At 39.7% G+C, this 72,089-nt stretch overlaps 4 protein-coding genes across 6 annotated transcripts in view; 1 reads left to right on the forward strand and 3 right to left on the reverse strand.

Annotated features, from left to right (window-relative positions):
* Window positions 1-13,009: 13,009 nt before the first annotated feature.
* LOC104103993 (MATH domain and coiled-coil domain-containing protein At1g31390-like) lies at window positions 13,010-17,010 on the reverse strand. Its single transcript, XM_009611974.4, has 6 exons — window positions 16,881-17,010; window positions 16,635-16,764; window positions 14,737-14,903; window positions 13,926-14,199; window positions 13,649-13,815; window positions 13,010-13,265 (listed from the first exon to the last, which is right to left on the reverse strand). The coding sequence occupies exons 1-6, from the start codon at window positions 16,900-16,902 to the stop codon at window positions 13,105-13,107; spliced, it is 921 nt and encodes a 306-aa protein (XP_009610269.1). The 5' UTR covers window positions 16,903-17,010; the 3' UTR covers window positions 13,010-13,104.
* Window positions 17,011-24,204: 7,194 nt separating this feature from the next.
* On the forward strand, window positions 24,205-24,630 carry LOC138907333 (uncharacterized). The gene has a single exon (XM_070197929.1). The coding sequence runs from the start codon at window positions 24,205-24,207 to the stop codon at window positions 24,628-24,630; it is 426 nt and encodes a 141-aa protein (XP_070054030.1).
* An 18,725-nt stretch (window positions 24,631-43,355) lies between these two features.
* Window positions 43,356-45,078, reverse strand: LOC104103997 (MATH domain and coiled-coil domain-containing protein At3g58340-like). The gene is made up of 5 exons (XM_009611979.1): window positions 44,937-45,078; window positions 44,737-44,836; window positions 44,178-44,347; window positions 43,809-44,049; window positions 43,356-43,680 (listed from the first exon to the last, which is right to left on the reverse strand). Exons 1-5 carry the CDS (start codon window positions 45,076-45,078, stop codon window positions 43,356-43,358), a joined length of 978 nt encoding a protein of 325 aa, XP_009610274.1.
* A 26,695-nt stretch (window positions 45,079-71,773) lies between these two features.
* LOC104103991 (MATH domain and coiled-coil domain-containing protein At3g58250-like) overlaps window positions 71,774-72,089 on the reverse strand; it is a 4,128-nt gene continuing 3,812 nt past the window's right edge. For all 3 annotated transcript variants that reach the window (XM_070196707.1, XM_070196706.1, XM_070196705.1), the window contains one exon: window positions 71,774-72,089. This exon is cut by the window's right edge and continues 27 nt beyond it. The gene's annotated coding sequence lies outside the window, so the exon portion shown is untranslated.

Here is a 72,089-nt window from a genome sequence, read left to right on the forward strand (position 1 = left end):
GAAGTTTCCCGTTCTTTAAGTATTCTATATATTTGTTTCTCCAATCCTAGGATAAACTTGTGGAGTTTATCTCGGCATGACCTTCTTTAATTACCCATCTCATGAGTTATACGACGGTCCCTGAGTTGAGTTCCTCATCTTCGACCGATAAACCTAAGTTTGCAAGAGCGTCAACCTTGTTTTTCTGTTCTCGAGGTACATGTTTCAAGGTCCATTCCTTAAATCGATGTAGAGTTACATGTAGTTTATCCAAGTACCTATGCATTCGGTCTTCTCGGACTTCAAAAGTTCCGTTAACTTGGTTTACCATGAGGAGGGAATGACACTTAGCCTCTATGACCTCCACTCCCAAGCTTCTAGCTAGTTCGAGACCTGCAATCATGGCCTCATACTCGGCCTCATTGTTAGTCAATTTTGTAGTTCTGATAGACTGTCTAACTATATTACCTATGGCTGATTTTAATACGATGCCGAGCTCGGACCCTTTTGTGTTTCGAAGCACCGTCCGTCAAGAGGGCCCAGATTCTTGAGGACGTACCCGAATTTATCAATAGTTCTCTTTCGACCTCGGGTGCTAGTGCCGGCGTAAAGTCAGCCACAAAATCTGCCAAAATTTGAGACTTAATTGTTGTTCGGGGTCGATATTTGATATCATACCCGCTGATTTCTATGGCCCATTTGGCTAACCATCCCGAAAGTTCGGGTTTATGCAAAATATTTCAAAGTGGGTAAGTTATTACAGACACATATGGGGTGAGATTGAAAGTATGATTTTAGTTTCCTAGTGGCGCTTATCAAAGCGAGCGCCAATTTTTCTAGGGGGGATATCCAGTTTCGGCCTCGCCTAAGGTTCGGCTGACATAATAAATGGGAAACTGTGTACCTCATTCTTCCCAGACTAGTACTCCACTTACCGCTACCTCCGATACTTCCAAATATAAGTAAAGTTGTTCGTCCGCCTTTGGTGTGTGAAGCAGCGTCGGGATCGATAAGTATCGTTTAAGCTTTTCCAAGGCCTGCTGGCATTCCGAGATCCATGTGAAATTATTTTTCTTTTTTAGCAACGAGAAAAATCGGTGGCCATTATCTGAGGACCTTGATATGAATCGCCCCAGGGCGGCCATGTGCCCGGTTAACCTCTGTACGACCTTTACGTTGTCTACCACCGTGATGCCATCGATAGCATATTTTCTAGGTTTGCCTGACCCGACCCGGAATTCATATTTTTCCTGGCCCGACCCCGAATGTATATTTTTCTGGGGTTAGCTTCATATTGTACTTCTTCAATATACTGAGAGTTTCCTGCAAGTACTTTAAATGGTCCTCTGCTCGCAGGGACTTAACTAGCATGTCATCAATGTAAACTTCCATAGATTTTCCTATTTGATCTTCGAACATCCGGTTTACTAGGCGTTGATAAGTGGCACCAGCATTTTTTAATCTAAATGGCATTACATTGTAGCATTAGGTACCGTATTTAGTGATGAATGAGGTCTTTTCTTGATCATTCAGGCTCATTTGTATCTGATTGTACCCGGAATAGACATCGAGAAAACTGAGAATCTCGTGACCGGCCGTAGCATCGATCATGCGATCGTTATTAGGCAAAGGAAAAGAATCCTTGGGGCATGCTTTATTCAGATCTTTGTAACCTACACACATTCTAAGCTTGTTTCATTTTTTAGGGACTACTACTACGTTTGCTAACCATTCAGGGTATTTTACCTCACAAATTGACCCTATTTTAAGAAGCTTGGTTACCTCGCCTTTGACGAAAGCATGTTTGACCTCGGACTAGGGTCTTCTTTTTTGCTTCACCGGATGGAACTTCAGATCCAAGCTTAGTCTATGGGTGGTGATTTCTGGTGGGATCCATGTCATGTCAAGATGGGACCAAGCGAAACAATCCATGTTAGCTATAAGAAGTTGAATGAGCTTTTTCCTGAGCTCAGGATTTAACCCCGTGCCCAGGTATACCTTTTGTTCGGGCAGATGTTCGATTAGTGTGATTTGCTCTAGTTCTTCTACCGTTGATTTGGTAGTGTCAGAATCATTGGGGGTTATGAAGTATCGAGGGACCCCATAAGCATCATCTTCATCAATCTCATGCTTCTCTAGTTGGGCCGAGGCCGGCATTTGTGATTGCTATTTGGTTTCCTGTTTTCCCTTCGAATCTGACCCCTTTGCCAATGAGAGTGACCATATCGGAGTCACTTCGTCAACGGCAAACATTTCCTTTGATGCAGGTTATTCCCCGTAGATTGTTTTGATTCCCTTTGGTGTCGGGAATTTTAGAACCTAGTGTAGGTTTGAGGGTACTGCTCACATGTTGTAGATCCATGGTCTCCCGAATAGGGCGTTATACCTCATGTCACCCTCGATCACGTATAACTTCATTTCTTGGATGGTCCCGGCCACGTTTACTGGCAGAGTTATCTTACCTTTAGTAGTTTCACATGCCATGTTGAATCCGTTCAGTACCAGGGCCGCGGGCACGACCTGGTCCTGTAGACCGAGTTGCTCTATGACCCTCGATCGAATGATGTTGGCCGAACTACCTGGATCAATCAACACATGCTTAACTTGAGTTTTATTCATGAGTACAGATATTACCGTGCATCATTATGGGGCTGTATGATTCCTTTTGCGTCTTCGTCATTGAAGGACAAGGTTCCTTTTGGTATGTAATCCTGAGCCCGAGATCACTTCTCTCCTATAATTGACACCTTAGTGCATTTAAACACTTGCCTTTGGGGAACATCGATCCCTCTGATAATCATGTGAATAATGTGTTGCGGCTCTTCTTGCTCGTTGTCTATTGAGCTCTCTGTTTTTCAAGTGATTCTTGGCCCGATCACTTAAAAACTCTCAAAGGTGCCCTTCATTGAACAACCGGGATACTTCTTCTCTCAACTGCCTGCAATCTTCCGTTCTGTGGCTATGGGTGCCATGATACTTGCACATTTGATTGGGATTTCTCTGGGCTGTATCGAATTGCAGAGGTCGAGGCCATTTAGTATCTTTGATGCGTCCGATAGCCGATATAATGGCGGATGCATCAATGTTGAAGTTATACTTTGACAATCGCGGTGCTTCCTTAGGCCCGGTATGCCTGTCGAAACCATTCTTGATCATCAACCCTCAAGACCCTTGGCCTCGATCACTTCTCCTTTCACCTCGTATGGAGTTGTGCCCTGGTCCGCTACCCCTACGATCTCTATTATACGGTTGGTATCGGTCCCTGTTCAACCTCGATTCTCAGTCGGTGTCCCTTTTGGTAACAGATCCTGAAGGGCCCCCCAACTTGTCGTCTTTGACTCTAATCTTCGATTGATATCGATTATGTACATCGGCTCAGGTAGCAGTCGGGTACTCAATCAAGTTTTGCTTCAACTGTTGTGAAGCCACTGAGCTTCGTTTATTCGGTCCTTGGGTGAAAGCTTGAACGGCCCAATCGTCTGTGACCGCTGGTAGATCCATTCATTCCATTTGGAAACGAGATACAAATTCTCTTAGCATCTCGTTCTCTTTTTACCTAACCTTGAAAAGGTTCAACTTCCTAGTCTCGACCTTTATGGCTCCGGCGTGTGCTTTTACAAAACAATCTGCAAGCATGGCAAAAGAATCGATAGAGTTAGGTGGTAAATTATGACACCATATCATTGCTCCATTTGACAGGGTTTTCTCGAATGTTTTTACTAATACGGATTCAATCTCGTCGTCCTCTAGATCGTTCCCTTTAATGGAACACATGTAAGAGGTGACATGTTCGTTGGGGTCGGTCGTTCCATTATATTTAGGAATCTCGGGCATGCAGAACTTCTTGGGGTTGGTTTGGGAGCTGCGCTCGGGGGGAAAGGCTTTTGTACGAACTTTTTGGAATCCAAACCCTTCAATATTTGTGGTGCCCCCTGGATCTGATCAACCATGGAGTTATAAGTTTCTACTTTCTTGTCATTTGCTTCAATCCTCTTTTCTCCTGATTCTATCCGTTTTGTCAGTTCCTCGAGCATCTTTATAATTTCGGGGAGACTATTCATTTGACCTTACTATAGCTGGCCCCGTTCTGTGGGTGAATTCTTGGGGTTGACCGGGCTCAGGCATGCTCGGTACATGGGTTTGGCTCTGCAACTGAGCTATCACTACATGTTGAGCTTGCAACATTTCAAAAATCAGAGGCTGATCCCGTCTTCTCCAATATTTTGGGTATTTCAAACTGCAGATCGAGTTCCACCATGAATGCTGTTTTCGGGGCCGAAATGTTGGTTCGCGTCAATGGCCATATGCGAATTAACGTCAATTGGATACATGACCCGAGTCCCAACGGGGTCAATGGGTGGCCTTTCATCCACGGGCGTCACATTGTTATTATCATCTTGATGGCCAGATTCGTTATCGATAGGTAGGGCCATTAATTGAGAGTTCGTCATTTTTAGCCTCAAGAGCAAGTGTAAAATAGTGTGTTTTACAGAGATTTGTATCAAATAACCACTATTATCCTTAGCCCCACGGTGGGCGCCAAACTGTTTATCCGAAAAACTGATAGCAATTGAATTTATACGTAGTTCTAAGGATACGTGGTATAACTTGGTACAAATTGGGAAAAATAAGTAAATGAATATCGAAATTAGCTGTAAAAGAAAAATGAATGCAAACCGAATAAATTAGTTAGCCTAAGCCTTCGAGTTTTATCACCTTCGAATTGAATGGAGAGAGATTGATAGAGGAGCAATTCCACTAAATATCAAAGCCCAGTAAAGCATAGTATTTGCTTTATGTTCTACAAATCTCACTGAATCTGTCCTCCCCTCTACAAATGATAACAATCCCTTAATATAGTGGGAAAATTTTATTTCGGATATAATTAAAAATATATAGTGGGGATCCCATGACAGATTAATTAATTAGTCTCTCCTTGATTTTCGCCGTGATTTTCGCCGAAATTCTCCCCCTAATTGCGGCTATAACGGCTTTTTATTTCTTGGCTCGATCTCGATCTTGATTGGTCTTTGTGGCTCAAGCTCGATAACCTAACTTCGTATCATGGCTCGATATTACAACGACGAATCTCAGACCATCATGTTCCAATCTCGATTAGTCATACGAACGGCAAACTCGATTTTGACCGCATACAAACCTAAGTAAATACCACTGAATAAATACTTCAAAGGGAGCTAGAATTCAGTGAAAGTAGAAACGACCCAGTATAACAAATGGGGAGATTAGAGTAAAGTCACAAAAAGAAAATACTTAGATATTTGTTCTTAGGTGCTCATGTACTTGTCTTCTTTTCAGACATTCTGTTAGCCTAGACATGGATAATTCTTGCCATCAAATAGATGATAGATTTTTGCCGCAAATTAGACGACTGTTCAATTATCTTTGACTTCACATAACTCCTTGCAGGAAAACATGCATATACCCACATTTATATCGTGGGACTTGCAGGAAATTGGTTTGGCACTAAATGATACAATTGAACTCTCTCCAACTTGAGCTACTTTATCTCGTTTCACTTCCAAGTCAAATGTGCATGTACAGTACACATGATTAGTAATTTCAGGACGAGACCTACCAGCGTAGTAGATAACCAAAAAAAACCTTGGACATGAATTCCTCTTGCCTAGATAAACAAGATTGCCACTAGAATAGATATCTTGAAGCACATCTTCGTGAACAACATGAGAGATATCAACCTCCCAAAACCCTCCGATGGGTGGATCATCATGAAAATGCATACTATCCACATAATCGAACTCAGATGCTGTGATGACCCAAAAAGTCATCTTTAAATATAATAAGTAATTCTGTGTTCTAAGACCTCAAAAAGCACCATTTATCATTCCTCGACTTGTGTGCGCAGTCCGTAAAATTTTTCGGAAAGTTTTTATGTGAAAAATGGATTAAAATGTAAAATAGAGTTTTAAAACTCAACTGAGTTGACTTTGGTCAACATTTTGAGCAAACGGACCAGGATCGGTATTTTAATAATTCCGGCAGGTCCGTATCGTGATTTGGGACTTGAGCGTATGCCCGGAATCGAATTTCGAGGCCCCTACCTCGAGATATGGAATTTTGAAGAAAAATTAAAAGCTTGAAAGCTTAATGATTTTTAAGAAATTACTGATATTGGATTTATTAACCTCGGGTCCGTATTTTGGTTCCGAAGTCCGGTGTAGGTCCACTATAATATTTATGACTTGTCTGCCGAATTTGGTGAGAATTGGAGTTGATTTGACGTGATTCGGACGTCCGGTTGTAAAAATATAAGTTTTAAAGTTTTCTTGAAAACTTCCTTTGATTTGATGTCTGATTCGTAGTTCTAGGTGTTATTTTGGCGATTTGATCACGCAAACAAGTTCGTATGATGTTTTAGAACTTGTGTGCATGTTTGGTTTGGAGCCCTGAGGGCTCGGGTGAGTTTCGGGTAGACTACAGGATGATTTTGGACTTAAGAAATCTGGTTTTCTGCAGAATTTGGGCTTCTGGTATTTTCTTCATCGCGTTCGCGAATGTACTCTCACGAACGCGAAGAGCAAACTGAGCTGGCCGCATTTTCCTTCTTCGCGAACGCGAAGCTTTAGAGGCGTAGGGAGGGGTCAGTTGTCCTTCTACGCGAACGCGAACACTGGCACGCGAAGGCCAGGGGAAAAAAGCCTTCGCGAACGCGAAGGAGGACTCGCGAATGCGAAAGCCACGGGCTGCTACTCATTGCGAACGCGAAAAAGGCCTGACCCCTGTGACTTAAAACAAAACCAAAACAGGATTTTTTCCATTTTTTACAAACCCTCAATTATAACTCGGCTTAGGGGCGATTTTAAAGGAGTTTTTCACGATTTCAAACTGGGTAAGTGTTCCTTATCATATAGTGATTGTATTTCATAAATCTAAGCCTATATTCATCATTTATTTCGGATTTAGATGGAAGAAATCGGAATTTTTTTATAAAATCTTCCAAAAACGAAAAATTAAGATTTGAAGGTCCATTTGATATCGGAATTGGATAAATTTTGTATGGTTGAACTCGTATCGGAACCGGTGTTCGGATTTCGTGAGTTTTTTCAGGATTTGAGACGTGGGTTCCACTGTCGAATATTTTAATGAATTTTAGATTTTTATCCGGAAAATATGTAAATTCATATGGAATTAATTCCTATGATTAGTATTGAATATATTGAATTGTTTGTGAATAGATTTGAAGCCTTCATTGGTAAATTTAAAAGGAAAAGTTGTGGTTGAGTAATTGATTGAAATTTGCAAAGTGAGGTAAGTGTCGTGGTTAACCTTGACTTGAGGGAATAGAACCCTTAAATTATTTGCTATGTAAAAAGCACGTGAACGACGTATAGGCGAGGTGACGAGTGTCTATACGTCGTCAAATTAATTGTTTGCATAATTACTTGAAAAATCATAAATTATTTTAAATCATGAATTAATTATTATAATAATTATGTCTCTCTTATTCTTTGCCAAATATTAATTCTTGAATTCCTGCATTAATTGTTACATGCTATTTAGATTATGTATTTTAATTGTTATTTGACATTTAGCATATTAAATATTAAACTGCCTATTTTCTCCCTGATTTCTATAATAATTTGCTATTTGGCATTGTCTGTTTCATAATTAAATCATAATTATTGTGTGCTTGTTATCTTATAATTTTATATTAATTGTTGCATTTATTGGAAAAATTCCTTCTATAAGAATTGGTACATGAATATACTGGAGGAGCGGGTTGCACGCCGCAAAAAAATTAATTATAATAAATATATTGGAGGATCGGGTTGCACGCCGCAACAGACTTATTAAAAGTCTATATTGGAGGATTGGGTTGCACGCCGCAACATACTTATTAAAAGTCTATATTGGAAGATCGGGTTGCACGCCGCAACAGACTTATTAAAAGTCCATATTGGAGGATTGGGTTGTACGCCATAACAGACTTGTTTAAAAGTCGACATACATATATATATATTGGGGGATCGGGTTGCACGCCGCAACTGACTTGATTAAAAATGAATATATTGTGAGAGTGAGTTGCACGCTGCAACAGAATTGAATGTGAATATATTGTGAGAGCAGGTTGCACGCTGCAATAGAATTGATGGAAATGACAATTGGTTATGAATGCTGAGTTGGCTTCAAATATTTGTAAATGAATTACCTGATTTATTTCTATTATTGTTTTTATTACTAATATTGCGTACAGGTAATGTAAATGACCCGCCTTAGCCTCGTCACTACTTCGTCGAGGTTAGGCTCAGCACTTATCAGTACATGGGGTCGGTTGTACCGATACTACACTCTGCACTTCTTGTGCAGATTTTGGAGTTGGTCCCAGCGACGTACCATAGACTTGCTCGAATTTCAGCTACTCAGAGGAGACTTGAGGTATAACTGCACGGCGTTCACAGTTTTGAAGTCCCCGTCTATTTTACTTTAGCTGTGTGTTTATTTTCAGATAACTTTATTTTATTTCAGACCTTTATTTGTATAATTCTAGAAGCTCGTGCACTTGTGACACCAATTCTGGGATGGTATTTAGACACCGTTATTTTTATGGATTATTCACTATATTTCAGACGTTACTTCCGCAATTGTTCTCTGTTATTAATAAATTTAAAAATTGTTTTAAAAATGAATAATATTATTCTAACGTTGGCTTGCCTAGCAAGTGAAATGTTAGGCGCCATCACGGTCCGAAGGTGGGAATTTCGAGTCGTGACAACTGCATTATTGTGCACCTCTATTTCATGCTTCAAATCACGAATGATCGGAATAGCTCGTAGTTACTCTTTAGGGTACCGAAATATCCTTGGAGAAGGTAAAGTTGATTCAGGTTTGACTTCGCACAACACAGTCCAAACATAAGTGTTACGCGGATCAGAAGGCGCATGATTTATCATTTATGGTAGGCAAGAAGGTTCTCTTGAAAGTCTCGCCGATGAAGGGTATCATGAGGTTCGGAAAGAAGGGTAAGCTGAGTCCGAGGTTTATTGGCCCATTTGAGGTGTTGAGGCGAGTTGGGGAGGTTGCTTATGAGCTTGCTTTGCCTCCCAGTTTATCGGGTGTTCATCTGGTCTTCCATGTGTCTATGCTCCGAAGGAACCATGCCTACAGGTCGCATGTATTAGATTACAGCACGGTTTAGCAAGATGAGAGTTTGGTTATGAAGAGAATCCAGTTGCCATTGTTGACAGGCAGGTTCGCCAGTTGAGGTCTAAGAAGATTTCTGTGGTAAAGGTCCAGTGGAGGGGTCAACCAGTTGAGGAAGCGACTTGGGAGACCGAGGAGGACATGCAGAGCAGATATCCACACTTAATCAGCACTCCATGTATGATTCTAGACTCGTTCAACGACGAACGTTTATTTTAAAGGTGGAGAATGTAACGACCCGACCTGTCATTTTGCTTTCTAGATCCCTGTTCTCCAAAGTAAGACTCTCCATATGTGCTTTTACTATTTTATGACTTTCGGGGATGGTTGGTTTAGGTTTGGAAGGGTTCGGGTTAAAATCGAAATACTTAGTTCCTTAATAGTAGCCTAAGATGGCCAAGTTTGACTTGAGTCAACATTTTTAGTAAGCGACCTCAGAACCGGGATTTGACGGTTTCAATAGGTTTGTATGATGATTTTGGACTTGGGCGTGTACTCGAATCGGGTTTCGGGTGATCTTGGAGCGTTTCAGCGCTTAATGTTGAAAGTTGGCACATTTAAGGTTTTCTAGTGCTTTAAATTTGGTTTGGATTAGACTTTGGTGTTATCGAGGTCCATTTGGGATTTCGAGCCTGATAATAGATCCGTATGGTGATTTATGACTTGTACGCAAAATTTGGTGTCATTCCGAGTTGTCTAGGTATGATTCGACGTAGCTAGTTGAAAAGTTTAAAGTTCATAAGTTGATCAATTTGGTTTTAGGGTGCAATTCTTAGTTTCAATGTTATTTTACGTGTTCCGAGGATTCGAGCAGGTCCGTATTATGTTTATGGACTTGCTGGTACAGTTGGATGGGGTCCGGAGTGGCTCGGGTGAGATTCGGACCACCCAAAGCTGAGTTTAAAATTCTGTTATATGCTATTTTGGTTTCCTTCTTCGCGAATGCAGAAGGACTCTCGCGTTCGTGATGAAGGATTTGGGGACTGAGTATTTTGTTCTTCGCGTTCGCGAAGGCTTGGGACCAGTGGCCCTCGCTTTCGCGATGGCCTCCTCGCGTTCGCATAGAAGGCCTGAGTCTGGGTTGGGCAAGTCTGTTGCCCTTCGCGTTCACGAAGGGAGGCTCACGTTCACGATGAGATGGTGGCTCAGTGCATCACGTTTGTGTGTGTCTTCTCGCGATCGTGAAGAAGATTTTTAGGGGCCTGAACAATTTTGCCTCAGCGATCGCGAAGGAGGAAAATCCGGGCAGTGTCTTTATTAAAAATGGGACTTAGGCTATTTTCTCTCATTTTCATTTCCCTTGGCCGATTTTGGAGCTCTTGGAAGGGGGGTTTTCATCTAACATCATAAGGTAAGTAATTCCTACCCAATGTGAGTTTAATACATAGATTATGAGTAGATTTTAACATGTAAATTATGGAAATTTTAGTATTTTGTTGAAAAACATAGGTTTTGATAAAAATGGGATTAGGCTACGAAAATGGTTATGGAATTGATTTTATATATTTGTGCTCGTGAGGTTATGGGCAACAATTATTTGCAAAAATTTGGGCCCGGGGGTGAATTTTAGGAACCTTCCAAATTGGGTGGGATAATTACTCTAATAGTTAAATTATGAACTTTTGAGCAAATATTGATTAGTTTGTACAATCTTTGGCTAATTTCGGATTGCTCGGCACCGACTTGAGGCTTTTAGTGTGATTTGTGGACCGGAAAGTGGACTTGAGAACGAGGTAAGTCTCTTTCCTAACATTGTAAGAAGGAATTAATAAGTCTCTTGCCTAACCTTGTAAGAGGGAATTAACCCCCTAGGTGTTTAAATTGTTATTTGCTACTAATTATGGGTGTTACCTACACATGAAGTGACAAGAGTCCGTACGGAACTACAATTCATGTTATGTACGGATAGACATAGGACTTTATTAAGCAATACTTACACTATTTGAACTCAACTTGCTAGTTTAATTACTTGTATTAATAAGTAAAATTTGGTTAAAGATTATGTTAGACCGAGCTTCATTACTTAGAGATTTGGCAGAATGTTTAATTATTTATGGAAATTTATATTCTTCCATGGACTTACCTTGGAGTTGCAAACACTTAATTCGTAGTTCGGAGAGTTTCCCTTTTCCTATGGATCGGGCCGAACGCCTCGGCAATATTTATATATAATGTGATACATCATGGATCGGGTCATACGACCTCGATAGTGTATGTACACGATTGTTATGGATCGGTCCGTACGACCTCGGCATAACTCGTGCGTGTTGTCTCTAGGAGTCCGATTATTCTCGATATATTATTCATGAGTCTAGAAGTTGTAATTACTTGTTGGCCCTTACTTGTTGAGATTAACATGTGATATTTGGGGACTTTTAATTTGTTATTTGGTTAAAGCATCACTTATTTATTGACTCTTATTCCAGTATTACTGTTGTATTTCATGCCTATTTATAATTCTTGCACATTATGTATATTGACCACTAGTAAGTGTCGATGTCGACCCCTCGTCACTACTTCTTCAAGATTAGACTAGATACTTACTAGGTACACGTTGTTCACGTACTCTCACTATACTTCTGCACAAATTGCACAGGCTCTGAGGCAGGCGCATCTAGTGTTCGTCCAAGCATGCATCCGCATTATCCGGAGGCCTAGTGTTGAGTTGCTTTCCATGCTATGTTCTGCAGCACGCGGAGCATCGTCTTGTCGTATTTATTATTTCTTGTCTATTTTGTTTCAGACAGTAGTTGTAGAGAGTTTTGTATATTCAACTAGATGCTCGTGTACCTGTGACACCGGATTTTGAGAAATTCTAGTAGATACTCATGGTTTTTTAATTATTAAATTCATTACTTTACTCTCATGTTTAGTTTATGCTTTACATTACTACAATCACCTACTAATTATTTCGTTATTAAATAAAATCAACAACTTTAAAAATATTAAAATGAACAATTAAATGGATTGTTCACCGTTGGCTTGCCCAGCGGCGACGTTAGGCGCCATCACAACCTATAGTGGGAATTGGATCGTGACAAATATACTACAATTAGTTACTTTTGATATTGACCGCACGTCGCATGGGTTCTAATACTAATTATCACTAATACAAGAGGCAAATCTTCATCATCCAATTCTTGCAAGTACTTTTGATCTTCATAGTATGATAAAAATATTGGAAAAATTCTACTGACGATATTATAGTTGAAAATTATCTATTAGTATCAATTTGGTTAAAATGCTTTAAAATCTAAAAGGAAAAACTTTGAGTGAGACAGGTAACAAAGGTGTCATAAATCAAACTCAGAACATATATTATAGACAATGAAATGACACATAAAGTTGGAGAGTATATCACATGTTGATTGTGTAAAAAATTTCAAAGGAGTTTATAATGATACAGATTTACCCCCACCTATTACTTTAAGGTCGTTGGCTTAAAGGGTCAAAAGTTTTTACGCAGAGAATAGCCAAACTGCATGTATATCAGATGCTTAGGCCAAGTTCCTGCCATCCTTTCACCAAATCCAATGAAATCTCACACGTGGAGTCTAGAAAAAGTAATGTGTACGCAGACCTTACCCCTACTTTATGAAGATGGGAAGGTTATTTCCGATAGACCCTCGAATAGACAACCCTTTCTTAAGAAAACAACAAACTCGGTGAAATCCCACACGTGGGTTTAGGGAGGGTAATGTGTACGCAAACCTTACCCCTACCTAAAGGTTGTTTCTGATAGACCCTCGAATAGACAACCCTCTTCTTATAGTACAAGATTTGACCATTTATGCAGCTTAACAAGTTAATATCAACTTGCTGTGGAAATTTAAAGAACGGCACCAATGAGTTGAATAATCCAAGAAAGAAATTAATTGCATGCATCCCAAGGAATCCAACAGATGTTTCACAAGATAGGAGCATTTTTGGATCATAAATCAAGGATTAGGTTAAACTATTGACAGCACCAATTATAGAAACATCTGCTTCCACAATGCAGCAGTCCTCAACAAGGTAGCCTTTTTTAGGATTCTTGAATTCATGTAGCGGCATGAATGCTGCCCAACCCCAGTCGACTTCAGCAGCCAAAAACCAATGTGATGAATCTGCAAAAAAACGTCAAACTACTCAAAAGAGAAAAAGAGAAGAGCTTCTGATCATTCATAAACCAGTTACCTAAATAATCGACGAAAACTAAACCAGTACAAGTAGAAAAGTTGTTAGCTATTACTAGATGAGCCTGAATCCTTACAAAAGTTTGAGTATAGTGATTAAAATCATTCAATCAAACTCAACCCTGAAAATAAATACTTCATTAATTGTGCGTACACGTTTTATTTTTCATTTCCTGAACAAAATAAGGAACTTGTGGAAGTTCCTCCAAGATGAACTCATAAGGTAAATAACGCTCCTTCTATAAAAGATATTACCTACCAATACAGGAATTAACAAAAGTTGAACAAATTAATTAAGGAACAAAAGAATGTACCACCGCGCTTATTACGTGCACCACTAATCTGGTCTTTAACAGAAATGCTAAATTTTGCCTTCACCCTCTTTTGGCGATCAAAACTTCCAGCATCAACTGATACAAGGTAAATTGATATGCTATTGTTCCTTTGATCAGCATTACCTGTAGTATAAAACAAAAGCTTCCTACATCCAACATAATTAAGAAATTTAATTTGCATTACAAAGAGAAACAGAAAATGGAAATGTGAAAATATAATATACGTGTTACGTATAAGAAGACAAGAATAACATACCACTTGTAAACACCTACAAGAAATTCTTCAGAATACAACTTATCCTTTAATTTTGAGAATCCAGAAATCTTCCATTCGTGCTTATAAGACTTGGTCTCATTCAACAAGGACACACATTCACCTAATCCTTGGTTCTTGATAACAGATACATCTACTCCAAATACACATTTGTCATTAACAAGGTAACCGTTAGAGGGCTCTTTGAATGTTTCATGAGATATACATTTCGAGAAACCCCATTCAGTCTTGATATTGTGAAATCGTTGAGCCATTCCTGCAATAAAGTACTGTCTTAGAAAGTCCTTTTAAGATACATTAAGATTTGCTTTTAGGGGGCCGGTTCTTGCCTCTACAAAGCTATCAAAATTAAGTGCCTCTTTCCACCCATTCTATTTCAAATGGTGCTCTCTAAGTTAGTCCATACCTACATGCATAAGAAGACCATCTTCATTGTATTTTGTTTAGTAGGTGCTTCCGTGTCCTTAGTTATGCTAGGACTCCAGAGGTAAGGTTTATGTCCCCTCCTTGTTGTAATTTCTCCCTATCTTAATAAATAAGGTAAGGGTCAACGCCAAAAACCCCAGCACCACAGGAAGTGAAAGCCTAGGTGCTCGGTCTTAACAACAACAACCACAAAAAACAGATGCACTAAGAATTTCTCATTTAAAACTGAAATGATCGATTTACTTTTATATTTTATTTTTGGAAAAGTTGAAATTAAGTATTTATTTATTTATTTATTTTACTTTCATGTTTTGAGAACTTCAAAAAACTTCAAAGAAGAAAATTTCCAGAGAATGGAAAACTATACCTCTCATTACAATATACTTGTCATGAATTTGATCAAATATCAAGAAGCTAAATGTGGCATTCACCTCCCAACCAGCCTGTAAAGAGCTTGTCTCGGCAATGGCCAAGTATACAGAAATATGATCATATCCATCTTCTACATCTCCATCAGGATATATGATCAGTTTCCTGTCCAAAATGCAATGAAAAAAATCAGTCTTTTTATACTTATGTATTTCTAATTCATTTAGAGAAAAATATAACTGAGATACCCACTCCACGCCAATTTGTTAGGCACTATGCTCCTTTTTGTCCGTTCTAAGAAGATTAGCGACTTCCTTATAATTTTTCTTGTATCATTAAGCACCTCTTTTTATTTAGTAACCAGTTAGCTTCGATATTCCCATTTCACCATTGACATAATCGTTTTAGGCCTCAATGTATTCCCTATGTCCAATGAAACTATGTCAAACAATAGGAGTAGATGTTGTAACTGTACTAGTTCTTAAGTTCTTCTGAAGGGCAATGCCTCCAGCTTATTTTCCCCAGAAAGCTAATTAAATTAGAATAAGAAGCTAAGATAGGAGGATGCAGAACAAGTTGTAGCCTGGGAAACCTCATAAAGGTCCTTAAAATATAAGAATGTTACTAGCATTTCAAGGATTCAAGGACAACTATATACGGTTAGATGTTTTCTTTGGAAAACAACATCTATATTCTTGTCGTGTAACCTAAACTCTTGGTAAACATGGATTCAAGGACAACTATATACGTGTGTGTATACAATTATGCATCAGCCAATTTATACTTTAATTCAAAGAATTTTGAATACGCTATGTTAGACAAAACAACTTTAGTATTCTTTGGAGGGAACTTAAGCACTTGTGTAAAAGTATCTTCACTTCCATCTCCATCAATTAGATAGATGATCATTTTCCTGTCCAAAATGTAGTGAATAGTTAAATTCATAACTACAACAGAATGTGCGGGATTATCAGTCTTTTCAAATTATTTGTACTTTTTATTCATTTAGAATAAAACATTACTGAGATACCTCTCCGCGCCAATTTGGTAAGCACTATTTCCTCCTTTATGTCCTTCCTAAAAAGATTAGCGACTTCCTATTTTTTATTTTTCGTATCATTAACCACCTTTTTATATTTAGTAACTAGTTAACTTTGATATCTCGCATGTGGTGGTTCACCGGTTCCACCGACTAGACCAAAAGAGTGATTCATTCGATACAAAGGTGCGCTTGAAGTGGGGATGTGCTGTCCCTATTGGGCTAGGCCCTTCCCCATAAGGACATTACTGAGATACCTCTCCGCGCCAATTTGGTAAGCACTATTTCCTCCTTTATGTCCTTCCTAAAAAGATTAGCGACTTCCTATTTTTTATTTTTCGTATCATTAACCACCTTTTTATATTTAGTAACTAGTTAACTTTGATATCTCGCGTGTGGTGGTTCACCGGTTCCACCGACTAGACCAAAAGAGTGATTCAGTCGATACAAAGGTTCGTTTGAAGTGGGGATGTGCTGTCCCTATTGGGCTAGGCCATTCCCCATAAGGCCCCACTGTCAGGGCATAAGAGCCCTCTTGCTACCCATATGAGAGGCACGTCTTAGCCTTCCCTGACCAGTGTCGCTCCCAAACATGTAGTGTTCGTGATTGGTCTCCTCAACTATGCATCGATCAAAAGTGTAATAAGTTCAATTTAAATATCTTAAAGATTAAACCCATACGTATATTCCGTAAAATCTACCTCTGCATGTCATTGTGCTCAAGAAACACCATACCCATATTCAGTACATTGACACCATATGTCAAGGTACCCAGTGAAGATTATTCACACCAAAACCTCAAAAATAAATATAAAATATGATTTTAACAAATTTGAGAAGCTAATGATAAGCAGTACCATTTGTAGCCGCAGGACTCGAACACACTTGATTCATATTTGTTTATACCATTCGTTGAGAGTACAGAAAAAGATTCAAACTTCAACAAGTAACGAGCTGTTGATGCATCTCTATTTCCAACGCTAACTTCTGCCCGTTTTGAACATAAAGGACAACGTTACAATCCAACATATAGAAGAAGAACAAGAAAGAAAATCATATGACAAACAAAATACTGTATTATTTTAAAGAAGTTAAACCATAACCTTTCTGAGAAATCGGCGCCATGTTGAAGAGAAAGAAGAAACTTGCCGACGGGAATAGACTTTTGGCGACTTTAGTCTCCTCGTTTCTTGTGATTCCGTGGATGACTTGTAAAGGTTAGATATTTATTCCGTCCAGCTATTTAAGCAAACAAATAATTGGATTAACTATTTATATAAAGATCTTAGGGATTAATTTGGAATTAACCCTAGCCCATTTAAAATTGTGAACCAATTTGGAAAGCTTATTTTGGGGTGAAATTAAAAAATCATATTTACAAGTAGTAATTGAAAAAATAGCCACAATTTTAAAATTAATCGAAATTTAACCATTTTTTTAAGTAAGAATAAATTTGAACAAAAATACTGTTCAAAATCCTCGATTTTGAGCAAATTTGGAGGGGTTCTTCACTCGCTTGATTGGGATAAGTGTTCTATATCTGAAAATAATTATATTTCATAATTACATGGTTATATTCATCATTTATTGTGAATTTAATGGAAGAAATAGAGAAAAATTGTGAAATCTTTCAAAAATGTAAAATGGAGAATTGGAGGATGATTCGTTATCGAAATTTGATAATTTTGGTATGGTTGGACTCGTATTGGAATGGGTGTTCGGATTTCGTAAAATTTTATCAGGTTTCGAGGTGCGGGCCCCGCGTTGACTTTTCGGGTTGACTTTTTAATGTATAATTTAAAATAGACGTTTTATTATCCGAAATTTATTTTCGATGAATTTTAATGATGTTATGAAATTATTTTGGCTAGATTTGAGTCGTCCGGAGGTCGTGTCATGCGAGAAAGCAATTTTAGAGTATCGGCCTATCTTCGTTAAGGTAAGTATCTTCCCTAACCTTGTGTAGGGGAATTACCCCTTAGGCATTGAATGTAAAAATTGTATAATGTGAAAGCCGTGTACGCGAGGTGATGAATACGTACTCGGACTTATATGTAGAAAATTCTATAGGTTTAAAATCTAAGGCATCTTTATGTATTTAATTGGAAATTATTGGCACATTGTTATATCTTTATTCTCCATGTTCACCATTACATGCCTTGTTGGAAATTGTTGTTTTATGTCATATTCTTTACTTGCCGAAATGTCTTATATGCTTATTTGGAATTATTACCTTTAACCATTTCGTGAATTCTTTTATTGTTACCTTGCCATTTCGTGGAGACACTTTCATTATTGATTTTATCTTAAATATTTAAATAGGAATTTAAGTTATCAAGAGGCATTGACTTATTTTACTTGAAGTTATGTTTAAAAGAGATGTTGTTCCTTGCTGAGTTACTTCTCCATTCATGTTATTATTATTGGGACTTTGAGTACATTGTGGCTGAGCCGTTGGCTCCTTATTGTGAAAATCTATTATTTGGTTTCTCTGGCAAATTATGATATTGGGCACTTGAGGTGCGACTTGTGATACGTTGTGATATTGATACGCATGCGGTGGTATAAGGTCTGGATGTTGAAATGGATGTGGTGAGATAAAGTGAGCTTGATACGTGTGGCTAGTAGGGGAACTACTAGAAGCCATGTAGTGTGATAAGGTGCGCTAAAATGTGAGATGCTATTTCGGAAAAAATATTTTTTAAAACTAAATATGAAGGCTCCCACGTTGATATAAGGAAAGATTGTGAATTTATTTATGATTTGAGACTACGAGGCGATTGGAAGTGACTCTTGTTGATATTTCTCTATTGGTGCACTTGTGTTTGGTTGTTTTTTTCCGTGTTATAATATCCCTTGTTTTCTTCTATGATGCATTAATTGCCTTAGTTCGGTGTAGCTATTCTTGGTGTATTTTTTTAATCGTCTCATTCCTATTGTTGTCATTTTTATTGTTGTTGTAATTAGTGTGGTTGATCCGAAGGCTTGGTGTGGTTGTGGTATTGGAATTATTTTTATGAAATGCATGTTCATTGTGTTTGTTATATATTTGAGTAACTTGCCTTGTTGTTTTGATGAGCTATTTGATGTACTTAACATTTCTTGTTGATTTAGGCTGCAGTAGTACACTTGAACATACATACACTGTAACATAACTTATACTAGCTCATGAGTACAAAACTTGACATTTATTAATTATGTCCATGTACTCTGGTATTATCCGTTTCAATTTGAAATTGTGAGCCTGTGACTATGCCGGACGGATTATATTATTGGCACGCGAGCTGTCCATGCAGATCCACATATTGATATTATTAGCACGTGATTTGTCTGTTTAGCATGTGAGTTGTCCGTGCGGATTTACAAATTGACATTATTGGCACGTATTGTCCGTGTGGATCCACATATTGTTATTATTGGCACGTGAGTTGTCCGTATGGATACACATATTAATATTATTAGCACGTGAGTTATTCGTGCAGCACGTGAGTTGTCTGTATGGATACACATATTGATATTATTGGCACATGAGTTATCCGTACATCATGTGAGTTATCCGTACAGTACGTGAGTTGTCTGTGCGGATCCACATATTGATATTATTGGCACGTAAGTTGTCCGTGCAGCATGTGATTTAAGATGTGGGCACAAGGTGCCGTGAGTATATGATGGTGGGTTGAGGCATGTGATTTGTAAATATGAGATGAGGTACCACAGAGTGACTTTATTGTGAAAACTCGTGTTAGAAAGACTTGATTAATTGGCTATCTTTGTGTTCCTTATTTGGTTTGAACGATACTTTACGGTGTTCTTATTGTTTTATTGTTTATATCACTGGTTGATTCTTGTTGCCATCTACTACTTTCTGTTTTCTATTATTAATTGTATATTTTTATAATGTATAGGATATTTGACTAGTGTGTGTCTTGACTGTACCTCGTCACTACTCCATCGAAGTTAGTGTTGATATTTATTGGGTACAGACCGTGGTGTACTCATACTACACTTCTGCACATTTTTGTGCAGAGTCAGGTATTGGAGATATCGAACTCGGGCAGAGTTAATTTGTTGATCGCAAGGATTCAAGGTAGAGGCGGATTTCATCAGAGCACTCAAGCTACAGGCTCTATTCTAGTTACTACTCCACCTGCACAGCGAGTTAGGGGTGGAGGACAGGCGGGTAGATGGTGCCTAGAGGTGGAGGCCTGGCCCGTTGATGAATTTGCAATGGTTTGACTGAGGCCGTTACACCGATGGTGTCATTACAGGTATGATTTTGATTAGTTATAGAGGAACATTATCCCTATTTTGATTCGGTTTCGCTTATTGAGGTGAGACCTTCTATCATGCTTCATATATGGTGAGCTTCGTGATTTTGTACTCCGCTTATGTGTTTATCCCTATTGGGAGATTCTATGGTGTTAGCCAGTGTCTATCATTTTTGTTTTGTTCAATATTGAGAGCTATAAGGTTAAAAATAGCTTTCTGTTACTTAGTATAATGAGTTTTGATGTAATTTCGGGATAGTTTAGTTACAATTTTTGAATTAGATGCCCTACCAATATAGAGGTTCATTATGTGTTGTGATTTTGCTTAACGAAATTTATTTAAAAGAAGAAAAATGAAGGTTTCGGTTGGCATGATGTGTATATTACTTGTGATTCAGAATGGAGGATGGGATCCTCGCGTTCCATGGGTTTAATATGTTAAAACAGGGCTACGTGCCGCGGTGGAAGTTATATCAGGATAAGATCCTTGTGGTAAATTCATGTGTTTTGATTCCCTTGTAAAATTAGTTTGTATTATAGTACTAATAAGGAGTTATGCCTGCTGGGCTTATTTGATAGTTTTCTTATGTGTTTCTCTTTGCATATTTAGCCATAATCACATACTATTTATTGGGTTTTAGCTTACGAGGTGTGTGCCCGGGTGGCGTTAAATATGAACTGATGATTCGGTTGAATAGTTATGAGGTCTTCATGTTCCTTGCGTTGTTTCCAGTGTTGTGAAGGTTTGAAATGAGGTTTTAACTTATATGAGGTTCATTGGTGGTGCTGTAATCGATTATGGATAGCCATGATGACCAGAGTTATTATTATGGACCTATGTATAATGTGTTACATCGTGTGGTTATTTATGATGAGTGTAGGCCCGAGTTGCTACAGCCGGATGAGGCTGATACCCTGTGTTGATGTGAGAATCGGGCCTTTTGAAAATGATTGGAGTGTAAGAAATTTAGTTTTAAGGTTTATAAGTGCGGACTAGAGAAATAATCATCAATTGAGATGGAGTTGTCGTACTTATGTCGATTGCGGTAACGTGGGATCACCTGCAAGTATATGTATGATGAATACACTCAGTAATTTGATGTCCTCAAAATGGTTCTTCGCACGTTTGAGGACGAATATTTGTTTAAGAGGGGGAGAATATAATGACCCGACTTGTCATTTTGAGAATTAGCGACCCGCTCAACGGTTTAAGACCTCGAGTAGTTTCGCAGTATGTATTATGACTTTCGTGTGTGATCAAGTTTGGTTTTTGGGTGATTCAGGATAAATTTGGAAGAACGAATTCTTATTTTAGAAGCTTAAGTTAAAGGAGTTGACCGGAGTTTGACTTTTGTGTAGACGACTTCGGAATGGTGTTTTGAGGATTCCAATAGCTTCATATGGTGATTTTGGACTTAGGCATACGTCCGGATTTAGATTTGGAAATCCGTAGGATAATTCGACTCATTTTGGTGAAAATTGGAAAGTTGAAGTTTTGAAAGATTTAGAGGTTTGACGGAGAGTTGACTTTGTGGATATTGGGTTTGGATTTCGATTTCGGAAATTGGAACATGTCCATTATGTCATTTATGAGTGTGCAAAATTTGAAGTCGTTCCGGATTGATTTGATATGTTTCGGCGCAAATTATAGAAGTTGGAAGATTTGAAAATTCATAAGTTCGATTCGAGGTGCAATTCGTAATTTCGATATTGTTTGATGTGATTTGAGACCTCGAGTAGGTCCGTTTTGGGTTTTGGGACTTGTTGGTATATTCGGACAAGGTCCGGAGTGGCTTAGATGAGTTTCAGTCGAGGTTTAGATCGTTTGGATCATTTTTTGTTAAGGCTGGTTGGCTGAGTTGTGGTGTGGTCAGACCTGCGAACCACTGGTCGCAGGTGCGACACTGTAGTCACAGATGCGACATTGAACTAGAAGGAAGGAAGCCGCACAAGCGGAACACTGGGCACACATGCGCATCTGCAAGAGCGAAAAGTTGAACACAGGCACAAAAGGCATCACAAAAGCAGCACTTTGGCTGGCACATGCGATTTCGCAGAAACGAAGCTCTGTCTGCAGGTGTGAAGGGCTGTCTCTAGTGCTTCTTCGCAGATGCGCAAATGTGGTCACAAAAGCGACGTCGCAGGTGCGATTATGGCATAATGTTAAGGGGTCGAAATTGGCCATGTTTCTTCATATCTTTTGAGATTGAAAGTTTCGGCTTTGGAAATATTTGGAGGGGATCTTCACGAGCTTGATTAGGGTAAGTATTCTATATCCGAAAGGGATTATATTTCATAATTCCATGGTTATATTCATTATTTATTACGAATTTAATGGAAGAAAGCAATTTAAAGTCGATGTTTTATTGGCACAAGAGTTATCCGTGAGGATCCATATATTTGTATTATTGGCATGTGAGTTGTCCATGCAGCACGTGAGTTATCCATGCAGCACGTGAGTTATCCGTGCGGATTCACATATTGATATTATTGGCACGTGAGTTGTCCATGCGGTTGTGATTTGAGATGTGGGCACAAGGTGCCGTGAGTATATGATGGTGGGTTGAGGCTCGTGATTTGTAAATATGAGATGAGGTACCACAGAGTGACTTTGTTGTGAAAACTTGTGTTAGAAAGACTTGATTAATTGGCTATCCTTGTGTTCCTTATTTGGTTAAAAAGATACTTAACGGTGTTCTTATTGCTTTATTGTTTATATCACTGGTTGATTCTTGTTGCCATCCACTGCTTCCCATTTTCCATTATTAGTTGTATATTGTTATACTGTACAGGATATTTGACTAGTGAGTGTCTTCACTGTACCTTATCACTAGTCCATCGAGGTTAGTGTTGATACTTATTGGGTACAAACCGTGGTGTATTCATACTACACTTCTGCACATTTTTGTGCAGAGCCAGGTATTGGAGATATCGGACTCGGGCAGAGTTATTTTGTTGATTGCAAGGATTCAAGGTAGAGCTGCTTGGTCGTCGTAGTCCCTTGGAGTCTTTCCTTATATTGTACTGTCATCTATTATTTGACCAGTATTGTATTTCGATCCTTGATATCATTCCATATATTCAGTTAGAGTTCGTAACTCTGTATTACCAGGCTTGGGAGGTTGTTATAATTGTTTCCGCTTTTGGTTTCGTCACTTGTATTATACCATTGTTTTAAAAAAAATGGCTTGAAATGTTATTGTAATGAGCTTACCTAGTCTTAGATACTAAGTGCCATCACGACGCTTATGGTGGGATTTTGTGTCATGACAAGTTGGTATCAAAGTTATAGGTTCATGGTTCTACGAGTCACGAACGAGTTTAGTAGAGTCTTGCGGATCAGTACGGAGACGTCTGTACTTATCTATGAGAGGCTACAGAACTATTAGGAAAATTTTCACTACTTTCATTCCTATTGTGCGAATTTGTTGATTTTAGAGTTGAGCCTTTGTGTCTTTATTCTCCCACAGATGGTGAGGACACGCGTTACGGGGTCAGTTGAGTAGACACTCGGACACCTTGCTAGAGTCGCGAGAGGTCGGGACTGAGGTAGAGGCCGAAGAAGGACATATGTCGCAGCTAGATCATCTTGCCAAAATAAGAGCTTGAATACCACTTGTAAATAATCCAAGGAGCATGACAGCTGTCAGAGAAATAGTTGAGGAGCCGCTAGTAGCTCCAATTGGGGACAGGTACCGGAGGCACCTGTTGTTACCCTCGGACTTCAGGAGACTTTAACACAGTACCTGAGCATATTTGGCACATTGGCTCAGGCGGGATTGATCTTTGTTGCACCAACTACTTCGCATATAGGGGGAGGAGATCATACTACTACCGCATGTACTCTAGAGCAACGAGTTCACATTAGTTAGGTTCCAGGTGTAGTACCGGTATAGCCTGTTATTCCGGTTCAGCCCGAGGCTAGGCAAGGGCATCAGAAAAGGAACAAAAGAGGCTTGAAAGGTTCAAAAGGTATAGTTCACCTACCTTTAGTGGCACAACTACCGAGGATGCTCAGGGATTTCTAGAAAAGTGTCATCGTATTCTCCGCACCATGGGCATTGTGAAAGTGAGCGGAGTTGCCTTTACTACATTTCAGTCGTCAGGAGCAGCGTATCAATGGTGGCAAGTTTATGAATAGGGTAGACCAGCCGATGCAATGCCACCCATTTGGGCTCAGATTTCAAAGATGTTTTTGAGGGAGTTTGTTCCCCATACCCTCCGGGGTGCATGGCGAACAGAGTTTGAACGGTTGTGTCAGTGCACCATGATGGTGTCAGAATATGCTATCACGTTCCATGAGTTAGCTCGTCATGCACCTACTTTGGTTCCTACCATCAGAGAGGAAGTCTGCAGATTCATTAAAGGACTCAGTTATGATCTTAGATTCTGTATGGCTCGGGGACTACAGACCGATACTCCATTTCAGCAAGTGTTGGAAATCGCTAGGATGTTAGAACGTTTTCGGGATGAGGAAAAGGAAATTAAGGAGACCAAGAGGTCTCGAGGTTCTAGAGGATTCAGTGGATTCTACTCTGCAGCTATGACTCATTGTGGCGGAGGCTCGGGCAATTGGCTTACCTAGTCTGCACATTAGACTACTCGTGATGCTCCAGTTAGTCAAGGTACTCAAATGGAGTAGTCATCTTTTAGTGCACCACCGACACGGGATTTTTACAGTGGTTATTCAAGTTATCCGGCACAGACTCAGTATGAGCAGTCGCACACACAGAGGGGTTATTATGAGTATGGTGATACTAGACACATCATGAGAGATTGTCCTAAACCTGGGAGTGGCGTATTTCATCAGAGCACTCAGGCTACATGCTCTATTCCAGTTACTACTCCACCTGCACAGCCAATTAGAGATGGAGGATAGGCGGGTAGAGGGTGCCCTAGAGGGGGAGGCTCGGCCCGTTGGTGTATTTGCCATGGTATGACTGAGGCTGCTACATCGATGGTGTTGTTACAGGTATGATTTTGATTGTTATAGACGAGCACTATCCATATTTTGATTCGGTTTCGCTTATCGAGGTAAGACCTCATATCATGCTTCATATATGGTGAGCTTCGTGATTTTGTACTCCGCTTATGTGTTTATCCATGTTGGGAGATTCTATGGTGTTAGCCAATGTCTATTATTTTTGTTTCGTTCACTATTGAGAGTTATAAGGCTAAAAGTGACTTTCTGTTACTCAGTACGGTGAGTTTTGATGTAATTTCAGGATAGTTTGGTTACAATTTGTGAATTAGATGCCCTATGGTATGGGTGTTCATTATGTATTGTGATTTTGTTTAACGGAATTTATTTAAAAGAAGAAAAAGGAAGGTTTCGGTTGGCACGATGTGTATATTACTTGTGATTCAGAATGGAGGATGGGATCCTCACCTTCCATGGGTTTAATATGTTAAAATGGGGCTACGTGTCGCGGTGGAAGTTATATCAGGATGAGATCCTTGTGGTAAATTCATGTGTTTTGATTCCCTTGTAAAATTAGTTTGTATTATAGTACTGATATAGAGTTATGCATGTTGGGATTATTTGATAGTTTTCTTATGTGTTTATCTTTACATATTTAGCTATAATCGCGTAGTATTTATTGGGTTTTAGCTTACGAGGTGTGTGCCCAGGTGGCGTTAAACATGAACTGATGATTCGGGTGAATAGTTATAAGGTCTTCATGTTCCTCGTGTTGTTGCCAGTGTTGTTAAGGTTTGAAACGAGGTTTTAACTTATATGAGGTTAATTGGTGGTGATGTAATCGATTATGGGCAGCCATTGTGGCCAGAGTTATTATTATGGACCTATGTATAATGTGTTACGTCGTGTGGTTATTTATGGTGAGTGTAAGCCCGAGTTGCTACAGCCGGATGAGGCTGATACCCTGTGTTGATGTGAGAATCGGTCCTTTTGAAAATGATTGGAGTGTAAGAAATTTATTTCTAAGGTTTATACGTGCGGATTGGAGAAGTAATCTTCAATTGAGATGAAGTTATCGGACTTATGTCGATTACGGTGACGTGGGATCACCTGCGAGTATATATATGATGAATACACTCAGTAATTTGATGTCCTCAGAATGGTCTTGGGATGTTCGGGGACGAACGTTTGTTTAAGAGAGGTCGCTGTTTAATGTAATGACCCGACTGGTCGTTTTGAGAATTAGCATCATGTTCAACGGTTTAAGGCCTCGAGCATCTTCGCAATATGTATTATGACTTGCGTGTGTGGTCGCATTGGATTTTCGGGTGATTGAGGATCAATTTGGAAGAACAAATTCTTATTTTAGAAGCTTAAGTGAAAGGAGTTGACCGAAGTTTGACTTTTGCATAGACGACTCCGGAATGGTGTTTTGAGGATTACAATAACTTAGTATGGTGATTTTTGACTTAGGCGTACATCCGCATTTGGATTTGGAAGTCCGTAGGATAATCCAGCGCATTTTGGCTAAAATTGGAAAGTTGAAGGTTTGGAAGATTTAGAGGTTTGACCGGGAGTTGACTTTGTGGATATCAGGTTTGGATTTCGATTCCAGATATTAGAATAGGTCCAATATGTCATTTATGACGTGTGTGGAAAATTTGAAGTCATTTCGGATTGATTTGATATATTTCGGCGTAAATTATAGAAGTTCAAAGATTTGAAAATTCATAAGTTCGATTCGAGGTGCAATTCGTAATTTTGATGTTGTTTGATGTGATTTGAGACCATAAGTAGGTCCGTGTTGGGTTACGGGACTTGTTGGTATATTCAGACGAGGTTCGGATCGTTTGAATCATTTTTGGTTAAGGCTGGTTAGCAAACTTCTGGTGTGGTCGCACGTGCGGACCACTAGGCGTAGGTGCGCCACAATGTCGTAGAAGCGACATTGGACTGGAAGGGAGGAAACCGAAGAAGCGGAACACTATGCGCACTTATGCATCCGTTGGAATGGAAAGTTTAACGCATGCGCGGAAGGCATCGCAAAAGCGGCAGTTTGGCTCGCACCTCTCGCAGAAGCGGAGCTCTGTCTGCAGGTGCGAAGGGATGTCTCCAGTGCTTCTTCGCAAATGTGCAAATTTGGTCGCAAAAGTGATGCCGCAGGTGCGATTCTAGAATAATGTTAAGGGGTCGAAGTTGGCTATTTTTCTTCATTTCTTTTGATATTGAAAGTCTCGGTTTTGGGTGACTTTGGAGGGGTTCTTCACGAGCTTGATTGGGGTAAGTATTATATATCCGAAAGCGATTATATTTCATAATTCCATGGTTATATTCATCATTTATTGCGAATTTAATGGAAGAAATTGAGAAAAATTGTCAAATCTTTCAAAAATATAAAATGGAGATTTGGAGGACGATTTGTTATCGGAATTTGATAATTTTGGTATAGTTAGACTCGTATCGGAATGGGTGTTCCTATTTCATGAAATTTTGTCGGGCTCCGAGGTGCGGGCTTGACAAGTGAGGATTTTGACTACTTATTAGCGCCTTTTAACTTTTGTTTTAATTCAAAAGCGTTTAATTGTGTTCCCGAAAACTGATAAAATCTGCTAAATTGCAGGAATATTAGAAGATGGACTCCCGAAATGAAATCCAACACAAAAAAAGAGCAATCTAAACTCAAGGCCATAAAATGCACATGAGCTCACAAGTGTGGACAATAAAATATCATCTGCGGCCACAGATGATGAAGAAAAGGGCAGCACACCTTTGTGCAAAGTGCGGCCCGCACATGAATTGTACGCCGCAGAAGATGGCTAGGAACAAAAGTTTAGAGAATGTGCATTCCAAGTCTCCCAGAAGTGCAGACCGCACAGGAATTGTGTGGCCACAGAAGAAGTGCTACGTGGCCACAAATGTAATTGTACGGCCCGCAGAAGAGCAAGATGCGACCACAGTTACAATTCTGCGGACCACATAAAGAAGGCTTCGCGACCGCATATCAAAATTATGCATCCGCAGATCTCCAGTTCCTACAAGTTGAAGAAATCTGCGGACCGCACATGAAATTGTGCAGCCGCGCAACCTCCAGAAGGGCATTTTTGTCCGAAATTTTCAGCCTTGTAAAAATAGACGAGTTTCACAATTTTAGGTCAACTTTTAACATTAGCAGCTACAGTAGCCGTTTCTCTTTGCTTCTTTTAGTAGTTTTCTATATTTTGGGATATTTTAACATAGATTTTATCATTTTAATTTTACAATATGAGTTTAATTATCATTTCTTTTTCTATTTCTTCAATTTCAAGTATGAGTAGCTAGATTTTTACTAGGGTTGTGACCCAGCCTTAGTGTGTAAACCTTATGGGTGTTTGACTTGATGCTTGTTTATGATTGTGTATTTATTATTTAGCCTTGTTTATGCTTTAATTTGTGGAATTAATGGTTTCAAATATTAGTTCACGCCTACTTAACTTAGTCTCTTCTTGAGAAAGAGAGACTTAGTCTAGGAAAACTTGGCTAACAAGAAATTGGGTCAATTGAGAGATTGATAAGCCCAATTAAAGGGTTAAACCTAGAGATAGTAATAACCCAACTTGAGCTCTTATCAACCGTTTTGTGCAATACTCATTTGGACTTGAGAAAGCCAAATTGGGACTCTCTGACTGAGAGGTATTGAGTGGGTAATTGAGAGTTGATAGCTATAATACACCCCGATCAATAGAACAAGCATTAAGGTTTATATCCCATTAGGCAAACACCTAGGTGATGGTCATAGCCCTAGGTTTTTCACAAAACTTGAAAAACAACAAAAAATAATTTCTTATTTTTTTTCTCAACTTTACAATCTTAGTTTTAAATTAGACATAGAAACAACCCAAATTTGTGGAAGTATAAATTAAGATATTCAAGCTCACGTACTACAATATATACTCCTTACTCCAATATGTAGCTCCCTGTAAAAATCGACCCCTACTCTTGTTGGGTACTATTATTGCAATCGATTGTTTCATAACCTTGAATTGAGGTGTGAAATTAGACTAGATCAATTTTTAGCGTCATTGCCAGGGAGCTAAAAATGGTGTTAACTATATATTTAGGTATTTTTTTGGAATATCTTCTTTTCCTTTCATATTACTAACGTGTTGCGAAATTGTAGGTGCAATCATGGCAAATAATGAGCTTGAAAACTTACCTTTGGGATATGTGGACGTTGAGTATGATCAAATGGATGAGGTCCCTCTTGAACCTCAAGCAAATAGACGAGGTTGACCGCCTCATGACAATATACCCACTCCACCCCACCTCCACCACAAGCGGCTCTACACCGGGTGTTGTCGAATGAAGGGTATGCAAGTGCCATTGTCCCTCCCTGTATTAGGGCGGGAAACTTTCAAATAACCAACGTGATGCTCACTTTGCTCGAGCAACGAGGGTTCTTCATCAGCGCACCTGGTCAAAATGCATACAAACACTTGAACGGGTGCATAGATACGTGTTGGGGGAGTAAACAAACAAATGTCTCTGAGGATGCTGTGAGGCTAAGGCCTTTTCCCTTCTCTCTACGGGGGAAAGATTTAGATTGGTTTGAACGTTTGTCAAATCATTCCATTCATACTTGGGATGAGTTAGCGGAGAAATTTATTTCTAAGTACTTTACTCCCGGGCACATGGCTATTCTTTGGGATGAAAATTCTAGCATTCAAGCAAGAGCTCAATGAACCACTACACGAGATATGGGAAAGGTATAGAACAATGGTGAAAGAGTGCCCCAACAATGATATAACAGAAAACATGATTCAATAAACTTTCTATCAGGGGATCAATACAACCAACCAATGTGTAGTGAATTAACTTGCCGGTGGGAACTTCATGACGACGCCTTATGCGAAGGCATGTGATATCTTGGATGAGATGGCGGATACTTCATCGGCATGGCAATATCGGGCCAATGTTCCATAAGGTGATCCTAATGTAATTCTCCTTCACAAAGAGTTGCATGATCATGGACAAACCATAGCCGAGTTGACTACCACCATGAACCAATTGGAAAAGGCTCAACTTCAACAAGTGCAAAACCCGAGGAAAGTCAATGCAATGGAGGGAGTAGGTATGATGGTGAACAAGTGAAGAAAAAGAAATCCACAACTGCAACAAAGAGTAGACAATTTTGTGCAAGATGATAGCGAATTTGATAAAGATGAATCTTACAATGACCAAGAAGAAAAGGTCCAATATGTGAATAACTTTCAAGGGCAAAGAAACAACTTCCAAGGCCCTAGCCAACAACAATGGAGACCTCAGAATAATCAAAGCAATTGGAATTCTCACAACCAAGGTAATTGGAGTGGTGGAAACAATCAAAGCAATTGGAATAACAACAACAATCAAGGCAATTAGAGTGGAAGCAATAATCAAGGGAATTGGCATAACAACAATAATCAAGAAAATTTGGGAGGCGACAATCAAGGCGGGTGGAGTAACAATCAAGGCAATTAGGGGTCGAGTTTTCAAAGGCCCCCGATGTATCAACAATCGAGCAACCCACCTCCTTACCCTTTCCATGGTCCTAGATCTTCCATCAATGAAATAGGTCGTATTGAGAACATGTTCAAACAAATGATGGAGAAGAATGCCGATTCTGATGCCCAACTTACTTCACACAACACATCGATCCGCAACTTAGAAGTGCAAATGGGGCAAATCTCCCAAGATTTACATTCTCGTCTTAAGGGGGCACTACCAAGTGACACGGTGGTAAACCCAAAGGGTGGGAACAACACGGAACATGCCATGGCCATTACTACAAGAAGTGGAAGAGGTGGGAATGCACCTACCTCAATTCAAAGGCAACTTTAGATGATGAGCAAGTGGTAGAAGAAGAGGAGATCCCTAACAATGTGGTGCAAGCAAATGATGAAGTGCGAATTGATATTGATGACAATGTGAGAGAGACTCAAGAGAAAGTGAATCCATCTAGGGATCATGATATTGACATACCGGAACTGGTAGTGTAAAAGGTTAAGGCGCCATTACCTAAGCCACCTCATCTGTATTGTGGGTGATATATTGGAGGCCGTCTTGCTCAACTTTGATGATGATGAGACTGATGGCTTCTTGTAATTTGTGAATTCTTTGCAAGGAATGGGATCGTACAACTACGCACTCCAGAAACTTTCCTTGGATCTTGAGAATAGGAAAACTCCTCCTACAAAGCCTTCAGTTGAAGAGCCTCATACCTTGGAGTTGAAGCCATTGCCTCCACATCTTCGGTATGAATTTCTTGGTCCTCGCTCTACTTTACCGGTTATTCTTTCCTCTTGTTTGACTATCATGCAGGTTGACTCTACATTGGCGGTGCTCTACAAGAGGAAGAAAGCTATTGGGTGGACTTTGGCGGATATTCGGGTAATAAGCCCCACATTTTGCATGCACAAGATTAACTTGGAGGAAGAGGCCAAACCATCTATTGAACATCAAAGGAGACTCAACGAAGCTATGCAAGACGTGGTGAAAAAGGAGATTATTAAGTGGTTGGATGTCGGGGTTGTCTACCCCATTTCCGATAGATCGTGTACTTCTCCGGTGCAATGTGTCCCAAAGAAGGGGGAATGACGGTGGTCACGAATGACAAGAATGAGTTGATTCCCATAAGAATGGTGACTGGGTGGAGAGTATGTATGTACTATCGTAAGCTTAACAAAATCACAAGAAAGGATCATTTTCCACTTACCTTCCTTGACCAAATGCTTGATAGGTTGGCCGGCCATGGTTTCTATTATTTTCTAGATGGATATTTGGGCTACAACCAAACACTTATTGCCTTGGAAGATCAAGAGAAAATAATTTTCACATGTCCCTATGGTTCTTTCGCTTTCAAGCGGATTCCATTTTGCTTGTGTAATACACCGATAACTTTTCAAAGGTGTATGATGGTGATCTTTACGGATATGGCCGAGGACTACCTTGAAGTCTTCATGGATGACTTCTCGGTAGTCGGGGATTATTTTGATGATTGCTTGGCAAATTTGGATAGAGTATTGGCAAGGTGTGAAGAAACAAACTTGGTGCTAAATTGGGAGAAATGCCATTTTATGGTCGAGGAAGGCATTGTCCTTGACCATAAAATTTCAAAGAATGGCATAGAGGTCGACAAGGCGAATATAGAGGTGATTTCTTGGGTCACGCGGGGTTCTACTTGCGCTTCATAAAGGATTTTTCTAAAGTGGTGAACCCATTGTGCAAGCTCTTAGAGAAAGATGTTAGGTTTCACTTCAATGATGATTGCATGAGAGCCTTTGAATTGCTAAAGTTCAAGTTGACAACCACTCCCATTATCACCGCTTCTAATTGCAGTATTCCTTTTGAGCTCATGTGCGATGCTAGTGATGTAGCAGTTGGAGTAGGTTTGGCGTAATACATCAACAAGATTTTTCATCCGGTCTACTATGATAGTAAGACCATGAATGATGCCCAAGTCAATTACACTGTTACAGAGAAAGAGCTCCTTGCCATTGTGTTTGCAATTGAGAAGTTCCGTCTATACGTGATGGGTGCAAAGGTCATTTTTTATACGGATCATGCAGAACTTTGCTATCTTATGAGCAAGAAAGATTCAAAAGCTCAGTTGATAAGATGGGTGCTATTGTTGCAAGAGTTTGATATTGATATCCAAGATCGAAAACGGAGTGAAAATCAAGTGGCGGACCACTTGTCTCGTTTGGAGGAGGAGGGGAGGCCGAATGATGGCCTTGAAATCAATGACTCTTTCCCCGATGAGCAACTCTTGGCTATCTCAATGAAGGAGGTGCCATGGTTCGCGGATCTATCAAACTTCCTTGTGTGTGAAATTATCCCGGATGAGTTCTTTTCAAATCAAAGGAAGAAGCTCGAACGGGATTGTCAAGATTATTATTGGGATGAGCCATACCTTTTCTGGATTTGCATGGATGGGATAATTAGAAGATGTGTACCGAATGAAGAGCAAAGTGTTTTTCTTGAGGCTTGCCATTCTTCGCCTTATGGTGGTCACCATGGCGGAGCAAGAACGGCGGCCAAAGTGCTAAGTTGCGGTTTCTATTGGCCCACTCTTTACAAAGATGCAAGTGATATGGTGAAAAGATGTGAGAATGCCAACTGGCCGGTAGAATCTCGAAGAAGAATGAAATGCCTCTCGCTACCATTTTGGAGATTGACATCTTTGATGTGTGGGGTATTGACTTCATGGGTCCTTTTGTGAATTCTTGTTGAAACACCTACATCTTGGTTGCGGTTGATTATGTGTCTAAATTTGTTGAGGCCATTGATCTACCCAACAATGAAGTGATAAGTGTGGTGGCATTCTTGAAGAAGAATATTTTCACAAGATTTGGTACTCCGCGGGCTATCATAAGCAATGGGGGGTAGCATTTTTGCAACAAGGCTTTTGACACTTTTCTTAGCAAGTATGGTGTCACTCATAAAGTTATCTCCCTATCATCCATAAGCTAACGGTCAAGTGGAAGTCTCCAACCGGGAGATAAAGAGTATATTGTCTAAAATAAAGAATGCTAATCAGACGGATTGGTCAAAAAAGGTTGATGATGCACTATGGGCTTATCGGACTGCTTTTAAAACTCAAATCGGGATGTATCCATATCGGTTGGTGTTTGGCAAAGCTTGTCATCTTCCGGTGGAACTTGAGCACAAAGCCATGTGGGCTTTAAAGAAATTGAATCTTGATTGGGATGCAGCCGCTAACTTGCGGGTTCCACATTTGAATGAATTGGATGAGTTTCGGTACCATGCCTATGCAAGTTCGTCCTTGTACAAAGAGAAGATGAAATACCTCCATGACAAATACATTTGCAATAGGGAGTTCAGGGTGGGCAATCTTGTTTTTTTGTTCAACTCACAGTTGAAGATGTTTCCCGGAAAGCTGAAATCTAAGTGGAGTAGTCCTTTTGAAATTGTGGGTGTGACACCTTTTGGTTTATTAGACTTGAAGAACAAAAATGATGAGGTATTCCGAGTCAATGGTCATCGGGTAAAGCATTATTTGGGAAAGGTTGATGATAGCCATGTGGTGGCAGTTATTCATTTCAAATGATGGTAATCTGCGTCGCGTCGCGACGTTAAATCAAGCACTTCTTGGGAGGCAACCCATGTTTTTCTTTTTATTTTCTTTTATTCTTTTGTAGATAGGTGTTATTTTTATGCTAACTGGATTTGAAGTGTGTTGCAGGGATGAGTGTTCTTTACAATAATTCTGCCAAGAAAATTAGCTAAGTGTGGACAAAGTGCGGATCGCAAGTATATTGTGCAGACTACACAATTTTAGGTGCTCCAACAAAAGGCGAACTGCGGCCGCACAATTACAGTGCGGACCGCACAAATTGAAATGGAAAAATGCAAACTCTATGAAGTTGGTTTGTCATATAAATGGCCAAAGTGCGGCCGCAAGTCAAAATATGCAGTCCGCAACAAATTCTGCGTCCGCACAGCAAATTCTGCGGACCACACAACAACAAAGGCTTTTGAGCCCCAGATAACAGAGTACAGACTGCAGTAGGAATTCTGCGGCCTCACTCAACCTTTGTCCCTTACTTAGACTGTCCAGTATAAATAGTAGACCTAGGGGCTACTGTTTATTTTTTCCCCTCTCTCAACACTCACAAATCTAAAATATTGAAACCATCTGGTAAATCATCTGCCACATACAATCAACATATGTGATCACTCATTTGCACTACTTCATATCTGGTATGTCTCAATTACTTGTACAATTTTTCAAATTTTAGTTTAATTTAAAATTTGTTAATTAGTTTTAGGTCATTTGTCAGTATAATTCAATTTTACAACTATGTGGGGTTAAAACTGTAGTAGGTCAACTAGTAATTGTTCTAAGGGGAATGGGTGAATTGATTATCATGCTTAAATGTTAATACCATGTCCAATTTGTGCAAAAATTGTAAACCCTAGAACTCTGTTCACATTTGTTTTGAAATTTGCGGCCGTACAAAAAATTGTGCGGTCCGCAAAAATTGAGATTAAGGTACTTTAAGCAAGCATGATTCTGCGGCTGCAATGCAAATTGTGCGGACTGCAGGAAACTCATCGCGGCCGCAGAACAGCTAGTTCTCTGTCATCAGAGAGTTATCAATTTGATAACTCACATGTGCGACCGCGATAGAAAATGTGCGGACCGTACTCCAATTCTGCGATCGCACTGATAATTGTGTGGACCGCAGATCTAGTTATGTGGCTGCAAGATTAAATTATGCGGTCCGCAATGCCCAGCCTACGGACGCACTAATAATTCTTCGGACCGCACTCCTCTACCCTGTAAGCATGTTTTACACTGTGTTGCTCACTGTCTCTCTAATGTGTTCTTGTATGTTTGCACTTGAATTACAACTGACACCTGTTGTTGCTTGTTACAAAAAATGGTTAGATCTCGAGGCGGAGGTAATACTTCAAAAGGGAGGGGTGAACCTTCCAGGGGTCGAGGCAAGAGTGTTTTACCCCCCGCCCTTCAAAAGATAATCACAAAGAAGGCTATAATCGGCCGAGGGAGAAATGCAAAACCTTCCGAATCCAGTTCTTATGTCCCGTCTAGGGAAGCATCGGAGGGCAACTCAGCTCAAGAGCAGTTGACTGTCCAATCAAAGCCATCAGGAAGGTATCAACTTTGGGATGAGCCTTCCCCATCACATAGCACCTCCGAGGGTTCGAAGAGTGCCAGTCAGGCTTCTAAGCCCTCCTCTACACCTGTCCCTGAGGCACCAGTGACTACAGTTGATGATATTCCAGATGATGTTCGAAGGGGAGACACTACAGTTGCCGGCCTTAAGCGGTCGAAGAAGAAAGAGGTCTTGGAGGACCAGTTCATCAGTCTGGCTGCCTTCACTAGCTTCCGTGAGTGGTGGCCGGTGAGGTTTCTCACTATTGAGCGATAGTTTCAATTACAAGACCTTGAAAAGTACAATCCGGCAGCCTTAAGGTAGTTCCGAGAGCGAAAGGGGTGGGTGTGGTACACCCAAAGCGTAGTGGATGCAAAGGAGTATCTTGTCCGAGAGTTCTACGCCAATGTGGTGCACATAAAGAAAGGGACAAAAGTGACTAAAGTGAGGAACCTGAAGGTGCGTTTTGACCAGCACACACTGAACTCCTACTTGGGATTTGATGATGTTGAGCCGGCACAGTACTTGGAGAAGATGGCAATGGGAGATGCAGCTCGCCCATGGCTAGCTGAGATTCTGGCAGCTCCGGGGCCACCACCACCATGGATCACAGCAGGGATTCCTATTCAGTGAAACACCCTAAACTTTGAGGCGAAGGGATGGCAGACCTTTGTCTACAGCAGACTAGACCTGTTCCTGAATGAAACAAACCTTCCTATCCCGCGGGCAATTCTAGTCGCCTCCATCATGGCCGGGTACCTGATCAATGTGGGTGTCGTGATATCGGTCAACATGTCTGTAGTCGCCAGGCAAGCTGATACCTCATACCCGTATCCCAACACCATTATTGAGTACCTTACAGATGCACGGGTGGAGCCGAGAGATTTTCGCACGAAGGTTCGGGCTAAGAAGCCCTTCTCATGGTATTCTTTGATGGATGCACATAACCCTAAGAAAAAGGGTCAGCCGACTACCACCACAAGCCAGTCTGATGAGCCATCGGTGGTAGCTGCAAAGACAACCGACCTTCCGTCCACTTCAGCAGAGCCTTCAGCCAGTGCAACAGCCATGCCCCCACCTTCAGCCTCAGTGCCTTCCACCCCGGCTTTGAAGCCGGTGCAGATGCCCACTGCTCCACTATCTGTGCTGCGAGTCTCCCAGACACTGGCGAGCCTCAACAATTGGATGCAGACAGCTACTGCAAAGCTGTCTAACATATCCAGTACAGTTGCAACATAATCCTCTATTCAGGCACCCCAGATTCCCCCCATAGTTGAAGAAACTTTGAAGAAGCTCCTGGAGAATCAGAACACAATCATGGCCACTTTGGTGCAGCATGGGTCAGTGATCGAAGAGTTGGGTAAAAAAGTAAAGAAGATAAGAAAGTGGCAGCCCTCTAAGAAGTCAGTGGACGAGCTTTGGAGCCAGGTTACGAAGATTGCGGCAGCAGAAGACATTCCATTTGATATGCTGATTGACCCGCACCACCCGGGCCCAGATCCTACAGCACATACAATACCAGCTGGCCAATATGAGGAGCCAGACCTTGCTGCTGACACTGTCGAGGTAGTACGTCAGATGTTCACCAACCCAGCCACTCCCGAAGTTGAGGATGATGAGATCTAATTGGATGAGGCAGAGGTCGGTGCCACTACTGGGGACACAGAGATGGCCACAGAGCCATAGGAAGTTTTCTTCACCCTCACCCTTCCTTTACTCTTATTTTGTTAAGCATTGGGGACAATGCTTATTTTTATTCGGGGGAGGGGGGAGTTTATTTGATATATTTTGATGATTCTGAGACAAATTGGTATGTAATAACTGACAGTATTTCCCTTTTTCCCCTTATTCTGTATATACTCTCTCTTTTCCTTTATCATTATGTATATATTCTCTCTTCTCTCTCATTATGTATATTCATTACGCTTTTAATAGTGTTTTGCTTTATAGCTTATTTATCTTTATGTTTGTTTTCTTTTTGAATTAGTAGCTTTTTTTTATTTAATAGCTTCTTTTTATGTTTTAGGAGATAATAAGCCTTTGGTTTTCTTAATGCCACGGTTCTTTCCAAATTTAGTTTTTGTGTGAACCGGATGACTCTTCCCAACGATGGATGGCGTAACAACCTTCTTAAGGGATTGAGTCTATTTTTGGTGTTTAGGTAATAATTGTAGTAGTAATGAATAAAAACACCTAATTGAGTCATGCTCGAAGAGTCAAACATGCTTCACTTGGTACCAACACACTTAACTACTTGCTTATAGTTAAAAACAAGGTTTTTGGAAAGAAATAGCTCTAGTTAGTGACCTTGTGACTCTTGTGTTGACTTAGGCAATCATCGAGTGGTTTAATCGAACCATAGTGATTTTCAATCTTGAATATGGTCGTTGTGGGCCCTCGACTCTATCCTCTTTAACAATCCAACTACGTGAGAAGTGAGATATTTTTATTGCAAGTCCAAGTACCCGTGCGAATGGTTTAGAATTTGCCCCAAATGTGTTTCAAGGCAAAATTTCAAGTTTTGCTTGGCTTGAGAAGTGATTGTAGGCTTTTCTTGACCCGCTTGAAGTTTTCCATTTCCCACCAATATTGTTATCCCTAGTCAACCCATTTGAGACTCGAACCTTTCTCATTTGATAATCATGTTACAATCCTTTACCCGTTTTGTCATAACCCTCTCTTGGCACCCGAGCTTTTCTTAACACTCTTGTGAAACATTTGGCTAAAAACGTAAGTTTGGGGGAGAGACGAGGAACTTGAAAGAGGTATCAAGGCACAAAAGGAGAAAAGATAATTCCATGGGATAGGTGTTCTATATCTGAAAGCGATTATATTTCATAATTTCATGGTTATATTCATCATTTATTGCGAATTTAATGGAAGAAATTGAGAAAAATTGTCATATCTTTCAAAATTGTAAAATGGAGATTTGGAGGACGATTCATTATCGGAATTTGATACTTTTGGTATAGTTAGACTCGTATCGGAATGGGTGTTCCTATTTCGTAAAATTTTGTTGGGCTCCGAGGTACGGGCTTGATAAGTGAGGATTTTGACTACTTATTAGCGCCTTTTAACTTTTGTTTTAGTCCAAAAGCGTTTAATTGTATTTCCGAAAATTGATAAAATCTGCTAAATTGCAGGAATATTGGAAGATGGACTCCCGAGATAAAATCCAACTCAAAAAGGAGTAATCTAAACTCAAGGCCATAAAATACACATGAACTCACAAGTGCGGACAGTAAAATATCATCTGCGGCCGCAGATGATGAAGAAAAAGGCAGCAAACCTTTGTGCAAAGTGCGGCCCGAACATTAATTGTACGACCGCAGAAGATGGCTAGGAACAGAAGTTCAGAGAATGTGCATTCCAAGTCTCCCAGAAGGGCAGACCGCAAAGGAATTGTGCGGCCGCAGAAGAAGTGCTACGCGGCCGCAGATGTAATTGTACGGACCACAGAAGAGCAAGATGCGACCACAGTTACAATTCTGCAGACCACATAAAGAAGGCCTCGCGGTCGCAGATCAGAATTATGCGTCCGCAGATCTCCAGTTCCTACAAGTTGAAGAAATCTGCGGGCCGCACATGGAATTGTGCAGCCGCACAATCTCCCGAAGGGCATTTTTGTCCAAAATTTCCAGCCTTGTATAAATAGACGAGTTTCACAATTTTAGGTCAACCTTTAACATTAGCAGCTATAGTAGCCATTTCTCTTTGCTTCTTTTCGTAGTTTTTCATATTTTGGGATATTTAACATAGATTTTATCATTTTAATTTTACAATATGAGTTTAATTATCATTTCTTCTTCTATTTCTTCAATTTCAAGCATGAGTAGCTAGATTTTTACTAGGGTTGTAACCTAACCCTAGTGTGTAAACCTTATGGGTATTTGACTTGATGCTTGTTTATGATTGTGTATTTATTATTTAGCCTTGTTCATGCTTTAATTTGTGAAATTAATATTTTCAAACATTAGTTCATGCCTAGTTGACTTAGTCTCTTCTTGAGAAAGAAAGACTTAGTCTAGGAAAACTTGGCTAACAAGAAATTGGGTCAATTGAGAGATTGATAAGCCCAATTAAAGGGTTAAACTTAGAGATAGTAATAACCCGACTTGAGATCTTATCAACCATTTTGTGCAATACCCATTTGGACTTGAGAAAGCCAAATTGGGACTCTCTGACTGAGAAGTATTGAGTGGGTAATTGAGAGTTGATAGCTATAATACACCCCGATCAATAGAACAAGCATTAAGGTTTATATTCCATTAGGCAAACACCTAGGTGATGGTCATAGCCCTACGTTTTTTACAAAACTTTAAAAACAACAAAAAATAATTTCTTAGTTTTATTTCTCAACTTTACAATCTTAGTTTTAAATTAGACATAGAAACAACCCAAATTTGTGGAAGTATAAATTAAGATAGTCTAACTCGCTTACTACAATATATACTCCTTACTCCAATATATAGCTCCCTGTGAAAATCGACCCCGACTCTTATTGGGTACTATTATTGCAATCGACTGTTTCATAACCTTTAATTTCCTTAGTTTGGTGTAGCTATTCTCGGTGTATTTCTTTAATCATCTCATTCCTATTGTTGTCATTTTTGTTGTTGTTGTACTCAGTGTGGTTGAGCCGAAGGCTTGGTATGGTATTGGAATTATTTTTAAGAAATGTATATTCATTGTGTTTGTTATATATTTGAGTAACTTGCCTTGTTTTTTCGATGAGATATTTGATGTACTTGACATTTTTGTTGATTTGGGCTGCAGTAGTACAGTTGCACATGCATACACTGTAACATACTACTTATACTAGTTTATGAGTACGAAACATGACATTTATTGATTATGTCCATGTACTCTGGTATTATCCGTTTTATGTTGAGATTGTAAGCTTGTGACTATGCTGGACGGATTGTATTATTGGCACGTGAGTTGTCTGTGCAGCACATGAGTTGTCCGTGCAGATCCACATATTAATATTATTGGCACGTGAGTTATCTGTGCAGCACGTGAGTTGTCCGTGCGGATCCACATGTTGATATTATTGGCACGTGAGTTGTCCGTGCAGATCCACATATTGATATAATTGGCACGTGAGTTGTCCGTGCAGATCCACATATTGATATTATTGTCACGTGACTTGTTCGTGCGGATCCACATATTGATACTATTGGCACGTGAGTTGTCCGTGAGGTTGTGATTTGAGATGTGGGCACGAGGTGCAGTGAGTATATGATGGTGGGTTGAGGCATGTGATTTGTAAAAATGAGATGAGGTACCACAGAGTGACTTTATTATGAAAACTTGTGTTAGAAAGAGTTGATTAATTGTCTATCCTTGTGTTCCTTATTTGGTTTGAACGATATTTTATGGTGTTCTTATTGCTTTATTATTTATATTACTGGTTGATTCTTGTTGCCATCTATTACTTCATGTTTTCCATTATTAGTTGTATATTGTTATACTGTATAAGGTATTTGATTAGTGAATGTCTTGACTGTACCTCGTCACTACTCCACCGAGGTTAGTCTTGATACTTACTGGGTACCGACCGTGGTATAATCATGCTATACTTCTGTACTTTTTTATGGAGAGCCAGGTATTTGAGATATCGTACTCGGGCAGAGTTAGCTTGTTGATCGCAAGGATTCAAGGTAGAGCTGCTTGATTGTAGAAATCCCTTGGAGTCTTTCCTTATATTGTACTGTCAGCTATTATTTGAACAATATTGTATTTCGATCCTTGAAATCATTCCATGTATTCAATTAGAGTTCATGACTCTGTATTACCAGTCTTGGGAGATTGTTATAATTGTTTCCGCTTTTGGTTTCGTTACTTGTATTAAACTATTGTTTCAAAAAAAAATAGCTTAAATTGTTACTGTAATCGGCTTATCTAATCTTAAAGACTAAGTGTCATCACGACGTTTGTGGTGGAATTTTAGGTCATGACACATCCTTGGCTCAACTACGTGTCATATTTGACAGACAGGCCCTCGAATAATTTCAGATAGACAATATTGTATATGATGTGGGCTTGTCTCCACCCACCACCTTCAAAAATAAAAGCTAGTCCACCATTGGCATTATTTTCAAACAGACAGTAATTTTGACGGCTTACACCTTGTTTGAACCTGTTGTATTGTATCGTATTGGTACATTAAATATAATGTTTATTCTGATTGTTATTTAAATTTTATTATATTGTATCATTAAATTCGTCGTTACGTAACGACGAAAAGTGCCACTTTATGGAACGACCGATTTGGTGTGATCCTGTCGCTACCTTGATTTTTTCTCTCATATTATCCTTTTTTATTATTAAATAATCGTATTTTATCCTTTACCCAACCTTTTTATATATTAATATTACCTCGTACCTTACTTTTTCTTTATAATATTGCAAGTTTATTCTTCATATTATTGGTGCATGACATCATGAAACGATGGCTAACATTACAATCTATCCAAACATTGTATACATTAAAACGATACATTGTAATACAATACAATGCTATATAATACATTATGAAACGATACACAACAACCATCCAAACAAGCTGTTATCCCCCCCCCCCCCCCCCCAACACACACACACAAAAAATTTTGTGGCATTAATGCTACTTTCTCTATTCCAATTTATGTGAGATTTGCAGATATCTAGAGTCAAATTTGGTAATTTGATTGTGAATTTGAACATAGAATCTTTAAGTTTTTTGTAAAATAAAGGTTACATATTTGAAAAACATAAAAAACACTATAAGTTAAAATAATTAATAATTCAAAATATTCAAAAACCAATGAAAAAATGACGATCTGAGAAAAAACTTGTTTGGCTATCAAAATCCGAACCCCACCACATAGAGTATTACTTATGCGAGTTTTTACCGTCAAAATTTTGTTGAAATTTTTGGTTTCAGACTATAGGGGACTAATCTTGACCACGTTGCCCGTCAAAATATAAATAGGCTCATAAAATAAGGTAGTATTCGCTATTTTCAAGCTACAAATAACAAATTATAGAGTTTACCCGATACAAGCTCACGAAAGCCTGTAATTAAAGTTTATGAATTAGCAAGATGTAATATAATGAAAGACTTCATGTTTTACTATTGCTTCCCTGTTAGTCTCAAGCTGATTTCAAGAAATAGAGGACCAGTATAGCCAACAGCAAAACCAATTATAACAAGAGTTTCAAGCTTTAGTCTCATGTAACCATACTTATAAAATGTTATAGTCAATGAAATAGCACATAGGTGTTAGAGAAAAATCCTTCATTAATCATATACTAAGAGTTTCCAAAGGGATTTAAATGATTCTGAACTGCTCCAACCATCATTAAGGCTTAGACTTAAATGCTCAGATTTTTTGAATAGTTGAACCACATACATATCATATGCTTAGCTACTGACCAAACTCATAGACAACCGTTAGTACTGTTAGGATCAAAATAATCAGACGTCATGCGAAAGCTAGTAAAGCAAACCCTGAACGACGATAAATCAGATAACAGAAGAAAAATATACCAAAAAGAGACACAAATATTTAAACTAAGGCCATTCTTGACCAAACTCATAGAAAGTCCTTATCGTATTCTCTCCGTCTCATTTATGGGAGAGTCTTTCCTTTCTAGTCAGTCCCAAAAGAATAACATTGTTCTATATTTAGTAAGTTTTCAACTGTTCTCTAAATCTCTAATTGTTGTTATATCATAAACGAAGGATTAAGTTAAACTATTGACAACATGAAGTACAGAAACATCTGCTTCCACAATGCAGCAGTCTTTGACAAGGAAGCCTTTCTTTGGATCCTTCAATACACTTAGCCGCATAAATGCCGGCCATCCCCAACCGCGAGCAGCAGCTGCAAACCAATAGAACGTACAAGTCATCTTGTGATGTGCACCAGTAATCTGATCTTTGACAGAAATACTACATTTTGCCTGGATTCTTTTGCGGAAATCAAATCCTTTAGCATCAACTGATTCAAGATAGATGGAGATGTTCTCGCCTTTTTTATCACCACCTGTTGGATATAGACAAAGTTTCCTGCATCCAAACACATCAAATTGTATTTACACTACAAAGAGAATCATGTGCGACGAATATAAATATATATGACGGATAAAAAGAGCATGAACAATATACCATTTGTAACCCCCAACTGTTCTTCAGACCTCACAGTATTCGTCACCTTTGTGAATTCTGAAATCTTCCATTTGTGCTTACGAGATTTGCTCTGATCCAACAAGGATACGCACTTACCTACTCCGTGGTTCTTGATGACATATACATCAACTCCAAAGACACATTTGCCATTAACAAGGTAACCCTTAGAGGGCTCTCTAAATGTTTCATGAGATATACAGTTCGGGAAACACCATTCAGTCTTGATAGTGTGGAATCGTTGCTCCATTCCTGTAACAAAGTATTGTCATATGAAGTAGTACTTTATGTCCTACTTAAATTTGAAATTATCTATTTATTCTACTATCAGGTTTTGGAAACTTCAAAGAAGAGAAGTTCCAGAAAAAGGAACACAATACCTCTCATTACAAGATACTTGTCATGAATTTGATCAAATATCAAGAAGCTAAATGTGGCATTCACCTCCCAACCAGCCTGTAAAGAGTTTGTCTCGGCTATGGCCAAGTATACAGAAATATGATCACGTCCATCTTCACTTCCATCTCCATCAGGATAGATGATCAGTTTCCTGTCCAAAATGCAGTGAACAGTTAAATTCATAACTACACGGGATCAGTGTGAGCACCTAATTTTTTACCATGCTTGAATTTTTTCTCACTCATCTCACCAATACCTTACTTCTCATTCCATCTTTCCCGCTCCCATCTTTCCACGCGTGTCCCCACCCCAGTTCCCTTTGTCCCCCATGCTTGTCCCCCCACACTTTGTCCCCACTCCACTTTCCCTTATCCCCATGCTTCTCCCCACTCACAACCCCCCACATGTCTCCTCCTTCATAAGAAGATCAGCCTTGTTTCCACACAAAGGAGACCCCGCTGAAAAGACCACCTAAAACCATCATTGTCCAGCCCTAAAACCCAGCAAAGAATAGCCCAAAAATGAGCTCAAATCCCTCACCAAAATGCAACAAAGAAATCCGAAAAACCAGCTTCTAACATCACTAAAAGAGCTGCAACTTCAGTTCCATTTTCAGCCCATGAACTCCAAGTTTTAACCACTAAAAACGAGCAAAAATAACCCCAAATTCCAACTCTAAAACACCCCCAAGAATACCCCAAAACCCAACCGAAAACGTCGCCCAAACTAGCCCTAAAAACTGTCCGCAAGATAGCTCCAAAGAGCAGCCAAATCAGCTGCGAAATTGCTAAAATACCAGTCCAAAAAATCCAAAAAATCCGTCCCAAATTCTGCACCAAAAACCCGACTAAACACCGCCCAAAACCGGCCACAAACATCCATCGAAATGACCCACCCGAACTAGTTGTCCAAAGCTAGTCGAGTCGGTATAATTTTCGTCTAGATCTTGGTTTCAGGTCGTCATCGAGGTTATGATCGATTGGCTCTGTTGCATTTGAAAGTCCCTGTTTTCTCTTGCTTCGGTCAAATTGTAGTTGCCAATTTCCTTGTATTTTGGCATCGATAGAGATTCTTCAATGTAAAGGAAGTTTCAAGCAACAAGGTCCATTCTTTACACTTATGTTATCTCAATTTGGTCTTGCTAGCATAGTAAAAGATTCTGGTTATTTGTTGCTCTTCTGTGTTGTTTTGTCTTTAGTAGTAGTCTTAATTAGCTAGTCTTTTGTCTTATGCCATGACTTGATCTGTGAGATTCATGCTTAGCTCATTATTTACAATTTAATATTTGTTGTATGTTGATTTGCTATCTCCCCTCATTATAGTTAATACATTATCATCATGTTGGATTAAAGAAGCTTTGTTTGAATTCATTGGAACTTTAGGACAGTTAATCATGTTGGGCTTTGTAAATTCACGGGTTTATGGTAATTGATGTAATCTTGGACTTTAGTTTATTCTTACATTTTAATATTCGGTACATTAACACTTGGTTTGAGATAAGTGATTTGGCTTATTTTACGTAACAAATAATTGCTTAAATAGCTCCAATAATAACTCTCGAGCCTCACAACAATCTCAAAGGTAGGAAAACAACAAATTATGAATATAATTAATATGTTTTAGGTGCTTTATTAATTAATTAATTATCGTGATTATGTATACGTTCGCGTGACATGACCATGATTCCCAAACTAAAACCGAAGTATGCGTTCGCGCAACTTTGAGCGAAACAACCTTAATAAATAATGTGTTATTAATCGTACAAGTACACGTGACATGATTTTAACACACTAAATAAAACGGATTTACACACACATGGTTCGTTTCAAGATAATTTTCATAAATCTAATCAAGCAATAAAAGCGTACATAGATAAAACATGGAAATCAATAAATCACAGTTTATCCAAAATTAATTTAAGCCAAGTTGTAGTCAATAAAGCGACCGTGCTAGAACCACGAAAATCGGGGAATGCCTTACACCTTCTCCCCGGTCAACAGAATTCCTTATCCGGACTTTGTTTTCGCAAACCAATAGTAAAAGAGTCAAACCTTCCTTTGATTAGGGATTCAAATAAAAGGTGACTTGGAACACCAAAAATCAATTCCAAGTGGCGACTCTATAAATAAAATAATCCCTACTCAAATTTATCACTTTAATTGGAAAAACTCTTTAACCCACAATCCATAACACATTATCGTTTTGGGGGAGCATAAAAGGGGTGTGACAGCTATGGAGACTCTGCTGGGGACGCCCCAAGAATTCGAGCTTGTACATTGACTTTGTTTGGCTTTATTAATTTTTGTATATATTGTGATTTATTTGGGCCTAATGTGTTACTGGTCCACTTTTATCCGTTTTGATATTGTTGAACTGTACATATAAATTGTATCCTCTCGCACCCCTCTAAGTCTTCTTATAGTTAGTTATGTTGTGTTTGCCTACCAGCATCACAAAATTTCTGTCTTGAGATAAAGCCAGTTAACCTACCAGCTTCTGGTGAAGGATTTAGTCACACATGCTTAGGCAGAAGAGTCGTTAGCTAGTCAGTGATGTTCTACTACTGGTGACGCTTGACGCTCCTCGGCTCGGATTGTCCGCCCGGGTAAGCCAGGTCTAGATACCATCTCCTTTAGGATTTACAAACTTAGAAGAACAAGCCACAAGCAATGAATATCCCTGGTAGGCTACGCTTTATTTGCATCATATGCATTTGACTTAGCAGCGCTCGACACAGAGGTCGAGTTCAGTTTTAGGACAGGATTTGTTGAGACCATTATGTCATATTATGGCTACTTGTTGCATTATTTGGGAGGCTTGCATGTCGATTGGCTTTAGCATATATCAGTTGAACGAAGAGAGAAAAAATAATGTGGTTTAGTGCATATGGCTTTTAAAGATTAATTTTCATAAAACAAAAAAAAGAACATAGTCGATTTTAACCGAACTACGCGGGTCTGATTCTCACCGGATGTGAGATACGTAGGCAAACCTCATCGATTCCGGCCCCCGATTTTCAAAAATACAAAAAAAAATCTTTAATTTCTTCTTTAGAAGTCTTTCTTTGAGACGTCAAATCCAAAATTTCAAAAAAATATTTTTTGTCTTTTTAAATTTACAAAAAAAAAAATCAAAATTTTTTCTTTCTTTCTTTTTTTTATTTAAAAAAAAGTATTTCTTTCGAAGATTCCAAAAAAAAAAGAAGCAAAAAACAAAATCTGTCTTTAGAAGTTTTCTTTCAACAAAAAAAAAACAATTCAAAAAAAAAAACCGAAATATTTTTCCTTGTTAGCAGCTTTTATGGGATTATTTGTATATGAGTAAAAAAAAAGTTAGTTTATTTTACTTTATTCCCGATTTGCCCAAACTATGCAAGATCTGATTCATGCGGCGTCATGATACGTAGGCAATCCCCATCAGATTCGATCATTTATATCAAATAAACTGAGTGAAAAAAAGAGAAGAAAGAAAAAGAAAGAAAAGAGTGACAAAAATAACAAAGAAAACAAAGAAAAAATAATAATTAAAAAAAAAAAAAAGCTAGAGTGAAAAATCCAAAAATAGAACAGTGTGTCCAGTTTGACAAGAAAATAGCAGAAAATTTTCGTAAATATGCCGTCAAATGGCGCGAGCAAGCCGCCATGGAAAAGCCTCCAATGGACGAAGCAGAAATGGTTTTGGTCTTCCTACAGGTCCAAAAGGCGGACTACTTCCAGAACATGATGTCCATTATGGGTAATCCGTTCACCGAGGCTATAAAAATTGGGGAGATGGTCGAAAATGGTTTAAAAACGGGCCGAATCTTGAGTCATGCTGCTTTTAAGGCCACATCACAGACCGTTCAAAATGGTTCACAGTAGTGCTTAGGGATGAAAAAGCCCCTAATATGATGAACAATTCTCTGCCTCCTCACACCAATGGGCCAGTAGTCAGAATGATCTGCGAAGATGAGGAATTTGATCTAGCACTGAAGGCCATTGCAGCCACTGCCGAGACAGAAGAAAAAAAACCGGTCGCCAAGCCTAAAAGTCCCCCATCAGACGGGAGTCTCGGTAGCCAGTCTTGCTATCTTTTTTGCGTCCGGATTATTTCAGGGTGTAATCCTTATGTTTTACTTTATTGTCTTACTTTCCGATGTAAACCTTTCTATCTTTAAAATTCAAAAAAAAAAAATCAAAAAAAAAAATCAATTAAATGAAATTAATATTTCATTGTCTAGGAAAGTCTCTTTTCTTAATCTTGTCACCTTTCTTGTTCTCTTTTCAGTCCTATTAATTGAGATTTTAATAACATGACATGCTTGCGGACTTCATACCCATATACTAAAACGCCGTCAGACCTCGAAATAATGAATCAAGAAGCAGAATGTGTTAAAGATAAGGCTTGTGAGAAAATAAGCAAAGAAGTGGAACACTAGGCCTAAGCCAAGATCCAAATGAAATCGGAAGAAGTTGAAATTCCCTCTCTTTGGATCATTGTCGAAGCTGAGATTGAGGATAAAGATTGGGTCAAGAACCGATTTGGAACAATTGACTATGATTGATGAAAAACGTATGGCCGCAGTTTGCCACGGGCAGTTGTACCAACAAAGAATGGCCCGTGCTTACAACAAGAAAGTGCGGCCTAGAAAGTTCAAAGGGAATGTCTCCGAAACAACTATCTATACAGACACGCTCAAAAGGTATTATGTTTGACCCTTTTACGTATCTTTAATGTTCTCTGATTGGGATGACGAAGGCTTTCATTCTCGCTACCCAAACACTATCAACCCTTTGCAAACCCCTTTGAGCCGGTTACTTTTCTTTTATTACCCTCTTTGGATCCTGAAAGTTTTATGGAAAAAAAAAAAAAAAAAATTAAAAAAAATTAAAAAAAATTAAAAAAATAAAATAAAAAATCAAACAAGTTCATGTTAATCGAACTACGTTCGACTTGATTCTGAAAGAATACGTAGGCAGCATCTCTCTGGGGTTCAGTCACACCAAAATAAAATTCTACATTCCCCCAAAAGTTGAAACTGGGGCAGGTGTTATAATGGTTCGGCGATGGTTTCGCCTGAGAGGTTCCAAAGTTGTAATTCAATCCAAATCCTTTTTACCCAAATCCTTTTCAAGTCCTTCCGATCAATCAACGAGAATGTTCAAGAATTAGAGGATACAATCACTTGGATCTGATGCCACCAAAATGAGAGAAATAAAATGAGAGAGTCTTATTGGTGAAAACCCTCACGGGCACCATAGGGCGATGACGAGCAAAGAAAATGAAAATGAGAGAGTCTTGTTAGTAAAAACCCGCAAAGGGCACTATAAGGAGATGGTGAGAAGAGAAATGAGAGAGTTTAGCTGGTGAAAACCCGTAAAGGGCACTACTGATTGAAAAGAGGATCTTCACAGCCATTGGTATTGACAATCCTGGGCAAGGTTTCTAGGTTTCGAGGCAAAAGTTGTGATGAATTTCTAAGAGTCGGACGGTTTACACAGATCAAACATCAAGTCCAAAAGGCATGTCATGTTTATTGAAGTCCGCATATACTCCAGATAAGTCATTCTTTCCTTCCCCGAAAGGGATACCTCTTGTCTAAATTCATTGTCCATTCCATTATTTGTTTTTCTTTGAATCCATTTTGGTCTAAATCTATTCCAAAACTAAGGTAAAGAAGAGATAGCAAGACTGATTTACAAGGCTTTCGTTTGATACAAGCTAATATGCAAAAAAGGCACCCAGACTCGACAGCGACATCAAGTCGACCCCGACTGGCCATGGCGGCTGATGCTTAGAAATCAAATACTCTTGTAAGGAGAAAATCAAATTGAAAGTGCCTACAAGGAAAAATGAAGTTGAATAGGTTAAGTCCCAAGTGACTAACCGTTTTGGCAAAGTTTGAAAAGCCAAAGGTTCCCCAATTCTCAGAAATTGAAAGTTTCGGAGGAAAGAAGTCGAAAGTGAAATTCCACAAAGGCAAAATAAAGTTGAAAAGTCCCACGCGACCAACCGTCATGTAAAAGTTTGAAAACTCAAAGGCTCTTCGGGGCCAGAAATGTACTCAGGAAACATCTAGTGGTAGGCTGAAATCATCATTCAAAAGAAGAAGGGCACAAAGCCAAGCTGCCAAAGACATCAAAGCCCCACACCGACCACCACTTTTAAAACTCACAATTATTCTTTATTTTGAAGCAGGAACAAAGTAGTGCAGAATGACAATTCTTAAAGGACGAATGTCACCAAAGGTAAGTTTCGTCAAAATCTCCACTTTCCTTTATTTGCAGCATGCATCACTACTGTTCATACCTCCCATTTTTGTAGCTTAACCCAGGTAGAACCTTTTAGCCTAGGGGGATCCAGCTCAAAGTTCCGGGTAGAGTTACTCTTCGTCCAAGTTGTTTTTCGTAGCTTAACCCAGGTAGAAGCTTTTCGCCTAGGGGAATCCAGCTCATAGTTCCGGGTAGAAGTACTATTCGCCCACGCTTGTTTTTCGTAGCTTAACCCAGGTAGAATCGTTTCGCCTAGGGGGATCCAACTCATAGTTCCGGGTAGAAGTACTCTTCGCTCAGGTTATTTTTCGTAGCTTAACTCAGGTAGAACGTTTTCACCTAGGGGAATCCCGCTCATAGTTCCGGGTAGAAGTACTATTCGCTCAGGTTATTTTTCGTAGTTTAACCCAGGTAGAACCTTTTCGCCTAGGGGGATCCAGATCATAGTTACGGGTAGAAGTACTCTTCGCTCAGGTTATTTTTCGTAGCTTAACTCAGGTAGAACGTTTTTACCTAGGGGAATCCAGCTCATAGTTCCGGGTAGAAGTACTCTTCGATCAGGTTATTTTTCGTAGTTTAACCCTGGTAGAACCTTTTCGCCTAGGGGGATCCAGATCATAGTTTCCGGGTAGAAGTACTATTCGCCCAGGATTAGTTTTTGTAGCTTAACCCAGGCAGAACCTTTTCGCCTACGGGGATCCAGCTCATAGTTCCGGGTAGAAGTACTTTTCGCCCAGGCTGTTTTAGATAGCTTAACCCAGGTAGAATATTTTCGCTTAGGGGGATCCAGCTCATAGTTCCGGGTAGAAGTACTCTTCGCTCAGGTTGTTTTACGTAGCTTAACCCAGGTAGAATCTTTTAGCCTAGGGCGATCCAGCTCATAGTTCCGGGAAGAAATACCCTTCGCTCAAGTTGTTTTACGTAGCTTAACCTAGGTAGAAACTTTTAGCCCAGGGCGATCCAGCTCATAGTTCCGGGTAGAAATACTCTTCGCTTAGTTTGTTTTACGTAGCTTAACCCAGGTAGAACCTTTTTGTCTAGGGAGATCCAGCTCATAGTTTCCGGATAGAAGTACTCTTCGCCGAGGTTGTTTTACGTAGCTTAACCCAGGTAGAACCTTTTTCGCCTAGGGGGATCCAGCTCATAGTTCTGGGTAGAGGTACTTTTCACTCAGGTTGTTTTACGTAGTTTAACCCGGGTAGAAACTTTTCGCCTAGGGGGATCCAGCTCATATTCCGAGTAGAAGTACTCTTCGCCCAGGTTTGATTTTTGTAGTTTAACCCAGGTAGAACCTTTTCGCCCAGGGGATTCAGCATTTTTTCAGTAATAGAGGGCGCCAACCCCTAGTTACATTTCCTTTTCAGTAATACAAGGCGCAAACCCCTGGTTACATTTCCTTTTTATTAATACAGGGTGCCAACCCCTGGTTACATTTTCCTTTTCAGTAATACAGGGCGCCAGCCCCTGGTTACATTTCTTTTCCAGTAATACAGGGCACCAACCCCTGGTTATATTTCTTTCCCAGTAATACAGGGTGCCAACCCCTGGTTACATTTCCTTTTCAGTAATACAGGGCGCTAACCCCTGGTTATATTTTCTTTTCAGTAATACAGGGCGCAAACCCCTGGTTACGTTTCCTTTTCAGTAATACAGGGCGCCAACCCCTGGTTACATTTTCTTTTTCAGTAATACAGGGCGCCAGCCCCTGGTTACATCTCTTTTCCAGTAATACAGGGCACCAACCCCTGGTTATATTTCTTTCTCAGTAATACAGGGCGCCAACCCCTGGTTACATTTCCTTTTCAGTAATATAGGGCAAAAACCTCTGGTTACATTTCCTTTTCAGTAATACAGGGCTCCAACCTCTGGTTACATTTTTCTTCTCAGTAATACAGGGTACACCAATCCCCTGATTATATTTCCTTACCAGCATAGGGTACACCAATCCCTGATCTCCTTACCAATATAGGGTACACCAATCCCTAGTTGTGTTCTCCAACATAGGGTACACCACTCCCTAATTGATTTGATTTTAAATGCAGGATACACCACTTCCTGGTATCATTGCCAATATAGGGTATCCCATTCTCTGACCACATTTTTCCAACATAAGGTACACAAATCCTTAGTTGAGACATTCTTTTGGGGAAAAAAAATCATCATGACCTTTTCAGGGTACATCATTACTGTTTTTTTTTATTTGCTTTCAATAAAGAAGTAGTTTAGAATTTTGTTACAATAACTCACGAAATTTTTTCTAGTGAAAACTGGGACAGAAAAATTTCGTTCGTTTGTTTGTTGTGATGTCTGAGTAGGTTTTACCTCGAGGCACAAGGTTCGAGATGAACAAAAGAAGAAGTCTGAATCCAAAATAAAGAAAAGAAAAAAAAAGTGAATCCAAATGCAGAAGCAGATGGAAATGATATGGACTGCTCAAAACATGACTGAAGTTACGAGCTTCACATTTTCCGTTTTGCTCAGAAGAAGCCGTAGAAGAATGAACTAGCACCTACAGCTAGCAAGCATCAAGGTTCAGACCAGAGTCTGCATGAAGAATCAGTCAAGACTCAAATCAAGTTTTAGAAGACTTATAGATAGGAATCTTGTAACCCATAGCTGATAAGTTTATTTAGTTTCTTTTGATTTTGATGTAATAACTGGACTACAGACCGGAGTCTCGACGGAACCTCACTTGACTCTTCAACTCAGCATTCCATCCTTTTTCCTTGAACTACACGCGGCATAATTTCCTTGTAACCTGGGATATGTGGGTTGTCTATAACCAAGACTCGGTCGCACTCTTTTCTCTTATCTCTTCCCTTTTGAATGATGGTATAGCCAAAAATTAGTCATATCGCTCATCTTTTCTTTGCCTGAAAATTCTTCGTGTTTCCAAGCAAAGAGGGGCATGCTGTGAGCACCTAATTTTTTACCATGCTTGAATTTTTTCTCACTCATCTCACCAATACCTCACTTCTCATTCCATCTTTCCTGCTCCCATCTTTCCACGCGTGTCCCCACCCTAGTTTCCTTTGTCCCCCGATGCTTGTCCCCCCACACTTTGTCCCCACTCCACTTTTCCTTGTCCCCCATTTTTGTCCCCACTCACAACCCCCCACATGTCTTCTCCTTCATAAGAAGATCAGCCTTGTTTCCACATAAAGGAGACCCCGCTGAAAAGACCACCTAAAACCATCACTGTCCAGCCCTAAAACCCAGCAAAGAATAGCCCAAAAATAAGCTCAAATCCCTCACCAAAACGCAACAAAGAAATCTGAAAAACCAGCTTCTAACATCACTAAAAGAGCTGCAACTTCAGTTCCATTTTCAGCCCATGAACTCCAAGTTTTAAACACTAAAAACGAGCAGAAATAACCCCAAATTCAACTCTAAAACACCCCCAAGAATACCCCAAAACCCAACTGAAAACGTCGCCCAAACTAGCCCTAAAAACTGTCCGCAAGATAGCTCCAAAGAGCAGCCAAATCAGCTGCGAAATTGCTAAAATACCAGTCCAAAAAACCCAGAAAATCCATCCCAAATTCTTCACCAAAAATCCAACTAAACACCGTCCAAAACCAGTCACAAACATCCATCGAAATGACCCATCCGAACTAGTTGTCCAAAGCTAGTCGAGTCGGTATAATTTTCGTCTAGATCTTGGTTTCAGGTCGTCATCGAGGTTATGGTCGATTGGCTCTGTTGCATTTGAAGGTCCCTGTTTTCTCTTGCTTCGGTCAAATTGTAGTTGCCAATTTCCTTGTATTTTGGCATCGATAGAGATTCTTCAATGTAAAGGAAGTTTCAAGCAACAAGGTCCATTCTTTACACTTATGTTATCTCAATTTGGTCTTGCTAGCATAGTAAAAGATTCTGGTTATTTGTTGCTCTTCTGTGTTGTTTTGTCTTTAGTAGTAGTCTTAATTAGCTAGTCTTTTATCTTATGCCATGACTTGATCTGTGAGATTCATGCTTAGCTCATTATTTACAATTTAATATTTGTTGTATGTTGATTTGCTATCTCCCCTTATTATAGTTAATACATTATCATCATGTTGGATTAAAGAAGCTTTGTTTGAATTCATTGGAACTTTAGGACAGTTAATCATGTTGGGCTTTGTAAATTCACGGGTTTATGGTAATTGATGTAATCTTGGGCTTTAGTTTATTCTTACATTTTAATATTCGGGACATTAACACTTGGTTTGAGATAAGTGATTTGGCTTATTTTACGTAACAAATAATTGCTTAAATAGCTCCAATAATAACTCTCGAGCCTCACAACAATCTCAAAGGTAGGAAAACAACAAATTATGAATATAATTAATATATTTTAGGCGCGTTATTAATTAATTAATCATCATGATTATGTATACGTTCGCGTGACATGACCATGATTCCCAAACTAAAACCGAAGTATGCGTTCGCGCAACTTTGAGCGAAACAACCTTAATAAATAATGTGTTATTAATCGTACAAGTACACGTGACATGATTTTAACACTAAATAAAATGGATTCACACACACATGGTTCGTTTCAAGATAATTTTCATAAATCTAATCAAGCAATAAAAGCGTACATAGATAAAACATGAAAATCAATAAATCACAGTTTATCCAAAATTAATTTAAGCCAAGTTGTAGTCAAGAAAGCGACCGTGCTAGAACCACGGGAATCGGAAAATGCCTTACACCTTCTCCCCGGTCAACAGAATTTCTTATCCGGACTTTATTTTCGCAAACCAATAATAAAAGAGTCAAACCTTCCTTTGACTAGGGATTCAAATAAAAGGTGACTTGGAACACCAAAAATCAATTCCAAATGGCGACTCTATAAATAAAATAATCCCTACTCAAATTTATCACTTTAATTGAAAAAATTCTTTAACCCACAATCCATAATACATTATCATATTTTTTTTTAACTTTTTTTTGGGGGGGGGGGGGGAGGGAGGGGGCATAAAAGGGGTGTGACAATCAGCCTTTTAAAATTATTGGAGTAGTACTTTTTATTCATTTAAAGAAAATAATTACCTACCCTCTCCGCGCCAAATTATTAGGCATTTCCTCCTTTTTATCTTTCCTAAAAAGATTAGCGACTTTCCATTTATTTTTTTTTTATCTTTAACCACCTTTTAAATAACTAGTTAATTTCGATATTACGTGTTATATATATATATATATATATAATATGCTTGTCTTATGTATAATATCATAATAGTATCTTTATATTTTTGTATTTCATTATGAAATTATGAGTTCTAATTATTAACTAAAATTTCCTACCTGGGAAATTTAATTAGTATATATATTTTACACTATCGCTTGAATTTATTTTTTTAGTATTCTTATAACTATTTGTTTATTATGATTTTAGTTATACCTGCGATCATATTTTCTTTTTTCATGACTGCATACCATTGAGAATTTCTTGATAGAATTCAAATTTTTTACTTTTTTGGAATATGAAAAAAGTCAAATTCGTATAGGAAGTTAAAATCACTAAAAAAATAACAGAAAACTAAGTCAATAGCCAACATTTCACCCTACAGGGTCTCAAAGATACCATCATTAGTCACCCTTAAGTTTGCATAAAACATTCCAACAATTTCCTCATAAGAATTTTCACTATCTTGACAATAAAAAATCTCAGTAATGTTACATCCACCCCTTCTGATCATAAAGATCAAAATCAATAACCTTTCAAGTAGAAATGGATTTATTTAGATTTAAAAGATACTTATACCTTTGCTTTTCCCCTTTGTCACAGATCTATGATAGTTTGTTCATAGAGGAGAAATCCACATTTATTTCAGCCTTGAAGATTCGTAGGAAAGATTCTTTTTTCTTCAAAAATATTATTTTCCATCACGAAACATACCCAGAAATTAATTCATTATTAAATCAAAATATTGTCGATCTATGACTTTTTTATTTATTAGCCAAATTGTCTCATCCCTAAAAGGTCTCGTTTTTATCGTGCGAAATGTAATAACAACACATTCCGACCAAGATACTCACAGGTCTTATAATCTAGAACATAATATCTGTATACTGGATAGATCAAAAACTTGGTTTTCTTTGATCAATTTTCAAAGAAGCACTAAAAGATGATTAATTTGTTCAATAAATGATAATTTTAGTTTTTAATTCGAGGGATAAAATGCAATAAGTGATAGCATTTCATATTTGATGGAATAAGATTCAACTGATAACATTTAATTTGCAACACACAACATAAATTAAGGAGAAGTGTTTTTTTGGTTGGTAGGTTATTGTATATGCAATGGTGAATATGTAATGATGTATACGCCAAACTGCATAGGCCATTTTTGTTTTTGTATGTAATGCGTAAGGACAGTAAATAATTAGTAAACAGGGGTAAGGGTGTTATGAATGCAGCCAAGACAACAAAGGTGGTAAAAGTGGATCTATTAAAAAGAGAAGTAAATATCCGCCAAAAAATCTGTCAAATGACGTTTGGAACCCTAGCTAAGATCAGGCTAATATGGATATAAAATGGGGAAGATGCGGAGAAGATCTTAGAGTCTTTTCTTTAATTTGATTTAGCTCTTATTGGAGCACTCTATAACTCCCTCCATTCTTGTTTTCTTTGTTTAGTTCCTTTTTTTCCTTGTATCCGATATTGTTTGTATTTGGAATCCATCTCTATCTTCCTCAGTAAATATGAATCCATTACATTGCTGCTTTCATATTGTCCCTCCTCTACCAATTGGGTGACTTCCTTTCCAATTCCTCCATACCCATTCCAACAGTCATTTTTTCCAGCTACATCTCCAACCCAGAACCCCCCTTTTCCCCCTAGTTGCGACTCCACTATATTCGCCGAACTGGCAGATGAGGAGACTAATACGAAAGCTGCAGTTTCAGTACATGTCTACTCAGACATGACTGCAGACTTGATGTTCGATGAAATGCCTCACTGCATCTCCAAGGTGTTTGCTGCTCCACAGACCAAACAAATGCCCGACACATTGGATTTCGAGCACTTTGTTGATGCTGCCATTTTGTATGTTGAATCTACGAAAATTGCGGATGCAATCGTTTTTTCCTCTGAGTTGAACTCTTATTTGGATAACAAAACAGAGGAAGCAGATTTTGTGACGGAAAATCTTGTTTCGCAGCCACATGTAATTGTTACTGGCGATACGAAGTCCGAAATCGAGCGGCACGAAGCTGTGTCCATTACTCATTTCACGGACCTTGATAAATCTAGAGTTGCTTCCTCACTGGTCGATAAAATGGCTGACAGGTGTGGAGCATATTGGTATAGTCTATCTCTAAAAATTTGGCTGCTCAACATAGGTTATTTCATCTCCCATTTGATCCTGGTTCAGCAGCTACACTTGTTATAGACAAAGGTGCAATAGGAGCTTGTGCTGACCGTAATGCCAGTTGCTTGACCAATATTGAAGGAAAATTATGGATCGTTGAATCTGGACAGAAGCTTGACATGGAGTTTGGCTGCAAGATGTTCGATATAAAGCCGGAAAAGGATATTATGCATATTCTTTTGATCTGGGCCCTACAAGAAGGTACCTTAAATCTGAGAGTGGCATTGATTATGGATATAATCACATTGGTGCATACGATTAAATACTTACAACTTACTTTTGATCCCGGTCTTTATGTTGCGCATGATATTGCCACTCGGTGGGGTGGGAGTTCTCTAAGGCCTGTGGACTCCACATTTGGTGTAACTAATGACTTCATTATGGATGCCACAAAGCTTCTATTTAACCGTTCGCATATGAGAGAAATCTTTGAAGAGCCTATGAAAAACAACTTGATGAAATAGTTATTCGAGTCAATGGGTGGCTTGCATTTGACTTTGGCATGTATCAATGTCCCTGGTTGGACACAAGGCAAGAATTGATAATATTGCTTGACGATAATATTTTTGACACGGGGCAGGGAACAAATTGCTCAAGATTGCTTGATAGAAAGTCTCACTTTTTAACATTGGAATACCTATTAGCTTTCTATCTTGAAACACTTCTATTATTGGATGATGACTTTGAACTTCATCAGACAAGTTCTCCAAATGCATTGGAGAACATGTTTAGCTTGCTTCCATATCTTGTGCCTCAATTGGGCGGCCAAGGTGTTATTGGGGTCATCATTGGCCATGGTTTTATGGCTCTAGCACCAAGGGAATTAGTTTATGCTTCGGTGAATCCATTATTGTCAACCACATGGCTGTTATTGAGTGTTAGCCCCTCCACATCACTTGGTCATGAAAATCTGGTAACTTCCGGTTACTGCTTTAATCAATCTTGCAGCGAAACAACTTGCTAATGAAATATCATTTATGGTGCTGACAAAGATTACCGAAATTGTTGCGGCATGTCTTGGATCAGTTGTGCAAAATGCTGCGATGCTTGTTCCTACATATTTCCATAACACACAATGTCAGGCTACTAAGGACACTAATATCAATGTTGGTTTAAATATCACAAGTATTATTACAGAGCCTACAGCTGCTGCAATTGCTTATGGTCTGACCAACATTGTGAGCAATATAGATTTTGATAACAAATTGGCCAATCACTTTCAGTTGGACTTTAAGAGCGAGCAGAGGACTGATTTTATCAGTACACCTATAGTCTTAAGTATAATGCAGACAACTTGTGATGGGGCAAGTAGTGTGACGTCACTTGAGAAATGTTTCGAGGGTGCATTGGAGTTGTATAATTTGATGAAACTCATTGGGGCTCAACCAGATACCATACTATTTGTTAGCATGATCAGTTCATATTTGGATCTAGCAACAGTTAGACAGGGGTCGCTAATTTATTCTGATGATAAACATACTAGAGCAATATCTGTGGTTGTCGCAAAGGACTTTTTGCTTAAGGAACCATTTGTAGATATGAAGAAAATCACACACGAACAGTTGAAAAATTATCTTTTCCAATCTTGTTGCTTATTTGGATGTACTTTGGCAACCACGTATTTCACACTGCGTCAGCGAGCTACTTTTGCATGCTACGAGGCGCAACGTGTCCATGCTTTTCACAACACTGTTTCTTCACAATTATGCGAAGGATCCATGCTGACAAAGCTCAGAGCCTTTATGAATGAGTGTCAGTACAGTGACATTGTTTTTTATGCATGTTCCACTGAATTAGGAGACAATATGCAGGTTCAGGAGGTGCTTCCGCAATATATTCACAAGGCAGTGTGGTTTGATCCAACAAGCAGTATAGTTCATCAACAGTACCAATCAAGCATCACTGGTGTCAATGGGATTAAGCCCCGCACAGTTTTAAAAGCATTGAGTGCAATTGATATCGTGGATTATATGCTGACAAAAGTAGCTAATCTGTTTATGCAACAACTAATCGCGACAGTGATGAGTTTTCAATCAATTTTTATAGTGGAAGGGACTAATGAAGAGTTAGGATATGGTGCCGAGGCAGTTCTAAAAATATTTTTACCTCTATCTGCTGGCCCAAATGTTGATACTAGGGATGGTGGAAGTATGTATTCTGCTCTTACTCACATTTTGGTTGCGTCCAATGACATTATCCAAGAAGTTACAGGTCTGGAGGAGGCAGCCAGGGAATTAACAATTGCTTATTTAGAAAAGAACCATTATGTCCTTGTCCATGGTGGTGGATTTAGAGCTTGGTGTTGGTATAAAACCATTGCTCTGTTAGAAAAGGTTGGATTTAAGATGACTGTAGTGGATTTAACTAGTTCAGATATTCATTCTTTTGACACAAATAGCATCACTAGCCTATCGCAATATGCACAGCCACTCACTGATTTTCTTGAAAAGCTTGCTAAGGGAGAGTGTTTTTGGTGGGTCTTAATTTTGGTGGAGCCTATATATCATTTGCAATGGAGCTCTATTGTCACAACTGGTGAGAAAAGGCTCTTCTGATTGTCTGACGTAAATCTGTCTACTCGGGCAACTTGGACTTTTTAATTTTAAGCATATATAAGGGGGTATAGGTGATGAAAGCTCCGACCTGCCTCCCCCATACGTGCTTCCACCAAGCCGTATCGAACGAGCTACCTTGGGGGCAACCTCAAGGGCCTGCCTAGATGACTCAAAGGAGTGTCAAAGGTATCCATACGAGTTTGGGAACTCTATGGACGGCGCAACGCCTTCGGGCTAGCGTTGGGCATCAAAGTGGCGCTGGAGGCTCGATGTGTGGGACGGCTAGCCCCGCGGGCCGCCGAATGTTGGAAGGAGACCTCTGTGCCGATTGGATACTTGACGCACCTGTCTTAGGGGCATCATGTGCCGACTTGTGAGCATGGCTTGGGTTCAACCATGCAAGCAAGGGTCCGTTGGTCTAAAGGTGCAGTTGTGGGGCGACACTGCACTATTCGGGATGGAAGCGTGTTGCGAGGGATATGTATGTGCATGGCACGAAAGATGCGCATGACAATGGCCAAGGACTAAATGTTGCCTCACTCGGGCGAGGCACGAGCTAGTTGCGGATGCACTAGGCGAGTGTCAAACTTGAGGATTGGGTTGTGCACGCGGGGGCGATGCTCAGTCTTGGGCAAAGGACAAGACAATGTCCTAAGCCAATCCTCCTGGGCGCGCATGGATTGTGATCCTAAGATGAAGCGCCACGACATGTCTAGGGCCAAGTGCCTAGACATTTTACGGGCGGCACAAGTTGGGACGAGCCTCATGGGCGAGTCCCACCAACAGGCACAGGATCATGCTTGAAAACCTGGGAAAGGAAACAGGCTGGCCTGCAGCAAGGGGAACTACAGGCGCCGCAAGGGCGAGCAGGTGCCGCTACCCAATGTAAGGAAATGGGCCTGTGACACTTGGTATCAGAGCTGATTAAGGCCATACTATGTCATAGCACAATGTCAAGGAAAGGGTGGATATGGCGAGTGCATTTTGGATGTCAGTGCGGAGATCATGTCAAAGCAGAGATTGATGTCCATTTTCCACCAGAGATCGAGAACCCGATACTGATGGTCGAAGAAAGAAATGGGTGATTCCATTGTCTTTCAGAAGTCTAGGTCGCTACTGAATGAGGTGATATGCCGATGAGTCGGATGGTCAAGAGAAAGCCATGTTTGCCAGGTTGTGCAACCATATTGCAAAAGAGTGAGAGCCATGGACTATAAACTTTGGGGTATGATCATAGCGGAGATCTTGCCAAGGATGCGTGCGACGCATCAGTTGAGTGTCTTCCCTTCGGGATAGACTTGTGAGCTGCCTGAGGGCATTGCCAAGGTGAGGAAACGGATTCGAGGGTATAGTGAAGCTTCGGAATTGGGCGAATTTCCAAGTTAGAAGGTGTCATTCTGGAAAGAAGTACGTTGAATGATCGGAGGACCGTTGAGAGTCTGAGTGCGAGGCACAACCGAACCAGGAAGCTGTGCTAGCAGGACCAAGAAGGTACCTGTCTATAGGGCGAGTATTGAAGTACTACCGGGAGCATTAGCTACTTGTTGAGGAAGTGACAGTTGGAAAACAAAGAGCTTTGTTCGGGAATGCGGCGATGCTATGACTTTGGGAATGTAGTACTCACCAAAGGTCGTCCCAAGAGCTGGCCGAATGCCAAGTGGGACGACAGCGCTAAGATGTATCCTCCACATTGAGTGTGGGAGGATCCCGCCTATGCAAGAGGCATATGGGCGAAGTTGTGAGTCCGGAAGCCAACACATCTTCAAGGTAGTGAGGGTAAGGAAAAGCTACGGGAGCGGAAGGCTACGGGAGCTATGCCAGAGGCGTTTGAAGGCTATGTGAGCGATTTAGCTACTAGAGCCGCGCCAAAGAGTACATTAATGTGCTTACCTGTGAAGGAAAGCTTCAGACGGACATGAAGGTCGTGAGGGTCATGGTGTAGTTGACTAGTATGGGTCAACTACACAGTGAGACACCAGAGGGTGCAAGTGCGGAGGCACTTTCCAAGCGAACACCGAAAGGAGGTGAAGTGCAGAGGCACGCTTGGAAGATACTTGGGGGAGAAGTGCATGGGGCACGACTCCTTTTGAGACAGGACTTCGAGGAAGTCCAACCCACAGGACAAAGGGAGCTGAAATGGGCATACCTGAGGGGGCAGACACCGGGATGTCGTAGGCCATGATGTGTCATCGGGGACGATGACATTATGAGTGTGGGAGGATGTCACAACTCGCACTTTGGAGTTGTGATTTCGGCAATGATCTGGTGAGAAAAGGCTCTTCTGATTGTCTGACGTAAATCTGTCTACTCGGGCAACTTGGGCTTTTTTAATTTTAAGCATATATAAGGGGGTATAGGTGATGAAAGTTCCGACCTGCCTCCCCCATACGTGCTTTCACCAAGCCGTATCGAACGAGCTACCTTGGGGGCAACCTCAAGGGCCTGCCTAGATGACTCAAAGGAGTGTCAAAGGTATCCATACGAATTTTGGAACTCTATGGACGGCGCAACGCCTTCGGGCTAGCGTTGGGCATCAAAGTGGCGCTGGAGGCTCGATGTGTGGGACGGCCAGCCCCGCGGGCCGCCGAATGTTGGAAGGAGACCTCTGTGCCGATTGGATACTTGACGCACCTGTCTTAGGGGCATCATGTGTCGACTTGTGAGCATGGCTTGGGTTCAACCATGCAAGCAAGGGTCCGTTGGTCTAAAGGTGCAGTTGTGGGGCGACACTGCACTATTCGGGATGGAAGCGTGTCGCGAGGGCTATGTATGTGCATGGCACGAAAGACGCGCATGACAATGGCCAAGGACTAAATGTTGCCTCACTTGGGCGAGGCACGAGCTAGTTGCAGATGCACTAGGCGAGTGTCAAACTTGAGGATTGGGTTGTGCACGCGGGAGCGATGCTCAGTCTTGGGCGAAGGACAAGACATGTCCTAAACCAATCCCCCAGGGCGCGCATGGATTGTGATCCTAAGATGAAGCGCCACGACATGTCTAGGGCCAAGTGCCTAGACATCTTACGGGCGGTACAAGTTGGGACGTGCCTCATAGGCGAGTCCCACCAACAGGCACATGATCATGCTAGAAAATCTGGGAAAGGAAACAGGCTGGCCTGCAGCGAGGGGAACTGCAGGCGCCGCACGGGCGAGCAGGTGACGCTACCCAATGTAAGGAAATGGGCCTGTGACATCTATCCCTCTATTGTTTCAAAAGCAGTATTTGTTGTTCTCGCAAATATACACGGTCACATCTTATTCTTAACCCATAAAGAGCACTGTTGTTTGGAGAAAATTAGTGGGGAGTGTTCTACAACCATTGTCCCTAATTCTTATTGACGATGAGGGTATTGTTATGAATGCGGCCCAAGATAACAAAGGTGGTGAAAGTGGATCCATTAGAAAGAGAAGTAGGCCCAAATATCAGCCAAAGAACCTGTCAAATGACGTTTGGGACCCTAACTAAGATAAGGCTAATATGGATATAAAATGGGGAAGATGCGGAGAAGATCCTTATGGAAATACTGAGTCTTTTCTTTTATTTGATTTAGCTCTTGTTGGAACACTCTGAAACCTCCCTCCATTCTTGTTTTCTTTTTTTAGTTCCTTTTCCTTGTATCCGATATTGTTTGTCGTTGGAATCCATCTCTATCTTCTTCAGTAACAACAACAACAACTCAGTATAATTCCACTAGTGGGGTCTGGGGAGGGTAGTGTGTACGCAGACCTTACTCCTACCCTGGGGTAGAGAGGCTGTTTTAGATAGACCCTCGGCTCCCTCCCTCCAAGAACTACTCACCTTGCTCTTGGGGTGACTCGAACTCACAACTTCTTGGTTGGAAGTGGAGGGTGCTCACCACTAGAGCAATCTACTCTTGTCTATCTTCTTCACTAAATATAGATCTATTACAAAGGTTGTTGCCTTCCTGTTGTGCAAGGTAACGACATAGGTCCCCTGCATATTTTTGTGCTCTTCGTTGGTTGAATGATAGGGCCACACCACCATATGGCGTAATTGATTTAAAAAAAATTAAAGTAATTAATTCTAGTTGGGCATGTTAAACAGTACAAGGAAGAGCAGAAAAAACAACTATCAAAACCATTCAGACAACAACAACAACCCAGTATAATCCCACTAGTGGGGTCTGGGGAGGGTAGTGTGTACGCAGACCTTACCCCTACCCTGGGGTAGAGAGGCTGTTTCCAAATGACCCTCAGCATCCTTCCCTCCAAGAACTCCCCACCTTGCTCTTGGGGTGACTCGAACTCACAACCTCTTGGTTGGTAGTGGAGGGTGCTTACCATCAGAGCAACTCACCTTGTCAAAACATTCAACTGGCTGACATCAAACAATGTAAATAATGTGGAGAATGAGAGATGCCATGACTAACTGGCTGACATCAAACATTCAAGTCAAATTTGGCGTTGTATACTTTTTGCAATAATAGGGATTGATCTTGAGGGGCGTTGGGCGTCAAAAATCGGGCTTTTAGTTGTAGATCCCATCAGTGTAAGTAGGGGCTCATAATATAAGGTATTCAAGAATCAAGCTACAGAAAACAAATATTAACATAGTTTCAAAAATACATATTTCTTGAAAGCCTCTAGCTAACACGTAACAACTATGGGTGTGTTTGGTACGAAGAAAAAAATTTCCTGAAAATATTTTTTAATTTTTTCATATGTTTGGTTGGTTTAAATATTTTGGAAAATATTTTCCTTATGAATTCATTTTTTTTCAATTGGAGGAAAATATTTTCTTTCTCCTTCTCAATATTCCCCACCCTCACTAAACCACCCCACACCCACCCACTTAACCCTACCCCACCCAAATTTCAAATTTTTATTTTTTCGTTTTTCTACATCACCTACACCCATCCCTCACCCCCGCACAAAAAAAAAAATCAAATTTCTGTAATTTTCAAATTTCTGTTATACTTTTTTTTTTTGTAATTTTCAAATTTCTTTTTTTTTTCTTTTTTTCTGCACCCCCCACCCCACCCTACCCCACCCCCACAATTTTTATTTTTATTTTTTACCTTTTTTTGTAATTTCAAATTTTCGTTTTTTCGTTTTTCTGCACACACCCTCCCGCCCCTGCCCCCTCCCCCGAAAAAAAATATTCTTTTTATATATTTTCAGTTTTAGTTTTTTCATCTTCCGGTTTACAGATTCGAAATTTTACAAGTTCCAAAGTTATGAGTTCGGAGGTTTATGTGTTTGGAAGTTTACGGGTTTAGAAATTATACATTTTACGGGTTCAAAATTTCGTGGTTTCGAAAGTTTAGCGGTTCAGAAGTTTATGAAATTTATGGGTTCGCAAGGTTGTTGGTTCGAAAGTTTATGGTTTCATGTTTATTGTATCTAAATTATTTATGAATACTCTTGAGAAGTTATTTTCCTTAATTTGCGTACCAAACACCGGAAAATGAATAAGATTACTACTAGTTTTTCAAGAAAATATTTTCTTGGAAAATATTTTTCACGGAAAATATTTTTCGTTATACCAAACACACCCTATATATGAATTAGCAAGATCTAATAAAATTATACGAATGAATACTTAATTAATGCTTCTCCATTAATCTCAAGTTGGTGATATCAAGAAACAGAATATCTTGGAGATTTATAAGCTTCAGTCTGTAAGTTAAAACTGGGGAATCACCACGAAAATGGATCAACATATGATATGATCTGATCATATGAATACTTGAACAATGTTATTGATGATAATACTGTCAAAGTATCCAATATCGATTTGTCTAAAATAATGAAAAACTAGAGGAAATAGTTTGAGGGAGATCAACAGGTAAGACTAGTGAGGATAAGAGACCTATAAGCAAGCAAAGCTAGTCTCATGTAATCAAAGTCAATAAAATGGCACGTAGGTGTTAGAGACAATATCATATATAATATCCTTCATTAATTATATAAGAGTTTCCAAAGGGATTTATATGATTCTGAACTGCCCCAACCATCATCTTAAGGCTTAGACTTAAATGCCCAGATTTTTCGAATGAACCACATACATATCAGATGCTTAGACAGCCCTTCTTATAGTAGTACAATATTTGACCATTGATGCAGCTTAGATAGTTACATCAACTAGGCATGACAAAAAGCAAAGGCAGAAATACAGGGCTTGTCTCGGCAATGGCCAAGTATACAGAAATATGATCACATCCATCTTCACTTCCATCTCCGTCAGGATAGGTGATCATTTTCCTGTCCAAAATGCAGTGAACAGTTAAATTCATAACTACACAGGAATGTGCGGTATTATCAGTATTTTTATATTATTAATACGTCTTATTCATTTAAAGAAAAACACTACTGAGATAATCTCTCCGCGCCAATTTGTTAGGCACTATTTCCTCCTTTTTGTCCTTCCTAAAAAGATTAGCGACTTCCAATATTTTTTGTGTCATTAACCACCTTTTTATATTTAGTAACTAGTTAACTTCGATATCACGCCTGGCTCACCAGTTCCATCGACTAGACCAAAAGAGTGATTCAATCGATACAGAGGTGCACTTGAAGTGGGTGTGCTACCCTAGTGGGTTGAGCCCTTTCCCATAAGGCCCCACCGTCAGGGGCTCAGGGCATAAGTGCCCTCTTGCTACCCATATACGACGCACCATCATAGCCTTCCTTGACCAGTATCGCTCCCAAACCTGTAGTGTTCATGATCGGCCTCCTCAACTGTGTATCAATCAAAAGGTAGGGCGGCACAGCCCCCAACCAAGGGAGTGGTTACGTCCGGTATGTCCCCCTATTTTACATTGACATGATCATGGTAGGCCTCAATGAATACAAACATAAGTTATTTGGTAAAATAGTACTTTTGATATTTTATACATATGTACCCTATGTGTCATATAGTAGACTCCTTTGTTCTTAAGCCATGTGTCCAATCAAACTATGTCAAATAAATAGAAACAGAGCTGGCAACTATACTAGTTCTTAAGTTCTTCTTAAGAGCAATGCCTCCGGCTTTTTCTCCCCAGAAAGCTAAAATCAGAATAAGAAGCTAAGATAGGAGGATGCAGAACAAGCTGTAGATTGGAAAGCCTCATAAAGGTCCTTAAAATATAAGAATGTTACTAACATTTCTAGGAATAGTATAAACGAAACACATGAAAATAACGTTGGATATTTTCTTGGAAAAACAACATCTATACTCTCGATAAGCGAAATGTATCATCTAAATTGAGACAGAGGAAGTAATTAGTAACTAGTTATATAACTTCGATATGACGCGTGGTTCACCGGTTCCACCGACTAAACCAAAAGAGTGATTCAGTCGATATAGAAGTGCGCTTGAAGTGGGTGATGTGTTGTCCCTATTGGGCTAGGCCTTTCCCCATAAGGCCCCACCATTAAGGCATATGCGCCTTCTTGCTACCCATATGTGAGGCACCGTCTTAACCTTCCCTAACAAGTATTGCTCCCAAGGCTGTAGTGATAATGATTGGTCTCCTCAACTATGCATCGATCAAAAGTGTAATAAGTTCAATTTAAAAATCTTAATGATTAAACCCATATCTATATTCAATAAAATCTGCCTCTGCATGTCATTGTACTCAAGAAACACCATACCCATATTCCGTACATTAAAATTTTGAAAAATGGTCATATCTTTTATTTGAAATCCTTAAAATTAAAAGTCCAATGGGGCACCGGTTAAGCACTTCGCTCATGTGCCCGCCACCTTCAAATTTTGAATCCGCCTCTCTGAATATTGACACCATATGTCAAGGTACCTAGTGAAGATTTTATTCACACCAAAGATTTTAGAAGAAGTTCAAACCATCACCTTCCGCAGAAATCGACGCCATGTTGAAGAGAAAGAAGAAACTTTCCGATGGGAATAGACTTTTAGCGACTTTAGTCTCCTCGTTTCTTGTGTAAGATGAAGTAATTCTTAGGAATTGAAAATCTGCAACTTTATCAGGAGTTGAAAGGGTGATTCGTAAATATAATCATGGATTTATGAAATATAAATACTTTAGGATATAGAACACTTACCCCAACCAAGCTTGTAAAAAATCCCTCCAAAATCGCCCAAATCCGAGCTCCAAAAATCGAAAACGAAAAATGGCGAAATGACCATTTTTGGTCCTAAATGTTCTGCCCAGATTCCGCGCGGACATTTTAGTCGCACCTGCGACCTCTCTTCTGCGATACCCACTGACCACTATCCTCTCGCACCTGTGGAGGAGTTCCGCTTCTGCGGTCTCGCAGGTGCGGGAAAATTTTCGCACCCGTGACCACCGCCCAGGCCTGCTCCTTTCGCATCTGCGATCTAAACCTCGCATCTACGATTGTGCATCTGCGCTCCATTTCATCGCATATGCGATGACATTAGTGGCAGATTTCCAACAGTTCCTTCAAGTCCAAATCTTGGTCCATTTAACCATCTGAAACTCGCCCGAGGCCCAAGGGACCTCAACCAATTATACCAACATGTCCCAAAATATAATAAGAACTTAGTCGAGGCTTCAAATGACATCAAATAATGCTGAAATTTACGAATCGCGCATCGAATCAAATTTTGAATTTTCAAATCTTTCAACTTCTATATTTTGCGCCGAAACGTATCAAATCAATCCGGAATGACTTTAAATTTTGGACACAAGTCATAAATGACGCAATGGAGCTATTCCCATCTCCGAAATCGAAATCCGACCTCGTTATCCAAAAATTCACCCTTCGGTAGGATTTTTCCAAAAATCTTCTATTTTTCAACTTTCGCCAAAATATGTCGAATTGTCCTACGGACTTCCAAATCCGAATCCGAACATACGCCTAAGTTTGAAATTATCATACGAAGCTATTGCCATCATCGAAATTTCATTCCGGGGTCGTTTGCTCAAAAGTCAACTCTCCGGTCAACTCTTTCCATTTAAGCTTGTAAATAAGAATTGTTATTTTAATTAAATTCTGAAAATCAAACTCGACCACACCCACGGGTCATAATACATATTGCGAAGCTTTTCGAGACCTTAAGCCACTGAACGAGGCGTAAATTCTCAAAACGACAAGTCGTGTCGTTACAGAAAATAAGTAGCCCGACTATTCAACAATGGGCACCTTCGAGAGTTCTTGAGCGACCGGGCCAAGAATCATTTCAGGAACAGGGATTCTAACACACACACAGAACAAGAAGATACCAAACCTCAACACGTCATTAATATGATCATCGGTGGAGTCGATATCCCACAAGGGCCGGTGTTGAAATGCACCAAAGTATCCATCACTAGGGAGAAACGAACTCGAGACTACATACCCAAAGGAATCTTATCTTTCAGCACGAGGATGCGAAAGGGATCATACAACCTCACAATGATGTACTGATAATTTTGTACTCATAAATAAAACTAGAATTAAATGTGTGTTAATTGATCTAGGTAGCTCGGCCAACATCATTCGGCCGAGGGCCGTGGAACAGCTCGGTCTATAAGACAAAATCATACCTGCAGTCCGAGTCCTAAACGGGTTCAACATGGCATGTGAAACCACCAAGGGAGAGATAACGTAACTGATCAATACCGCCGGAATTATACGAGAGGCCAAGTTTTATGTGATCGAAGGGGTAATTTTTCATGCTATTGTCTTCTCATTTAGAAGTGCTACATTCAACAAAATGGTCTTTCGGCTTTTGTAGGATATTTTAGTAATTCATTTTTGGGCTTTGGGCCAGATAAGCCAGATGTTTAAGTATGAATAGAGTCCAAGAACTAAAAAGATCCAGGGGTTGACCCTTTGTAAACGTCACAGCGGATGACCCATAGCCTTTATTATAATCATAGAAACTATATGGTAATTGAAAGACTACGGACATGGTCCAAAGAATCTCGATTGTAGTTCCATGAACAATCCTTTGCGGGATTGGATTTATTTTGTAGTGGAAATGCCATAAAGCGCAACTGTCTACTTCCTACGAGTCTTTTTTGCAATTTCATCCATCTTTTTAAACTTGATACCTTTGTGGAGGTCATATCTCAAGTATTATTAGTAGTTGACTCTATAGCTTCTTCAATAAACGCTGATTTTTCGACCAAGTTTTGAATGACTTTTTAGTTAGAGCAAGGAGGCATCAGGGGAAACCTAGATTCAAGGTCGGAAGAATCGGAAACAAGGCCATTTCCTTCGCCCTTTCTTCTTAGTCTGAGGCATCTAGGTCCCTCTCGTCCTATTGTATGCACGTCGGCATAAGAACCGGTCCGAACAATCCCAGCAATAGCCATACGGTTGTCTTCGTCCATCTTTTTTTCTCCATGCTTTCTGCTGGTCAACAACCAACCAAAGTGCTCTATACATCTTTACTACTCGTGCAGGCTTGACGAAGTTCTTCTTCTTATAGGGCGTTTAAAGAGCGTGACTCTTTAGTTTAATTAAGTTCAACTTAAAAGTCAAAAAAAAGGAAATTTCCTGTCTTAGTTTCACTTCCTTGAACTGGATACTACCGCGCTACGTGCCCTTGCTTGGTGGCTCGTTAATTAATTAGTTTTAAAAAGAGTGATGAATTTCGACCTTTAGTGCAAATATGGTATCTAGTCGTACCGATACCTAGACATCCTTATTTCGCTGAATAAACTAATTCTGAAAAACCTAAAGGAATACGAAATTGCTGGCTTTTGACCATTTGCTAGCCTTGGATATTTTGGCTGTTTTTTAGCTTCTGCATATCATAATATTCTAATTGATATCTCATTAATAGGATTTGTGTACAACACTTCCAATTTCATCCAGGTTAGAATCACTGAATGTTTCCTATGCATCATTTAAAAGATTCAAACTTTTAAAAAGTGCATTTGTGAATGAATTCATAAATTGTCTTTGTTAAGCAACCTCCTAGCTTTGAATTTGACTTTAAAGCAAGCTCCTAGTGTTTATGGAAGGGTAAAATATGTTTGAACAACTCAACTTCTAAATATAAGTTTAAAGCGGGTTGCTGTAGTTATTTATATAGAGGACGATAACACATTTGATCATTTATCTTTTAAGAAGTACTTGCAGAGGGCAGTCCGATACACAAAGCATTCCGCATTCACACAGGTTCAGGAAAGAGCTGCACCCCAAGAGGTGTGATGTAAACAAATCTACCTTAATGCAACCATTAGTGGTTGCTTCCACAGCCCGAAATTGCAAAAGAGCTTCAAGCTTCAATCTGTAAGTTGAAGAAAAAAAAAAGGGCAGCCCGGTGCACTAAGCTCCCTCTATGCGCGAGATCCGGGGAAGGGACGGACCACAAGGGTTTATTGTATGCAGTCTTACCCTGCATTTCTGCAAGAGGCTGTTTCCATGCAATTCAATTGGTAAGTTGAATTGCGTGAAAAATCGATCACCATACGAATGCAGGAATGAGCATTATTCTCCAATAACTAGACCAAAGACTCATAGAAATAGACCAGTAAAGATAACAAGGAAGAGATGAGAAACCTATACATAATCAATTCAAACACTTGCAGATCAGAACATGTCATAAGTTATGTTCAATAAAGTGGCTTACAGAATTACTAAACTTAAGATGTTTAGTCCAAGTGCGAGCAAAATATTATGTAATATTTGCTTGTTAAATAGATAAACAACAATTAGGTTAGGCCATTGACAACACCAATGACAGAGAAACATCTGCTTCGACAATGCAGCAATCTTTGACAAGGAAGCCTCTTTTTGGATCCTTGAATTCATGTAGCGGCATAAATGCATGCAAACCCAGACTGTCAT

This window comes from Nicotiana tomentosiformis, chromosome 3, assembly GCF_000390325.3.
Source record: "Nicotiana tomentosiformis chromosome 3, ASM39032v3, whole genome shotgun sequence".
Taxonomy (NCBI): domain Eukaryota; kingdom Viridiplantae; phylum Streptophyta; class Magnoliopsida; order Solanales; family Solanaceae; genus Nicotiana; species Nicotiana tomentosiformis.

Coding starts and splice junctions, on each gene's coding strand:
- LOC138907333 (XM_070197929.1), top strand. CDS start 24,205: ATGCCACCCATTTGGGCTCAGATTTCAAAGATGTTTTTGAGGGAGTTT.
- LOC104103997 (XM_009611979.1), bottom strand. CDS start 45,078: ATGGATGTTTGTGGCCGGTTTTGGGCGGTGTTTAGTCGGGTTTTTGGT. Junction 44,348..44,736: donor GATTTCTTTGTTGCATTTTG/GTGAGGGATTTG, acceptor CATTTTGGACAG/GAAACTGATCATCTATCCTG. Junction 43,681..43,808: donor AAGGTGACGAATACTGTGAG/GTCTGAAGAACA, acceptor GTTTGGATGCAG/GAAACTTTGTCTATATCCAA.
- LOC104103993 (XM_009611974.4), bottom strand. CDS start 16,902: ATGGCGCCGATTTCTCAGAAAG. Junction 14,904..16,634: donor GAGTCCTGCGGCTACAAATG/GTACTGCTTATC, acceptor CATTTTGGACAG/GAAACTGATCATATATCCTG. Junction 13,266..13,648: donor TGCACGTAATAAGCGCGGTG/GTACATTCTTTT, acceptor GTTTTTTTGCAG/ATTCATCACATTGGTTTTTG.